Below are 72,089 nucleotides of genomic sequence, written 5' to 3'. Positions count from 1 at the left end.
GGTCCATTTGACTTCGAAATTTGATAATTTTTGTATGGTTGGACTCGTCTCGGAATGGGTGTTCGAATTTCGTAAGTTTTTCTGAAATTTGAGACGTGGGCCCCACTGTCAATTGTTAAAGTGAATTTCGAATTTTATCCGAAAAATTAGTAATGTATTGAGTATATCGAATTGTTTGTGAATAGATTTAAAACTTTTGGAGTCAAATTTAAAAGAAAAAGTTATGGTCGAATAATTGATTGAAATTGCAAAGCGAGGTAAGTGTTGTGGTTAACCTTGGCTTGAAGGAATATAACCCTTAAATTATTTTTTATGTGAAATGCATGTGAACGACGTATATGCGAGGTGACGAGTGTCTATATGTCGTCAAATTAATTATTTTCATAAGTATTTGAAAATCCTAAATTTGTTTTAATACACAAATTAATTGTTATAAAAATTATTTCTCTTCTATTCATTGTCAAATATTAGTTCTTGAATTCCTATAATAATTGCTACATGCTTATTTGATTTATGTGCATTAATTGTTACTCGACATTTAGCATATTAAATATTAAACTGCCTATTTTCTCCCTGATTTCCATAATAAATTGATATTTGTCATTGTTTGTTTCATAATTAAATCATAATTATTGTATGCTTGTTGTCTTAAAATTTTATATTAATTATTGAATTTATTGGGGTAATTTCTTCTATAAGAATTGGTAAATAAAAATATTGGAGGAGCGGGTTGCACGCTGCAACAGAATTGATTAAAATGAATATATTTGGAGATCGAGTTGCACGCCGCAACAGACTTATTAAAAGTCCATATTGGGGGATCGGGTTGCACGCCGCAACAAACTTATTAAAAGTCTATATTGGGGGATCGGGTTGCACGCCGCAACAGACTTATTTAAAAGTCTATATATACTTGATTAAAATAAATATATGGGAGGGTTGAAAATGAATATGTTGTGTGAGCGGGTTGCACGCTGCAATGGAAATTGATTGAAATAATAATTAGTTATGACCGCTGAGTTGGCTTCAACTATTAGAAATGAGTTACCTGAGTTAATTCTATTATTGTGGTTATTACTATTATTGCGTACAGGTTAATGTAAATGACCTGCCTTAGCCTTGTCACTACTTCGTCGATGTTAGGCTCAACACTTATCAGTATATGGGGTCGGTTGTACTGATACTATACTCTGCATTTCTTGTGCAGATTTCGGAGTTGGTCCCAGCGGCGTACCATAGACTTGCTCGGATTTCAGCTACCAGAGGAGACTTGAGGTATAGCTGCACGACGTCCGCAGTTCTGAAGTCCCCGTCTACTTTACTTTAGCTGTGTGTGTTTGTTTCCAGACAACTTTATTTTATTTAGATCTTTATTTGTATTAATCTAGAAGCTCGTGCACTTGTGACACCAATTCTGGGATGATATTTAGACTCCGTTATTTTTATGGATTATTCACTACATTTCAAACTTTACTTCCGTATTTATTTTTTTGTTATTAATAAATTTAAAAATTCTTTAAAAATGGCTAATATTATTCTAACGTTGGCTTTCCTAGCAAGTGAAATGTTAGGCGCCATCACGGTCCAAAGGTGGGAATTTCGGGTCGTGACAATTGGTATCAGAGCACTAGGTTACATAGGTCTCACGAGTCACGAGCAAGCTTAGTAGAGTCTGAAGGATCAGTACGGAGACATCTGTACTTATCTCTCAGAGGTTATGAAGTTTAGGAACAATATCACTTCTTTCTTATTCTGTCATGCGAATTTATTCTATCATCAATGATTGAACCATTCTACTCTTATTCTCTCGCAGATGGTGAGAACACGTAATACATCTACCACTGGACAGGGACCAGATCCCCCGGTGGCAACTATGGCCAGGGGTAGAGGTCGAGGCCGAGGTCGTGCTAGAGGCCGAGGCAGAGGTAAAGCTCAGTTTAGAGCTCAAGCAGCTGCACCTGTTGTAGAACCTCAGGTGGATCTTCAGGAGGAGTTTCCAGTTCAGAATGTACCAGTTGGACCAGTTCAGGTCCCGGAAGGATTCATAGCTACTCCAGTAATTCAGGACGCTCTAGTCCGTTTGGTGAGCCTTGTGGAGGGTGTGGCCCAGAATGGTACATTTCTAGTAGCACCAGCCATCTCACAGGCTATGGGAGGAGCACAAACTCCCACTACTCCCGCTCCGGAGCAGATGGCTCCCCAGAATCAGGCTCCAGCAGCCCCGCCAGTTGGGGTACTTTAGCCAGTTGTTGCGACACAGACCGGTGATAGACCCACCATGTCTTTTTAGGCCTTATTGAGACTGGATAAGTTTACTAAGCTTTTTTCAGTTCACTTCAGTGGTACACCTCCTGAGGACCCACAAGATTATCTTGACCGCTGCCATGAGGTGCTGTGGAACATGGGTATAGTTGAGACCAATGGAGTGGATTTTACTGTATTTCAGATGACAGATTCCGGCAAGAGGTGGTGGAGAGATTATACATTGACCAGACTAGTTGGATCGCCTGCATTTACCTTGGAGCAGGTCTCTCAGCTATTTCTGGAGAAGTTCCTTCCTATCACACTGAGAGAGGATTTCCGCAAGCAATTTGAGCATCTACCGCAGGGGAGTATGACTGTTACTGAGTATGAGTCCCGCTTTATGTACTTGGCCTGTCATGCTCTCCTTTTACTACATACTAAGGGAGAGAGAGTGAGGAGGTTTATTGAGGTACTCACTCACCCTATCAGGCTTCAGATGGCCAAGGAGACCAGAAGTGAGATTTCGTTTCAGGTGGTTGCTAATGTCGCGAGGAGGATTGAGATGGTTCTTACACAGAGAGAGGACAAAGGTCTGATAAGAGGCCTCGTCAGTTCAGTAGTTTCAGTAGTGCCTCGTCTAGAGGCAAAGGTAATTTTGGTAGGGGTCATCCTCCCAGACTGTTTCATTCAGCACTCCATGCATCTCACGGTGCTTCATGGAGTCACGGTCCTATTATGCCTTACTCTGGGCAGCCATTATTTAGTGCACATTCGGCTCCTATCAGTGCTCCACCACTCCAGAGTTATTACAGCGATTATCTGGCCCATTCGGGTTAGCTTCATCTTAAGAAGCCACGGCATCAGGATGAGTATTATGAGTGTGGGAACATTGGTCACATCAAGAGGTATTGCCCTAGGTTGGCGAGTAACAGATCACAGCAGGATTCTCATGCCATCATACCGGTACTGGTTGCTTCACCGTCTGCTCAGCCAGCTAGAGGTAGGGGTCAGACAGCTAGAGGTGGAGGTCAGGCCATTAGAGGTGGAGTTCAGGCCATTATAGGTGGATGACAGCCAGTTAGAGTCCGTCCTAGAGACGCAGTTCAGAGTGGTGGGGCTCAGCCCCGATTTTTGCTTTTCCAACTAGGACTGAGACCGAGTCATCTGATGTTGTGATCACATGTATTATTCCAGTTTGCAATAGAGATGCTTCAGTTCTATTTGATCTAGGATCTACTTATTCCTATGTGTCTTCCTATTTTGCTTCATATTTGGTTGTGCCTTGTGATTCTCTGAGTGCTTCTGTATGTGTGTATCTACATCGGTAGTCTTGAGACTAGTGTGGATCATCTACTTCTTGAAATGGTAGATTTTGATGTCATATTTGGTATGGATTGGCTGTCACCTTATCATGCTATATTGGATTGTCATGCCAAGACAATGACCCTAGCCATGCCGGGTTACATTGCTTAGAGTGGAAAGGAACTCCTGGTTATTCTACCAGCAGGGTTATTTCTTATATGAAAGCTCAGCGTATGTTCGAGAAAGGGTGTCTAGCCTATTTGGCTTATATTCGCGATCCTAATGCGGATGTCCCTTCTATGGACTCAGTACCAGTTGTTCGTGAATTTCCAGAAGTATTTCCTGCAGATCTGTCGGGGATGCCACCCGACAGAGATATCTACTTATGTATTGATTTGGCTCCGGGCACTCAGCCCATTTCTATTCCACCATACCGTATGGCCCCGCCGGAGTTGAAAGAATTGAAGGAGCAGTTACAAGACTTGCTTGATCAGGGATTCATTAGACTCAGTATCTCGCCCTGGGGTGCACCAGTATTATTTGTAAAGAAGAAAGATGGTTCTATGCGGATGTGTATAGATTATCGACACCTGAATAAGGCCACTATCAAAAACAAATATCCGCTGCCAAGAATTGATGACTTATTTCATCAGCTTCAGGGTGCCAAGCTATTTTCGAAGATCGATTTGAGGTCTGGTTACCATCAGTTGAAGATTAGGGCATCTGATGTCCCTAAAACAGCTTTTCGGACTCAGTATGGGCATTGCGCATTCCCAGTGATGTCATTTGGGTTGGCAAATGCCCCAGCAACATTTATGGATCTGATGAATCGGGTGTTCAAGACCTATTTGAATTCTTTTATGGTTGTATTCATTGATGATATCTTGATTTACTCCAACAGTCGAGAGGAGCATGAGTAGCATCTTTAGAGTGTGCTTCATACTTTGAAGAATAATCAGTTATATGCCAAATTTTCAAAATGTGAGTTTTGGTTAGACTCAGTTGCCTTTTTGGGGCATGTTGTATTGGCAGAATGCATAAATATGGATCCTAAGAAGATAGAGGTTGTTCAGAATTGGCCTAGACCTACTTAAGTTGCAGAGATCCGGAGTTTCCTATGTTTAGCAAGTTACTATCATCGGTTCGTGGAAGGGTTTTCATCTATAGCAAGCCCATTGACTAGACTGACCCAAAAAGGTGTCCCATTTAGATGGTCAGACGAGTGTGAGTTAAGCTTTCAGAAGCTCAAGACTGCTTTGACTACGATGCCAGTGTTGGTATTACCCACAGGTTCACGATCGTATACGGTATATTGTGACGCACCTCACATTGGGCTTGGTGCAGTGTTAATGCAAGATGGCAGGGTGATTGCATATGCGTCGTGACAGTTAAAAGTTCACAAGAAGAATTATCCAGTTCATGACTTAGAATTGGCAGCCATTATTTACGCGCTGAAGATTTGGAGACATTACCTCTATGGTGTCTCGTGTGAGGTATTTACTGATCATCATAGCCTTCAGTATCTGTTCAAACTAAAAGATCTTAATTTGAGGCAGAGAAGATGGTTGGAGTTGTTGAAAGACTATGATATCACCATTTTTTATCACCTCGGAAAGGCCAATGTGGTGGCCGATGCTTTAAGTATAAAGGTTGTGAGTATGGGCAGTCTCGCATATATTCTGGTTGGTGAGAGGCCATTAGCTGCAGATGTTCAGACGTTGGCTAATCAGTTCGTGAGGTTAGATGTTTTCGAACCCAGTCGGGTTCTAGCTTGCACAGTCGCTCGATTTTCTTTATATGAGCGCATCAGAGAGCGACAATATGATGATCCTTATTTGCTTGTCCTTAAGGACACAGTGCGGCACGGTGATGCCAAATAGGTTACTATAGGGGAATATGAAGTGTTGCGAATGCAGGGTCGTATTTGTGTGCCTAATGTTGACGGGCTTCGTGAATTAATTATTGAAGAGGCACACAATTTCAAGTATTCTATTCATCCAGGTACCGCCAAAATGTATCAAGAATTGCGGAAACATTATTGGTGGAGAAGAATGAAAAAGGATACAGTTGCATATGTAGCTCGGTGAATTGTCAGCAAGTTAAGTACGAGCATCAGAGACCTGGTGGTTTGCTTCAGAAGTTAGAAATTCCTGAGTGGAAGTGGGAGCGTACCACTATGGATTTTGTTATTGGACTCCCACAGACTCAGAAAAAATTTGATGCAATTTGGGTCATTGTGGACAAGTTGAATAAGTCAGCACATTTCATTCCAGTGGCAGTTACCTATTCTTCAGAGAGGTTAGCGGAAATTTACATTCGTGAGATTGTCCGCCTTCAAGGTGTGCCCGTGTCTATTATTTCAGATCGAGATACACAGTTTACCTCACACTTCTGGAGGGCTGTACAGCGTGAATTAGGCACGCGGGTTGAGTTCAGTACAATATTTCATCCACATACAGACGGACAGTCAAAGCGCACTATTCAGATATTGGAAGATATGCTTCGCGCTTGTGTTATAGACTTTGGAGGTTCTTGGGATCAGTTCTTGCCACTTGCGGAGTTTGCTTATAATAATAGCTACCAGTCGAGCATTCAGATGGCTCCATATGAGGCATTATACAGAAGGCGATGCCACCAGTTGGCTGGTGAGAACCGGGAGAGACTCGGTTGTTGGGTACTGATTTGGTGCAGGATGCCTTGGATAAGGTCAAGGTTATTCAGGATCGACTTCGCACAGCTCAGTCTAGGCAAAAGAGTTATGCCGACCGTAAAGTTTGTGATATTTCATTCATGGCTGGAGAAAGAATATTACTCCGGGTTTCACCAATGAAAAGTGTAATGAGGTTCAGAAAGAAGGGCAAGTTGAGCCCTAGGCATATTGGACTCTTTGAAATTCTTGAAAGGGTGGGTGAAGTAGCCTACAGGCTTGCATTACCGCCTAGTTTATCAGTGGTTCATCCGGTGTTCCACGTGTCTATGCTCCGGAAATATCATGGTGATCCGTCCCATGTGTTAGATTTCAGCTCAGTCCAATTGGACAAAGATTTGACTTACGAGGAGGAGCCAATGGCTATTCTAGCCCGGCAGGTCCGACAGTTGAGGTCTAAGAGTTATCCTGTAGTTCGAGTGCAATGGATCAGCCGGTAGAGGCATCAACCTGGGAGTCCGAGTTGGACATGCGGAGTAAATATCCACACTTATTCACCAGCTCAGGTACTTTTTCTAACTTCGTTCGAGGACGAACGTTTGTTTTAGAGGTGAAGAATGTGATGACCCAAAATATCATCTTTAAATTTAATAAATAATTCTATGTTCTAAGACCTCGAAAAGCACTATTTATTACTCCTCGACTTGCGTGCACAGTCCATATAATTTTTCGGAAAGTTTTTACGTGAAAAATAGATTAAAATATGAAATAGAGCTTTAAAACTTAACTGAGTTGACTTTGGTCAACATTTTGAGCAAATAGATTCGGATCAGTATTTTGACAGTTTCGGTAGGTCCGTATCGTGATTTGGGACTTGGGCGTATGTCCGGAATCGAATTCCGAGTTCCCTAGCCCGAGATATGGAATTTTGATGAAAATTTAAATAATTAAAAGCTTAATGATTTTTAAGAATTTACTGATGTTGGATTTATTGACACCGGGTCCGTATTTTGATTCTGGAGCCCGGTATAGGTCCACTATAATATTTATGACTTGTCTGCCAAATTTGGCGAGAAATGAAGTTGATTTGACGTGATTCGGACACCCGGTAGGTGTTATTTTGGCAATTTGATCGCGCGAGCAAGTTCGTATGAGGTTTTTTGACTTGTGTGCATGTTTGGTTTGGAGCCCCGAGGGCTCGGGTGAGTTTCATATGGTTAACAGGTTGAATTTTTTACTTGGAACTCTAATGGAAAATTTTCTGATGCACTGTCTGGTTTCCTTCTCCGCGTTCGCGAAGAGGAACTTGAGGCAGGTGAAATTTACTCTTGGCGTTCGCGAAGAGGGGTCGTGTGCGCGAAGGGTAGAGGGTAGTGTTCATCGCAAACGCGTGGAAACATTCGCGTTCGCGTAGAAGGCGAGGCTTGGCCGAGCACCAAACGATAAAGCTTCACGTTCGCGTAGGGTGTATCGCGTTCACGAAGACCAAATTTGGCAATTTGGCAAGGCTTCGCGTTCGCGAAGAGCAAAGTTTTGGCCGCACAAAAATGTACTTCGCGAACGCGAGGCACTGACCGCGTTCGCGAAGGGTAAAAATCGAAAAAATAGAACTTAAGTTTTGGAAATGGGATTTCGTCCCATTTTCAACCATTTTCCATTTTTGAGCTCGGGTAAGGCGATTCTTGGGCGATTTTCACGGAAAAACATTGGGGTAAGTATTTCTTATCCTATATTGATTATATTTCATGATTCCATACTCATTTATATCATGAATTCGTGAAATTCTAAGAGAAAAATCAGATTTTTATAAAATCTTCTAAAAACGAAAATTTAAGATTTGAAGGTCCATTTGACATCGGAATTTGATAATTTTTGTATGGTTGGACTCGTCTCGGAATGGGTGTTCGGATTTCGTAAGTGTTTCCAAGATTTGAGACCTGGGCCCCATTGTCAATTTTTAAAGTGAATTTCGGATTTTATCCGAAAAATTAGTAAATTCATATGGAATTAATTCCTACGATTTGTCAATAGATTTGAAGATTTTGGAGTTAACTTTTAAAGGAAAAGTTGTGGTCGAATAATTGATTGAAATTTCAAAGCGAGGTAAGTGTCGTGGTTAACCTTGACTTGAGGGAATAGAACCCTTAAATTATTGGTTATGTGAAATGCATATGAACGACGTATAGACAAGGTGACATATTGGAGGATCGGGTTGCACGCCGCAACAGACTTATTTAAAAATCTATTTATACTTGATTAAAATAAATATATGGGAGGGTTGAAAATGAATATTTTGTGTGAGCGGGTTGCACGCTTCAACAGAAATTGATTGAAATAATAATTGGTTATGACCGTTGAGTTGGCTTCAACTAATAGAAATGAGTTACCTGAGTTATTATTTATTATTGTGGTTATTACTATTATTGCGTACAGGTTAATGTAAGTGACCTGCCTTAGCCTCGTCATTACTTCGTCGAGGTTAGGCTCAGCACTTACCAGTACATGGGGTCGGTTGTACTGATACTACACTCTGCACTTCTTGTGCAGATTTCGGAGTTGGTACCAGCAGTGTACCATAGACTTGCTCGGATTTGAGCTACCAGAGGAGACTTGAGGTATAGCTGCACGACGTCCGCAGTTCTGAAGTCCTCGTTTACTTTACTTTAGCTGTGTGTGTTTGTTTCCATATAGCTTTATTTTATTCAGACCTTTATTTGTATTAATCTAGAAGCTCGTGCACTTGTGACACCAATTCTGGGATGGTTTAGACTCCATTATTTTTATGGATTATTCACTACATTTCAGACTTTACTTCTGCATTTGTTTCTTTGTTATTAATAAATTTAAAAATTATTTAAAAATGGCTAATATTATTCTAACGTTGGCTTTCCTAGCAAGTGAAATGTTAGGCGCCATCACGGTCCGAAGGTGGGAATTTCGGGTCGTGACAATAAATAGACGAGTTTCACAAAACTAGGTCAAGTTTGAACATCTGAAGTTGTTGTAGTCGTTTTTCTTTACTACTTTAAGAAGTTTTACATTATTTTGGTGTATTTACATTAGATTTCATCATTTTAATCTTCCATTATGAGTTTAATTAGCTTTTCTTCTTTATTTTCTTCAAACCCCATTATGAGTAGCTAGACTTTTACTAGGGTAGTGACTCTACCCTAGTGTGTAAACTATATGGGTATCTAATTTAGTATTTGTTTATGATTGGGTGTTGACTATTTAGCTTAGTTCATGCTTCAATTTTAGAATTAATGGTTGCAAACATTAATTCATACCTATTTGACTTAGTCTTTACTTGAGAAAAAGGGACCTTGTCTAAGATAACTTAGCTAACAAGTAATTAGGTCAATTGAGAGATTGATTAACCCAATTAAAGGGTTCAACCTAGAGATAGTAATAACCTGACTTGAGCTCTTACCAACTGTTTTTGTTGATACCCATTTGGACTTGAGAAAGCCAAATTGGGTAAAATCACTCTCTGACCGAGAGGTATTGAGTGGGTAACATAGAGTTGAGAGTTATAATACACCCCAATCAACAAAACAAATATTAACGTCTTTATCCCATTGGGCAAACACCTAGGTTATGGTCACAACCCTAGGCCTTTAATCTATTTGGAAAAAATACCAAAAACACTAATTCGCTTCTAGTTTCTTTTCTTAGCTTATAATTGCTAGAGTAAAATTAGAATTAGAATCAAAACATGTTGTGGAAGTGCAATTTAGCTATTCCTTTTTCACTTTTCATTAAGTGTATAATCCTAACACCCCTAGTAACTCCCTGTGGAAATCGACCCCTACTCTTGTTGGGTACTATTCTTCCAACGTCCGTTTTCACTCACTATTGAGTGCAGATTGGATGTGGACCAATTTTTGACGTTGTTGCCAGGGGAGTTAAAATACTGTTAGCTATATATTTGGGTGTGTTTTTGGAATATCTTCTTTTCCTTATGTGTTACTAACTTGTTTGAGAAATTGTAGGTACAACCATGGCGAATAATGAGCTCGGAAATTTACCTATGGGGGATGTGGACATCAAGGATGATCAAGTTGATGAGGTTCCTCTTGAACCTCAAGCCAATAGAAGAGGCCGAGTGCCTCATGACAATGTTCCCGCTCCACCCCCACCTCCACCACGAGTAGCTCCACACCGAGTTTTACCCAATGAAGGATATGCTAGTGCAATAGTCCCTCCCCGTATTAGGGCAGGCAACTTTCAAATCACCAATGTGATGCTCACTTTGCTAGAGCAATGAGGTTTCTTCACCGGTTCTCCAAGTCAAAATGCATACAAACATTTGAAGGGGTTTGTGGACACTTGTTGGGGGAGCAAACAAACAAATATCTCCGAGGATGCATTGAGGCTAAAGTTTTTTCCCTTCTCTCTACGGGGGAACGCTTTATATTGGTTGGAACGTTTGTCGAACTATTCCATTCACACTTGGGATGAGTTGGCAAAAAAATTTATCTCTAAGTTCTTCTCTCCTGGGCATATGGCTACACTTCGAGATGAGATTTTGGCATTCAAGCAAGAGCCCAATGAACCACTACACGAGATATGGGAGCGGTATATAACAATGGTCAAGGAATGTCCCAACAATGATATGACGGAAAACATGATTCAACAAACCTTCTATCATGGGATTAACACAACCAACCAATGTGTAGTGAATTGGCGTGACAATCCCGAGCTAATGTTCCACAAGGTGATCCGAACGTGATCTACTTTCACAAAGAGTTGCATGATCATGGGCAAGCCATTGCCGAATTGACTACCACCATGAATCAACTAGCAAAGGCTCAACTTCAACAAGTGCAAAATCCTAAGCAAGTCAATGCCATGGAATGGGTGAACATGATGGTAAACAAATGAAGTACCAAGGGTCCACAAGTGCAAAATTGAGTGGAGAATTATGTGCAAGAGGATATTGGTTTTGATCAAGATGATTCTTACAATGAATAAGAAGAGGAGGTGCAATATGTGAACAACTTTCAAGGGCAAAGAAACAACTTCCAAGGCCCAAACCAACAACAATGGCGACTCAAAACAATCAAGGAAATTGGAATTCTAACAACCAAGAAAATTGGAGTAGTAGCAACAATCAAGGGAATTGGCATAACAACAACTATCAAGGAAATTGGGGGTAACAATCAAGGCGGATGGAACAATAATTAAGGCAACCGGGGGTCGGGTTTTCGAAAGCCCCCGATGTATCAACAACCGAGCAACCCACATCCTTATCCTTCCCATGGTCCAAGTTCTTCAAACAATGAGATGGGGATTATTGAGAATATGTTCAAGCAAATGATGGAAATGAATGCCGATTCGGATGCCCTACTTACCTCACACAACACATCGATCTACAACTTAGAAGTGCAAATGGGGCAAATCTCTTAAGCTCTAAATTCTCGTCCTAAGGGGGCACTACCAAATGACACGGTAGTAAACCCAAAAGGTGGAAACAACACGGGGCATGCCATGGCTATTACTACAAGAAGTGGAAGAGTTGGAAATGCACCCACCTCAAGTCAAAGGCAACTTGTGGATGATGAGCAAGTGGTACAAGAAGAAGAGGTCTCGAACAATGTGGTGCAATCAAATGATGAAGTTCGGATTGATATTCATGATAGTGTGGAAGAGACTCAAGAGGAGATGAAACCGTCTAGGGATCACATTATTGACATTCCGGAGCCGGTAGTGCAGAAGGCTAAGGAACCATTGCCTAAGCCTCCACCTCCATACCCTCAAAGACTTGCCAAACAAAATGGCGAGAATCAATTCAAGAAGTTCATTCAAATGATGAAAAGTCTCTCAATCAATGTGCCATTAGTTGAAGCTTTGGAACAAATGCCCGGCAATGCAAAGTTTATGAAGGATCTTGTGACAAAGAAGCGGTCAATGAATTTTGAAACCATCAAAGTCACTCATCAAGTGAGTGCAATTATGCACTCAATGGATCATAAGTTGGAAGATCCCGGTGCTTTCGCGATTCCTTGTACAATTGGAAGTGCCGAGCTTGCAAAAGCTCTTTGTGATCTTGGGGCAAGTATAAATTTGATGCCATATTCGGTTTTCAAGAACTTGGGAATTGGGAAACCAAGACCCACCTCTATAAGATTGAAAATGGTCGATCGTACTATGAAGAGACCTTTGGGAGTGATTGAAGATGTCTTGGTTCGTGTTGATAAATTCATTCTTCCGGCGGATTTTGTCATTCTAGATTGTGAAGTTGATTATGAGGTGCCGATTATTCTTGGAAGACCTTTCCTTTCTATGGGGAAGGCTCTTTGTGATGTTGAAGTCGGAGAACTTACATTCCGGGTTAGTGATTGAAAAGTGGTTTTCCATATGTGTAAGTCAATGCGACAACCGAATAACAATGAGGTGTGCGCTTTTGTGGATTTGGTGACCAATGTTATTGTTGATGATACAAGTGCTATGATCAATGTGGGTGATATGTTGGAGGCCTGTCTTGCTCAACTTTGATGATGATGAGGTGGATGGCTTCATGGAATGTGTGAACTCTTTGTAAGGAATTATCCTCGGATCTTGAAAATAGGACAACTCCTCCTACAAAGCCTTCAATTGAAGAGCCTCCTACCTTGGAGTTGAATCCATTGCCTCCGCATCTTCGGTATGAATTTCTTGGTAGTTGTTCTACTTTATCGGTTATTCTTTCCTCTTATTTGACTAACATGCAGGTAGACTCCACTTTGGCGGTGCTACAAAAGAGGAAGATGGCTATTGGGTGGAATTTGGCGGATATTCGGGGGATAAGCCCCACATTTTGCATGCATAAGGTCAACATGGAGGAAGGCGCCAAACCTTCTATTGAACATCAAAGGAGATTCAATGAGGCTATGCAAGAAGTTGTCAAGAAGGAGATTATCAAGTAGTTGTATGCCAGGGTTATCTACCCCATATCCGATAGTTCTTGGACTTCTCCGGTTCAATGTGTTCCAAAGAAAGGGGGCATGATGGTGGTCACCAATGACAAGAATGAGTTGATCCCTACAAGAATGGTGACCGGATGTAGGGTGTGTATGGACTATCACAAGCTCAACAAAGTCATAAGGAATGATCATTTTCCACTTTCTTTCTTAGATCAAATGCTTAATAGATTGGTCGGCCGTGATTTCTTGATGGGCATTCGGGATACAACCAAATTCTTATTGCTCCGGAGGATCAAGAGAAAATAACCTTTACATGTCCATATGGTACTTTCGCCTTCAAGCGGATGCCATTCGGTTTGTGCAATGCACCGATGACTTTTCAAAGGTATATGATGGCTATTTTCACGGACATTGTGGAGGACTACCTTGAAGTTTTCATGAATGACTTCTCGGTGGTTGGAGATTCTTTTGATGATTGTCTTGCAAATTTGGATAGAGTGTTGGAAAGATGTGAAGAAATAAATTTGGTGCACAATTTAGAGAAGTTTCATTTCATGGTCGAGGAAGGCATTGTCCTTGGCCACAAAATCTCAAAGAATGGAATTGAAGTTGACAAGGCAAAGATTGAGGTGATTTCTAAACTTCCACCTCTAACTTCGGTAAAGGGTGTGCGGAGTTTCTTAGGCCACGCGGATTTCTACCGACGCTTCATCAAAGATTTCTCTAAGGTGGTAAATCCGTTGTGCAAGATTCATGAGAAAGATGCTAAGTTCAAATTCAATGATGATTGCATGAGAGCTTTTGAATTGTTGAAGTTCAAGTTGACAACTACTCCCATCATCACCGCTCCAAATTGGAGTGTCCCTTTTGAACTCATGTGTGATGCAAGTGACGTGGTGGTTGGGGTTGTTTTGGGACAATGCATCAACAAGACTTTTCATCCGGTCTACTATGCTAGCAAGACCATGAATAATGCCCAAGTCAACTACACTGTTATGGAGAAAGAGCTCATTGCCATTATGTTTGCAATAATGAAGTTTCGCCTGACTTGATGGGTGCAAATATCATTGTCCACACGGATCATGTGGCACTTCGTTATCTTATGAGCAAGAAGGACTCCAAAGCTCGGTTGATGAGATGGGTGCTTTTGTTCAAGAGTTTGATATTGACATCCAAGATAGAAAAGGGAGTGAAAACCAAGTGGCGGGCCACTTATCTCGTTTGGAGGAGTAGGGGAGGCCGCATGATGACCTTGAAATCAATGACTCCTTCCCCGATGAGCAACTCTTGACTATTTCAATGAAAGAGGTGCCATGGTTTGCGGATCTAGCAAATTTTCTTGTGTGTGGAATCATCCCGGATGAGTTCTCTTCAGACCAAAGGAAGATGCTCAAACGGGATTGTCAAGATTATTATTGGGATGAACCATACCTATTCCAGATTTGTACGGATAAGGTGATTAGAAGATGTGTACCGTAAGAAGAGCAAGGTGAATTTCTTGGGCCTTGTCATTCTTCGCCATATGGTGGTCATCATGGTCGAGCATGAACGATGGCCAAAGTGCTGAGTTGCGGTTTCTATTGGCCCACTATTTACAAGGATGCTAGTGAAAAGATGTGATGAATGTCAACGGGCCGGTGGAATCTCAAAGAAAAATAAAATGCCTCTTACTACTATATTGGAGATTGATAGTTTTGATGTATGGGGTATTGATTTCATGGGTCCTTTTGTGAGTTCTTGTTGAAACACCTACGTCATGGTCGCGGTGGATTATGTGTCCAAATGGGTTGAGGTCGTTGCTCTACTCAACAATGAGGCGAGACGTGTGGTGGCGTTCTTGAAGAAGAATATTTTCACAATGTTTGGTACTCCGCGGGCAATTATAAGTGATGGGGGGCCGCATTTTTGCAATAAGGCTTTCGACACTTTACTTTGCACGTATGATGTTACCTATAAAGTAACGACTCCCTATCATCCACAAGCTAGTGGTCAAGTAGAAGTCTCCAATCGGGAGATAAAGAGTATTTTGTCCAAAACAGTGAACGCTAACCAGACGGATTGGTCCAAGAAGCTTGATGATGCATTATGGGCTTATTGAGTGGCTTATAAAACACCTTATTGGAATATCACCATACCGGTTGGTGTTCGGAAAAGCTTGTCACCTTCCGGTGGAACTAGAGCACAAGGCAATGTGGGCTCTAAAGAAGTTGAATCTTGATTGGGATGTAGCCGCTAACTTGAGGGTTGCACATTTGAATGAATTGGATGAGTTTCAGTACCATGCCTACACAACTTCATCCTTGTATAAAGAAAAGATGAAATGCCTTCACGACAAATACATTTGGAACAAAGAGTTCAAGGTGGGCGATCTTGTATTGTTGTTCAACTCAAGGTTGAGGATGTTTCCCGGGAAGTTAAAGTCTAAATAGAGTGGTCCTTTTGAAACTGTGGGTGTGACACATTTTGGTGCATTGGACTTGCAGAACAAAAATAATGAAATATTCTGAGTCAATGGTCACCGGGTGAAGCACTATTTGGGAAAGGTTGGAGATAGCCACATCGTGGCGGTCAGTCATTGCATTTAATGGTATTATGCGTCGTGCTGCGACGTTAAATCAAGCACTTCTTGGGAGGCAACCCATGTTTCTTTTCCTTTTCCTTTGGTAGATAGGTTTTATTTTTGTTCTAATTTGATTTGAAGTGTTCTACACGGTTGAGTGTGACTTACAAAAACTGTGGACAAAAATGTGGCTAAGTGTTGAAAGAAGTGCGGACCGTAGTTGATTTGTGCGGACCGCACATTTATGGTTGTTGTAGCAAAAGTGCAATGCGTCCGCACAATTATATTGCAGACCGCACAAATGAAATGTGGAAAAGGTCAACTCTCTGAAGTCTGTCAGAGAAAAGGTCTATGTGCGATCGCAAAAGGAAATCTGCTACCGCAACATGAAATATACGGCCGCACACAAAATTGTGCGGACCGCAGACGAGGTGTCGAGTTAAGGTCACCAGGTAACAGAGTGTGGACCGCACATGAATTGTTCGGCCGCACTCACCCTTCCTTACCGTAGCAAAACCAAGTAGTATAAATAGAAGAATAGAGGCTATTGTACATTTTTTCTGTCCCTCTCTGAGCACAAAAAACAATACTCTCTTACAATTTGTTGGTGAATCTATCTGTCCACATACACAACACCTTTGTTCAGTCACTCATCATACTCATTCATCTGGTATGCTTCAATTTCTTGTTACTCTTTTTCTTTTAATTTGTAGATTTTTAGTCATTTTTATGCCATTTGTCAATATAATCCAATTGTGCATTCATGTGGGGGTAAATCTATAATGGGTTAACCAATACATGCTCTATGGGGGATGGGTCAACATATTTTCATGTTTATATGATGTTACCATGTCAAATTGAGCACAAAATTGCAAAACCTAGAACGAAATAATTGAACTGTTCATTATTTTTGAATTCTGCAACCGCACTTGAATTTGTGCGGTCCGCAGAAATTGATTCTTGGGTATCATTAGTGAAGAAGAGATTTGCGGCTGCAAGGTAAAATGTGCGGACCACAAAATTCCCATTGCGTCTGCAAAAATACAATTTTATTGTCATAAGAGAGTCCCTACTTTGGGACTCCAATGTGCGGCTTCAGGTTTAATTGTGCGGACCGTAGAAATCGTGTTGCGACCACACCTTCAACTCCGAAAAGGTCGGATTCGTGCAAAAAAGTAACATCCAAGATTTGTGAACATCCAATTCTCTGTCATTACAGAGTTGGCATATTTAGGTTTCAGAGATGCGGCCGCAAGTGAAATTGTACGGACCACACTTCACTTTTGTGGCCGCAAAACAAAATTGTGCGGTCCGTAAGGCCTCATCTGCGGCCGCAAGAAAATTGTGCGGACCACAGATCCTTCTTCTGCAAGCATGCTTTAACTGTGAACCTTACTGTGTTTTCTGTTGTATACTTGCATATCTCAAGTGTATGTTTGAACATTGAATTTCAACTAACAATTGCCTATGCTTGATACAGACAATGGTTCGATCTAGAGGTAGAGGCGACACTTCTAAAGGGAGGGGTGAACCTTATCGGGGTCGAGGCAAGAGTGTCCTACCCCTTGGCCAACAAAAGACAATTGCAAAGAAAGCTACTGCCGGCAGGGGGAGAGGTGTAGATCTTTCTGACACGAGCTCTTATGTCCCGTCTAAGGAAGCATCAGAGGGAAACTCAGCCTCTGTTCAGGAGCAGCCAGCCGTACAGTCAATGCCGCAGGGGAGGTACCAACTCAGGGACGAGCCGTCCTCATCTCATAGCACTTCCGAGGACTCGGAGAGTGCTAGTCAGGCTTCTGAGCCATCGGACACACCTGTCCCTAAGGCACAGGTTACGCCAGTTCAGGATATCCCCGATGATGGCAGAGGGGGAAATGCTACAACTATCGGCCTTGAAAGGTCGAAGAAGAAAGAAGTTTGGGAGGAACGATTTGTTAGCCTGGCTGCCTTCACCAGCTTTCGTACATGGTGTCCAGTGAGGCCGCTAACTCTCGAGCGACAATTTCTATTGAAAGATTTGAAGAGGTAGAACCCATCAGTGCTGAAACAGTTCAGGGAACGCAATGGGTGGATGTGGTTCACTCAAAGTGTAGTGGGTGCCAAAGAGTACCTGGTCCGGGAATTCTATGCAAATGTGGCTCACATAAAAATTGGGACAAAAGTGACTAAAGTACGTAACTTAAAATTGAGATTTGATCAACATACACTCAAAACGTACTTGGGATTCGACAATGTTGAGCCAAAGGAATATTTGGAAAAGTATGCATTGAGATACGCATCTCGTCCTTGGTTAGTGGAGATTCTAGCAGCACCAGGGCCACTACCTGCATGGATTGCCACTGGGGTTCCTATCCATCAGAGCACTCTCAGTTTCGAGGTGAAGGGGTGGCAAACCTTTATCTGCAGCAGACTGGACCCGAGTCAGAATGGGACTTACCTTCCGATTCCTTGGGTTGTTCTGGTTGCTTCTATTATGGCCGGGTACCCTATCAATGTGTGTGCCATGATATTAACCAACATCTCAGTGATTGCTCGGCAAGATGACTCATCCTACCCGTATCCCAACACTGTTACAGAATATGTCATGGATGTAAAGGTAGATACAAGGGATTATGACACAAAGGTAAGGCTGAAGAAGCCTTTTACTTAGTATTCACTAATGGATGCGAACAATCCAAAGAAGAAAGTTCAGCCTCCTACCACCGCGGGCCAGTCTGATGAGCCAGCTATGGTAGTTGCTGAAGCAGTTGATGTTCCATCCACTTCAGCCGAGCCTTCCTCCAGTGCTGCAGCTATGCCTGCGCCATCATCCACAGCCCCTACTGCAGTTCCTGCCACAGCTCCCACTTCGGCTTTGAAGCCGGTGCCCATGCTTAGTGCCCCACTCTCCGTGCTGCTAGTCTCCCAAACATTAGCAACTCTAAACAATTGGATGCAAACAGCCACTGCAAAGCTGTCTGACTTATCCAGTACTATTGCAGCACAGTCTTCTGTTCAGGCACCTCAGTTTCCCCCGACAGTTGAAGAGATATTGAAGAAGCTCCTTGAGAACCAGAACACTATTATGGCTACCTTGGTACAACACGAGTCAGTGATCGAAGAGCTGGGAAAAGAAGTAAAGAAGATGAGAAAGTCTAAGCCCAGCAAGAAGTAAATGGACAAGCTCCGGAGAGAGGTGACCAGGCTTGCTACAGTCGCAGATCTACCATTTGACATGCTGATTGACCCACACCATTCAGGCCCAGATCCTACAGCACCAACAGCACAGGTGGAACCGGCTGGCCAGTTTGAGGGACTAGACCTTACTGCCGATACTATCAAGGTAGTGCGTCATATGTTCACCAACCCAGCCATATCCAGAGTTGAGGATGATGAGATTCAGTTGGATGATCCTGCAGGCAGTGACATTGCTGGGGACACAGAGATGTCCAAGGAGCCATAGGGAGTTTTCTTCACTTTTTTCCCTCTTTTACTCTTATTTTGTTAAGCATTGAGGACAATGCTTATCTTTATTTGGGGGTGGAGTTTATTGATTATATTTGATACATTCTGAGACAATTGGCCTATAATAACTTGATATTATGTTCTCTTTTCTTATTATGTATATATTCTCCCTTTCTCTCATTATGTATATTCATGCTATCTTCAGTAGTTTTTGCTTATTAGCTTCTTTATTTTTGTTTCTTTATTAGTTCTTTGTTTTATTTAGTAGCTTCTTTGTTTGATTTAGTAGCTTCTTTTTAAGTTTTAGTAGATAATAAACCTTTGATTTTCTTAATACCACGGTTCTTTCCAAAGGTAGTTGTTGCGCGAACCGAGTGACTCGTCCCAATAATGGATGGCGTGACAACCTTCTTAAGGGAATGAGTCCATTTTTTTGTGTGTTTATCAACTGTTTTGGTTGATACCCATTTGGACTTGAGAAATCCAAATTGGGCAAAATCACTCTCTGACTGAGAGGTATTGAGTGGGTAATGTAGTGTTGAGAGCTATAATACACCCCAATCAACAAAATAAGTATTAACGTCTTTATCCCATTGGTCAAACACTTAGGTTATGGTCACAGCCCTAGGCCTTTAAACTATTTGGAAAAACACCAAAAATATTGATTCGCTTCTAGTTTCTTTTCTTAGCTTATAATTTCTAGAGTAAAATTAGAATTAGAAATCAAAACCTGCTGTGGAAGTGCAATTTAGCTATTCCTTTTTCGCTTTCGTCAAGTGTATACTCCTAACACCCCTAGTAACTCCTTGTGAAAATCGACCCCAACTCTTGTTGGGTACTATTCTTCCAACAACCATTTCCACTCACTATTAAATGCAGATTGGACATGGACCACATTATGACAGCCTCAAGATGCAGTTGGTTGAGCTTGAAAGTATGAAAATGCCAACATTAATTTGGATGTGACTGACGATGAAAAAGAGAAGGGGGAAAATGAGAAAAAGAAAAGGACCTGGTGTTGGTTTAATAGGAAGTTCATTTTGTGTAGTGTGATTTGTCTTTGTTGTTATGTATTGATTACAGCCTAATACAAGTTGGCAACTTGGAGAATGATCAAATAAAGTTGCAATAGTAGTTGTTTTCTATTGTAGAAATTATCTAGAAGTATTCGGTTAAGGTTGTAATAAATCTGTTTTGTTGTCATTATGGTATGTAACTTCATTTTAGTATATGTTATGTGGAAGTTAATTGTGTATGAATTGCTCACTTGGTATGATCGATTCTCAAATTCTTTCAACTACTATGTATAAGTCACATTGAGATTTTGTGTAAATGGCAAGACACCATTGAATTTCATAGAAATATAGCTGCAACATTCCATAAATACCACCAAAATCAGTCAACAAAACACCAAATGTACTAAGGCAATATTTGAAAACTAATACATTATCATTCTAAAAGGATAAAAACTGCAGATTGCAGTCAACAAAAATAACCAAATGTCTGGCTTAGGATAAACAATGTCTACTTGTAGTGAACCAAAAATATCAAATAACTATTTGCTTGTAGATTGCAGTCAACAAAAACAACCAAATCTACTGGGAATGTGCAGAACTACTATTCTGGCTTAGGTTGTTTGAACCACCAGTCCTTGTTTGAATTTTATGTTGCCCTCTAATCTCTTAAAGCCTTCTTGTTGTGATTGTTGGTTTCCCCTTCAATTTCACTCCACTACTTGGTTTGAAACCAATGTCACCAGTTACATCAGCTGATCTTGTTATCATTGTTGGTCCAGTGGATACTATTCTGGTACTTGGCGTGGATACTATTCTACTACTTGGCATGTCAGGCTACAGAGAAAGAATAACTAAATAAGTTATCACAAATATACAAAACATATTGAATATCACAAAGAATATACACTTACATTCAAAGTTTTGAAATCATTTCCAGCTTGAAACACACCTATTCCCATCACTCTTGGCCTTTTAAATTATTTGGTATTTTCCATACCCTTTTCCCTTCCTCTATTAATGTAGCAGTAGAGGCATTAGGTGCAGCAGATGTATTAGGTGTTGATGATGTAGTAGGTGCAGAATATTCAAACCAACCGGCTAGTGAATGATGAGTAGCATATGTTGCATTAGGTGCTGATGGAATTGCATTCCAAGATCTCCTCTTCCCCTACCTCTACTAGATGCAGCTGTTGCATTCCTATATCCCCTTCTTCCCCTACCTCTACTAGCTGCAGCAAATGTTGCATTAGGTGCAGCGGATGTTGTTTTGTTTGATTTGCCTTTTCCCCTTCCTGTACTAGCTGCTGCAATAGGTGCAGTTCAATAGCAGCAGTAGAAGAAGATACGGTACTTGAAAATTTAGCAGCAATAAAGGTATTAGGTGCAGTAGATGTTGATTTTCTAGGTCTTCCTCTCCCTCTTTTTACACAGGTTCAGCTTCTATATTTCTTGGTTTCTAACAAATAATAAATAGTAAGATATAATGTTTGAATTTAAAAGAAATTGGATACAGTTAGTTATACTATATTACCTTTGGTCTGACTCTATTTCTTCCAGAACCTAATGCTTCTGCAGTAGTAGAAGTTACACTTGATGGTGCAACAGCAGTTCCTGAACCTGATGGATTTGTAGCACTCTTATGACACCCCCTCTTGTTGTGACCAACACCCTTGCAGATACTACACCTCATGACAAGTCCAGTTTTAGGCAACTTTCCAGATTTTTTTTGTTTCAGTTGCCTCTTTTCTCCTAAACCTTTTGGGCCTTCCAGGCATACTTTTCACTATTGGTGGTGCAACAGGAGGGTTAGTAGATGCATGTCATATCTACTATTGAGTGGTTGAAGGAAGTGGGAATATGTCATCAAATATGTCTCCTTCATGTAGCAGTTATCAACATAGTCAGTTGGTTCATACCCTTTATAGTACATTGCAGCTATGGCATGTGGACATGGTATCCTCTTCAACATCCAAGCCCTACAATTACAAGTATTATTTCTTAGGCAAACAGTATATTGGTTTGTTCCCTCCCTAACCTGATATCCTGTAGCTCCATTAAAAAAATTATACACCTCATTGACTTTTCAATATTTTCCTCTAAGACCTTTAATGCCATTGGAGAAATGTTACAGGATCAAGTATTTGCAAATTCCCTTAACTTAGCTATTTTAGTCATCATCTTGACTATTATTTCTTCAAGCATGGTAATAATGGTCTTGTGCCTTGCAACTAGGATCCATGCATTAAAACTTTCAGCCATATTATTATCTACTGCATCACACTTGACTTTCATATTAAAATACACCTTACACCAAGTCTCTTTGTTAGTACAAAAGATCATCAACTATGTTCTTACCAAGCATACTGAGTGCTTTCAGGTTTTTCTTGAATTCGGCCTCATATGTACTTCTAGCACACTTCCAGAACAACATCCTCCTCTAAATCCCTCTCTAATTTTTTGACCAATTTACAAGAATGTGTCTGGCACACATCTTGTGCTCACAAGCTGGTATAATATCTTGAATTGATTGCTGCTAGAAGACCCTACAGACAAGGAAATTATTTAGTATTCAAACATGAAAACACAAAAAAGAATATCAAAAAGGCTGGAATGATATACCTTTTGCATGTCTGTAATCAATGTGAAACCCATGCCATCTCTTAATCCCAAATCATCCTTAATCAAATACACAAACCATGTCCATGTATTTTGTTCTCATATTCCACTACTGTCCAAGCAAGTGGAAGAATTTGGTTGTTGGCATCCTTAGCTACAACAACTAATAACTTCCCTCTACTAATTCCATTCAAGAAACAACCATCTAAACCTATACATGTCCTGCACCCCATGAATGCATTCTTCAATGCACCAAAATAGATGTAGAAACTTTAAAATACTGCCTTACCAGATTCATCAGCTTCACCAAGTTTCACCACACGTGTACTCTCAGGGTTGGTCCTTAATAATTTATCCCTGTAATCAAGAATTCTTCCAAACTCAAGAATATGGTCACCCATAATTTCTTTCAATACTTTGGCTCTTTCTCCCCTAGTTGTGGTCTTGCCAATATGCACTTTAAACTTCTTCCTAATTAACTCTGGTAACTTGAACACTCTTATATTTGGTTGTTCAGCTATTTTATCTTTAAATACTTTAGCCATGTATTTAGAATTGTACATATAATATTTGGTGGCCCTATTACACTTGTGAACTGGATTATAAGTCCTAAGCATAAAATTATTACTTGAAGTGTCAAGGCTTGCATACAACAACCATGAATAACTGTCTTTGCACCTCACCCCGACTCTTGTTGGCTCATTCACATACTTTTCCACCTGAACCCTTCTTTGAACATCATACTTGGTTATTGCATCTCTAAATTCATCCGCATCTGCAAAAATCATACCCAACTGCCACATAACTTTTTTAGTTGTGGGATCATAAACCACCTTCTTGGTAGAAGAAGATCTTCTTTTTAGTAGATTTACCCTAACTTCTTCCCCATCTTCAACCCAACATTCATCTTCATCTGTTTCAAAGCTACATGCATCAGAACTTAGGTAATATGGTTCATCACCCCCTATCCAACCTTCTATATTTTTTTTATTTGTTTCAGTTTCATCAAACCCCAGATCTGGCCAGTTACACCACATGGAACATTATCAGGGTCAGCAGGAGCTCTTTCCTTCCTTTTTCTTCTCTGGAAAGACTTTCTCTCAGCCCTAAACTCTATGAACTCTTCATGTATATCACTGCCATAATCCTCTAGGTTGGGGAGGATTTTATGCATTATCCCTTAAATATAGCATAAATTGAATCACTAAATCGTGCTTTTTCTAGCTCCAACTTATTCAAGTTATGCACATCTGGCTCAAAGGTTCAACCAACAACACAATACTACATTCAGAACAACTTAATGTTGAATTTTGAACATTAAAAAAAAGGGTTTCTCTGCTGCATCAAAAGGCTTGTATATTCAATGATAAAGGGAAGTAACTGAAGGAGTTTGCTAGATTCGTATGTTTCTAATTTTCTAGACAATGTTATCGTTTATTTATTTTATCTAAGTTTTTCAGCATAGGTCGAACTTGTTGAGGTTTTATTTTAAGATGTAATATTCTTAAAATGAGGGTGAATGGGAAATGGAGGGAAAATAAAATTTTGAGTAAAATTTTAAGTTTTCCCTCTTAACAATGAGACATTGTCCCATATTGGAAGTGGAAGACATTTTTGGCGGGTATATATATAATTGCTCTTCTTGTAGCTCTTAAAGAGTTAAGAAGAAAGCAAGCCTCGCGCCGTCGTCGTCGTCGCTCGCTCGGCTTCGGCTACGGCTACGGCTACGGCTTCGGCTTCGGATTCGGCTTCGGCTTCGGATTCGGATTCGGATTCGGATTCGGATTCGGATTCGGATTTGGATTCGGATTTGGATTTGGATTTGGATTTGGATTTGGATTTGGTCAAATGATCGATTGATTGATTAATTTTTTGGACCAAATTTATTTGTTAATAGTAAATATTATGGATTTGGATTTGGATTTGGTCAAATGATCGATTGATTGATTAATTTTTTGGACCAAATTTATTTGTTAATAGTAAATATTAACGTAAGATTATCCGTATTTATAAACGGATATTTTCCAATCCGTGTATTGATAATTTGGCAGCCGGATAATGGTCTTCCCACCATGAAGTGCTTGCTCCACAAATATGTAATGCTTGATCCACCATGAAGGGTGGACGTTTGGTCTTGCACTCCTTCTTGGCTGCTATATATATGAGCAGCAAATGTTGAAGAAATACTCAACTCAACATACAATTCGCTCAACAAATTGGCTATACATTGCACTCCTTCCTCTCAGAACTTCCATACGTTTTTCTGAGTATATACTCCTTCGTTCTGCATTGTTTTTAACTTCAAACAAAGCAACTGTAAGTGTGATTTGCTACCGAACTTTGTGTTCGCCGAAACACTGGGGTTTGAAGTACCGCTACACCAGTGTGTTATTCGTTCTATCCTGGGAGGAAATAATCCATTACCTTGGGTACTAGGAGGGGATTAAATTCCTTAAGGAAACACTGTGAATTCAGTGGGCTCGAATTTATTATTATTGTTTCATTACGTTAACTTATATTTTGCAGAATTAATATTTACAAATACAGGAATATTGACGGGAATAACAGAACTAAAGTAATTGATCCTAATCTATAGAATATGCTTGGACTTATGCACTTGTTTAACTCCAAATGTTTAATATTTCAGGTGAGTTGAAGCTGCAGCTATAAATAAGATTATTTTGTTGGAAAAGAGATGGTCATGTGAAAAGATGCCAAAACCATTATTGTAATTGTAATAATTGCTATATTTTATGCTATATTATTATGCATTTTGTCTCCACCTTCCGGTCTAACTAGGTAACTTTTTCCTAATTTGAGTTTATACAGTGGAACCTGGAACTGAAATTGTTCATGTTTGGGAGTGATGGAAAATGTTATTCGAAAAACATAATGAGTACAAGGTACAACGAAAATTATTTGAATTTTTTGTTCTTAATGTTATTGACTTAATAAACTAAAACTCTTGAAAGAAGTTAATGTGAAGAGTTACTGAAGTGCTTTATCTAGTGATGTCAAGTTAGCCACAAAAGTTGAGCTGTAGATGGATGGAATAGTGGACTGCTATGTGATATGTGAGTAAAGAATGAAAATATCTAACATCAATTTATTGCATGATTCAGAACTACTTATGCAACTAATGGCAAAATTTTACTATAGTGTCAGACAACTTGATTTTGTGGCATTTTCTTGTTATATTTTTAATTACTTTGTTGAATGACACCGATTTGGTGTCGTGCAATTCTATAGTTTGGCAAGGCTTTTCTTAGTTTTCACTCAAGTTGCTCACTACTTTACAAATACTACAAGAAAGTATGGAATTTGCAACAACGTTTTAGCAACAACTGAAATATTATTGGCTAAAATGGATAAATGGGAACAACCCGATAAATTTGTTGCTGTAGCATAGACTTTTTGGCAACAAAATTTTATTGTTGGCAAACGTGTTAATGTTGTCGTATTCTATGGTTTAAATAATAAACTTTAAATTTTTAAAAATGGCCACTAAGTTCTGGCAACAACTATGGTATTGGTGCTGAAGTTTAATAAATGGCAACAACTAATTTTTGGTGTTACAAAAAATAGAATTTTTAACATAATAAATTTAAAATATAAACAGAATTGGCAACAATAAACTCTATTTGTTGGTATACATATTATTATGCCAATAAGGTGTGTGGGTTGTGGCCTAAAACATTCTAATTTTCCGCCAAAATGAAACGCGGCAAACTTTCGCTCTTTAATAACTTTTCCCAAAATTTTAGTGCACTCTCTAATAACCATTCTGCCTAGGGTTTTTATTATCAGCTATTCTTGAACGAGCTCCTTCTCTGTTGCGTCCTCCTTGTTGCATCGTATTGCTGCTGATTGGAGAAGAACCGGTAAGAACTCTATCTTCAATTACTTTACCCGATTATTGCTTCACCGAATTATGAAAATACCGTTTTGATTGCCTTTATTGTTGAAGTACTTAGTTGGGTATGGTGGGAATCTTAAATTGTGATATTCCAGAATACTATATATAACTTTTCTCCTTTAATTCCTTATAAGAAAGAAACTTTGCATAAAAAATATTTTTTGTTGGGATTGTTTGAGAAATCCTATTAAGATTGAAGAAGCATCTAAATATTCCACACTAGATAAACTGAAGCAGCAGTTCCTTTTTCTTCCTGCTAAGTATAAGGTTAGTTCTTTAGTGAAAAGTTTCTCTTTTAGGTTTGTTGGGAGAAAGCAAGCCAAGTGAAAAGCATTGTATCCAGCAATTGGCTTATAATGATGTTCCATGTAAATTACATCTTGTTGATGACAATCGATGAGTTTGAATATATATGCATAAGCGCCGAAGGTATTCAGAGAAAGTGTATTATTACTACATAACACTATTTGTGTTGATGTGCTCTCATAATAATCATAATTATATGGCTTAAAGATGTGGGAGTTTTGACATTGTGACACCCCTAGAATATGTTTTGAAAGTCTTAACATGTTTGGCATATTGGATATAGGGAATTGTAACATATTGGCGTGATAGTCTAACAATACACCTGCAGATAAAAAGGTTTTCTAAAAGTGAAAGGAGGTGTTTGTAAGAGTGACATATAGCTATAAACTCTTAGTTGAGATTCTGTAGGACTGGTACTTAATGTGAAAAGTAGTCAGGTGTAAGCAAGAAACTTTCTTGCTAAGAAATAAGAATGTTAAAAAGTGGTGATTATTATTAAAAGATTAGGAAAAGAGAGGCCTTAGTTGAGAGAGCACTTACAACATTTTATTATGATGGGACCTAATAGTCTGGTGGGGCAGTAGTATTTTCTGGTTCATTTCCCTGTCTGCTGAGGAGAAGAAATAGTTCTTGTTTTAAGCCAAGAATATATTTTGAAAGCCTAAGTAGTTGCATCTCTTGATTATTTGAAGTGAACATAATCCAACTGATGCAAAGTAACATAATCCAACTGACGCAAAGTTCAGACCTCATAGAGGGCTTATCGCAGTTAAGACTGTACCGACATGTGCTGTTAAAAAACCTATTTCCGCACATTTGATCTCTTTTCTCTAATAAGTATGCAAATAATCAAGCAAGTCATTGTATTCATGATCTCTGGTTTCTTAATTAATTCTTGGTTTTGGTTCTTGACTTTTTTGGACTTTTTATTCTCTGTTTCAACTTAGTGTGTATCCAAATTAATGCTTTGTGGTTTTTGATATATTTTTCTAAATCTTTTCCTTTGGTTAAAATTTTGATCTTTTTGCTATATGAAGTTTATGCATGCATCTTAATGTTTCTAAATTAAACATATCTTGTTATTAGTTTGTTTCTGGTTAAGTTCAGTTTGACATTGTACTGAAAGATTTTGACTGCAAATTGGACAATCTTGCAATAGTTAGTGGTGTTGAATCTGGTAAGCTAATTCATTAGAGGGGTTCTACTTGTTGCTATTACTTCTTTTCATCTTTTCTTTAGCTCGAGGGTCTATCGGAAACAACCTCTCTATCCTTCCAGTGTAGGGGTAAGACTGCGTACATCTTACTCTCCCCAGATTCAAAGCCTTATGTTTCTAAGCATTTCTCAATCATTTGTTTCTGATACAATAGACAATAAAAAATAGAAAGAAGGTTAATCATATAGTTTTACTTTTTTATTTTATTGTAGGTAATTAGATGATGGATAAGAGCTGGATATTCATCAAGAATAGGACGTTACCTCAATACTTGAATGTTGTGGAATATTTTTTAAACTTTGCATTTTCTAATCCTAATGTTGGTGTAAGAATCCAATGTCCATGTATTAAGTGTAATAATGTTCTTTGGAAAACACGAGAAGAAGTGAAGACAGATTTACTTAGGCGAGGAATTGATTCAACATATGATAGGTGGATTTATCATGGTGAGCTGGATTCATCTTCGGATGATGGAACAAATGCTAGTATAAATTCAGATATAGGAAATGATGATGCTTCCACTTTTGAAATGTTACATGACTTGTATCATAGTATTCCCACTAATAGTCATGAGTTTGATGAGAACAATGAGTTTAGTTGCGAAGAGCCTAATACAGAAGCTAAAATTTTCTATAGGTTATTAAAAGATGCAGAGCAAAAGCTATATCCTGATTGTGAAAGATTCTCCAAACTCTCTTTTGTAATGCATCTTTTTCAAATGAAGTGTCTACATGGCTGGAGTAATACCTCATTTGACTCTTTATTGAAATTATTGAGTGATGTTTTACCCAAAGGAAATGTACTCCCGAATTCTATCTATGAAGTTCAAAAGATAGTTAAAGGTTTGGGACTAGATTATGTGAAGATAGATGCATGTATTAATAATTGCATTTTATATAGAAAGGAATATGCGAATCTTGAGCAATGCCCTAAATGTGGTGAAAAAAGATGGATGATAAGAAAAGGAGAAGATACTAATGAAGATGTTGCTTTAGGGAATTCGAATAAAGTTAGTCTCCAATAATATAATTCCTTTTAATATGTGTTACAGCCTATCATGATGACAGATGTGCATGTTTCTAATAATGATGGAACTGCTGATGTAATCTCAAATCCATCGTCAGGTAAGTAAATTCATTTGTTAAAATCGAGCCCTATAAAATCTCTAGCTTATATATGTTATGTTTACTATACATCTAAGTATTTTCATATATAGATAAAGGTAAAAAGAGAAAAGGAAGAGGGAAGACTACAGGGCTTTCAATCCAAAAGAAACACAAAGATAGTGACAATGAAAAGTTGAAGGTGATTATTCCACCAGATCGAACTGTAGCAGTAGGTCCTGGAGCTAATGATTTCGTTACCGAGCTCTCTGTTAAAGTTATGCATAATGCTAGGCATGATGTCAAGAATTGGAAGGAAGTTCCTGATATTGCAAAAGATAGGATTTGTGCCCATATGCTGGTAATTCACTATGTTCCCTTAGAATTTTCTTGCTGGTCCAGCACACATAAGAAAATTCTCAATATAAGTATACAAATAAAGTATACTGATAAACCAACTTTAGAAAAGATGACTCCGAACATCCCTTGGTTCATTGGCAGAAAATCGAAATTCTATTTTAAGTAAGCTCACTTTAGTTTTTTTTTTTTGAATTCAGGATACCTTCCAACTTCCAGACACACAACACAATCGGGATACTATCCTTAAAACAGCTAATAATTTATATAGATATCGTCGTAGTAGGCTCAATGATCATTTCAAGAAATATGCTACAAAGGAAGAATGCTTGCAGAACATGCCACCCGATGTTAATGAAGCTGAATGGAGATTCCTGGTTGAATATTTCGATTCTGATACTTTTAAGGTAATTAATTAGGATATGCCAAAATTAAATTGATTTAACTTTGCAAATTATTTATTTTCTTGTTCTACTTCTTATAGTTCATCAAGAAATATATTTACGAATTCAATTTAATATAGAGAATGAGTGAGCTTAACAAAACCAATAAGGGAAAACAAGAAATGAATCATATTTGCGGCAGAAAATCCTTCCAGGCGGTATCTTTTGAACAGGTAACATATGTCTTTATTTTGATGAATTTTAGTTATTTTTTATTTAATAACATAATTTGATTGGTTTTAGTAGAGAAATACAAGCACCGGAAAAGAGCCAAACTTGCAGAAATTTTGGGAATTGACTCACATGAAGAACGGACATTGGATTAATGATGCCTCTGCGGAATTAAATGTACGTGCGAAACTCTTATCCTTATTCCTAGAATGTGAGTCCATAGAAATAAATATTGAAAGTTAGAGCCGGTATAAAAAAATTTGTAGGATAAGGTGAAAGAATATGTTGCTGAACAAATTCAAGAAATTGAAGAGGATACTGATTTGGACTTGGTTGTTAATGCTGCATTTGTGAAATTTGTTGGAGAAACATCAAGTTATTGCCGTGGTCAAGGATCAGTAGTTAAGTTAACAAGTAGGAAATCCATGAATGGAATTCAAGAGAAACTGCAAGCACAACAAAAAGAGGTGGAAGAAGAACGTCGTAAAAGAGAGAGTGTAGAATGCCAGCTAAAGGAAGTAAAGATTCAGCTTGAGGAGGAGCGGAAAAGTCGAGAAGCCATGGTGCGTGACCAAAAACTATTGAAACAGAGCATGATGGCACTAGCATCCCATTTGCTAAGTAATGAGGTATTTCAATTACTTGCTTTTGATCCTAAGAATATTTCGCTCAAACTAAATAACAGTTAAAGTGATAGCATCACTTTATGTGTTAAAGTCGTCACACAGATATAAAATCCATGTGTAAAAACTCAGTATTAGACCTTGAAATCAGCAAAAATGTGATGAGGATATGATTGCAAGCTGGCACTTGTGCCAAAAGTTAGCACTATTATTTGCATTGCTACTTTTACATAGAATAGTTTTTCAAACGAGTGGTATAAAGCAATAGATTATGAGAGGTATTGCCTACATGATGAATAACTCAGTAAAGGGGAAAAAAGAAAGAGGTCAGTTTTGGTGAGTACGGGATAAACAACAAGCTGCCAAAAAATTTCATGCGTGTGCCATGATGCTAGCTTTTGCTTTTTGCCTTTTTATATTTTTATTATTTTCAGGTGGACCAGTTTCACTTTTATCACAAAAAAATTCAATGATTATTATCACAAGTCAATTAAGGTTATAAGTTTGTGAGTTTTAGATTCACAATCTTCTTAATTTATGTCCATCTTCAACCAATGAAAGTGAAGATATTGAGAAGTCTATTCGGTTGGCTAAATTGGAAAATGCTGTAGGAGATTCTAGGCAAATTCTCTGTAAAGGGGACTCAAGAAATCAGAAAGGTACTGTATTTCTTAACAAGATTATTCTGGCGAATGATTCTACACGCTCTGTGAGTGGGAGAATAAAGAGCACATAGCACCAAGAGGTTCCCAGCTCTGTAAAGGTTGAGGTTCACCAGCAGTAAATGCAGAATTAAACAAAAAGACTAAGAAAATAAAATACTTTGATTACGGAAAAGAAGATATTAAAACAACCGAATACATAAATTTCTTTTGTCACACAATCTCTGTTTCTTTCTTGTTCATGTATCATTCCTCCCCACAGATTTGTACTACAAATTAAGTTATGTAGTTTTACTATGTTTAACAGAATGGAGTTTCTGCTGGAATTCTCAATATTATTTCTAATTTAAATGGTTCAGATGAGTCAAGTTGTTCAAGACTTATGGATGACATAATGGTAAGAAAACTTCGTCTAACTCTTGTAAAAGTAAATTCCTTGGTTGATATTGTTCACTATCATGTTTGCATTATATTTCCATCTAGTATCTTGTCGTCGCCGCCACCACCATTCATATCATGAACTTAGCCTTCAGGTCTCACAAATAAATTAGTTGTTGACCAAAATATAATTAATGGCAACAACATTCTTTGTTGCGTTAAGACAATAAGGCGTTGTTGCAAAAACCTTTCCCATCAGCATTTATTGCAATGGCATGCAACAACTTTCCTGTTGTTGGCAAAAGTTGTACTTTTCGCGACAATATTCAATATATGGCAACAAACAAATTTGTTGCAAATTCCATGCTTTCTTGTAGTGAAAGACATATCAAGCATACCATAATTCTTGATTTTTTTATTGTGCACTATTGTTCTTGTTTTATAGGAAAAATAGTAATTTAGTGATGTAAGAAGAGAAAGAAAACTAATGGAAAAGGTGAAAACATGTATAACCAAACCAAAATGGCTGAATATGCTAAAGAATTATGGATTCTCAGATAATTAATTGTATCTTTTGGATTGTAGTGTTGAGGTATTTGTCTGGAAAAACTGCCATTCAAATTTGTAAGGTAGAACTATAGTTGTTAAATCCACATGTTCTTTTTATTATGCAGTCTCTCATGGCTAAATTGTTATGAGACCTATTTAATTCACGCCCAACTTTGACTCTTGGCCATCAGTATTGCATCTTCCCCATCAAACTAGGATGTTCATTTTAAACTTTGGGAAAACTATTTTTGAACTGGAAGTAGTTGAATTATTTTTCTTGTGGCATCTTTACAGTTTTGCTACAGTAGCTAGGTGTTGGTGTCGAGTGGTCCTATAAATGAGAAAATCATCTGAGTAAAGGGGAAATAAGAGGTCTGACTTTGAAGATTATCATCTATGTTGGTAAATGGGTAATTCACGGGTCCATGCGTCAAGGGTTCAATCTAATGAAGTGGAATAATCTTTATAATTTGAAATTAATTTTATAAGTACATTGAAAAGGCAAAAATATCACCTCAAAAATAAAATCATGTGAGTGCGTGTAATTACTTTAGGCGTCGGATGAATTTTGATTTTCTTTAGATATGCTTTGGAATAGTGATAGGAGAAAGACAACTTAGAGACAAGTTACTAGCTTAGTTGGCAATATGCAATGTATATATCAGTGTTTTAAAAGGCGTGAGCGTGAGGCGAGGCGTTTTACATATGTTTCAGCGAAACGTAAGCCCCGAGCTTCGGGGCGTAAGCCCCATAGGTATTTAATTTTTAATATTTTATAAAATAATATAATTACAATAAATATTTATAAACATGTAAAATTGCATAAAAATGAAGAAAATTATAAATATTTGAAATATATATATATATATAGATGTGCTTCATCCCCACAAAAAACTAGTCAAAACAATCTATTATACGCTACTTAGAAGCTCAAGTAACATGGAGGAACAAAAAGGATGACTAACTTGCAAATTGAATTTTGAACTTGCTGCTATGAAGGAGAATGAAGTTCTCTTTGTATTTGTAAAAAAAAAATTAATATTCGTTGCTTTTGGGAGATATTAGCTCACTAGCAGACAAGATAAAAAAATGGGAAAGACCATGAATTGGGGCTTCAATCAATAAAAAAGGTCTTGACTTTAAAATTTAATACATTTCAGTTCCTTTTTAAAACTTTTGAGTAATTACCAAGCTGAATTTTGAGAATTTGGGTATTATATGAAGGACTTATTCAACAAATTTTATTTTAATTTAAAAAAATCTCTGGGGCTTACGGCTCACTAAAAAAACGCGCCCCGAATGCCCGGGCATACACCCCGAATTGCTGGGCGTACACCTCTTGAGATTTTCGCCCCACACCATCGCCCCGGGGCGTTTTTGGTGCACCTCGCCCCGAAAACGCCTTTTAAAACATTGGTATATACTGCTTCACTAGTGATTTACCTTATTTTTTGAGTGAGGATTCATTCTAGAAACGTTACTGATGGAGTTCAAACTTTTACACTCCTAGATATCGGATTAAGATGGGAATAGTCACATTGTTATACATATATAACTCCTGCTTCCAGCTGCCATGAATTCTTTCAAAGTAAGTAAAATTTTACATCATTTCGTTTCACCAAATATACTTGAGATTTCTTGTTCTGATGTCCTCGGAGGTATCCATGCTTTACTTTTGCATCTATTTTGAACCAATGAGGAGCTCTATATGCATGTATATATGGAAATCTTGGATAGCATATGTTTGTTCAATGATGAAAGATTTGAAATTTCACATGTCATTTGTGCAGGTTTGAAAACTCTGTAAATTGTAGATGTGAGTTGTATTTAAATTTATTAAAGTGGCTACTCCCTTAATATATGATCTTTTTATCTACATGAATCTAATGTTTAAAAATTAAAATTTAACAGGTTCGTTTGTATTTCACTAACCTTCAAGTCAGTGCTATGTTTTCTAATTTGCTCTGCCCAACTTTAAAAGTCGTTTGCTCTACTAAATTGTATTTCTAAGAATTCCTATCAATGTCGGGTTGCATAGCACGGGACCCACCATCTAGTATATATAATAAGAGAAAATAATAGCAAAAAAGTTGACTTTGTGCTTTTGCACAATACTCCGTTTAGGGAGAATGGACATGCCCATTTGAATGACCAAAAAAAAACAGTTAAGCTCTTTACAATGTACTCTTTTTCTACAACTTACAAACTATACATATATATATAGTTGTTGCATATCAACTTCTCTCACGATCCAAAATTCAATTAGTCGTGATGGCACCTAACCCAACCCGCTATGTAAGCCAATAACCAACTATCCAATTTAATGAGATTTATTAAGAGAGGAAAAGATAATACAACTGCTTTTATACAATGAATTTCTTAAGGACTAGTAGTACAAATCATGAGCTACTAAGATTTAGATTTTTACAAAACTGAATTGAAATAAGTACTTTATCTGTTTGAAATATAAATGAATAGAATTCGAATCTAATGCTACCAAGGACAAGTGATAGTCATAACTGGAACGCAGGTACATCTTCAAATCCAGCTTCCGCTGTACGCAGCAACATCTGCACGTAAGGTGCAGAAGTGTAGTATGAGTACAACCGACCTCATGTACTCAATAAGTAACAAACCTAAACTTAGGTTGAAAGTAGTGATGAGCTGGGACAAGGGTCAGAGTCCAACTCCAATAACCAGCAACAGTTCATAACAATATAATAAAGATGGTACAAGAAATAACTCAGCTCGTTCACAGTTACGGAAAATAGGCATGCTTTTCAAGTATAACACTAAATCCCAATTCTTTCACCGAAAATCTCAAAAATATGAGTAAGTTTAAAAATAGTATTTTTCCCAAAAACCTTTCAACAATAAATAAGAAGTTTTATTTTTTCCAGATAGCATGAGGAAAGTACATCTCTATGCCTACATGTCAATATGCAGGTGATATCATGAATGTCACCAAAATCGGGTAGCGTGAGGTAATGCATCTCTATGTATGTATCTCAAGTACGCATGCCAAATATAATGCATCTCAGTGATGAACTCATGTACTCACACTCTCAGGGTACTCAATATATCTGTCTCGTATTCTCACTAACCATGCTCGATACTCAGCACACTCAGTCACTCCGAACTGAACAGGGCAAATCCATCCCAAACATAATAAATCTAGGGCAGATCCAATTATCAAAAATGAAGATAGATTCACGAAATATAATCAAAACCGAGTATAGAACACTTACCCTAATCCTTATGATGAAATTTGCCTCCTAAATCGCTCAAATCCGAACTCCTCCAACTCAAAATGTGAATAAAATAGCCAAGCCCTAGAGATATAGCTTCTGCCCAGGCATCTTCGCTTTTGCGAACAAATTAGCCGCTTTTGCGGTGTCGCTTTTGCGACAGTACATCCGCTTATGCGAAACTAGCTAAAAACTCAACCCTCGCACCTACGGACAAAATATCCGCTTCTGCGACATCGCAGATGCGAGCCACCATCAGCTCTTGCGCAAGACTTGCTCCTGCGCTCCAGCCCATCGCAACTGCGCATCCGCACCTGCGCCCAAATCTCCACTTCTGCGATCTTCCTCACCTAGCTCTCACCTTGCTTATACGACTTCTTTGTCACTTCTGTGACTCATTTGTCGCTTCTGCGACCATCGCACCTACGCAAAATCAGCCACAGGTGCGATCACACTAAATCCTGCCACCAGCAGCCTTAGCCAAAATTGATCCAAACGATCTGAATCTCGTCCGAAACTCTTCCAAGCCATTCAGGACCCCGTCCGAATATACCATCTAGTCCAATTACATAACGCGAACCCACTCGAGGACTCAAATCACGCATAACAACATCGAAACGAAGAATCGCACCTCAAATCAAAATTAATAAACTTTCAACTTCTAAAACTCGCGTTAAAACGTATCAAATCAACATGGAATGAACTCAAATTTTGTACACAAGTCCCAAATGACATAACGAAGCTATTCCAATTCCCAAAACCACAATCAGAATCTGATACCATCAAAGTCAACTCCTGGTCAAACTTGTGAACTTTCTAAACCTTCTAGAAATATTTAAATGTAAATCCGGGCATACGCCTGAGTTCAAAATCACCATCTAGACCTAACGGATTCATCAAAACTCCGTTCCGGGGTCAAATTCACAAAAGTCAAACTTGGTCGACTCTTCTAACCTAAAGCTTCAACAATGAAATTCATTCTTCCAAATTGATTCCGAATAACCTGAAAATCAAAACCGACGATTCACACAAGTCATAATACATCATATGTAGCTACTCATGTCCTCAAACTACCGAGCGAAGTACAAATGCTCAAAACAGCCGGTCGGGTCGTTACATCCTCCCCCACTTAAACATATGTTTGTCCTCGAACATGCCGAGAGTCGTTCCAAAGCCATCAAATCTCCGTGTAACCTTACCATGCACATACCCAGGAGTGATCCCACATCATCTTATTCTATATAGGCCCGACAACACAACATAACTGAAGATCATCACTTCGACTTTAGGCCGTAAACTTTAAAATCTAATTTACAACATCCGAAATTTCCTATAAGACCTGAATCTCGCATCTACACACTATATAAGTCTGAACAAGTTGCACCAAGCCATAACCATAACCCAAGACACAATCACATAATATACCACATATCTCAAATACTCATAGCAATAACTTTCGATCACTGTAGCTACTCAAAATAACCCAATACCGGTAACAAACCTCATATCGAACAAAACCCCATTTTAAGACCTTTGTACACTGCTGATGATGAAAGAAACACGCAGAAACGCATAACCACTTATCATATTAACAAGTCATGGAACTTTCCCTCATTCGACCAGAACTATAGCCAATTTCTAAGCCGACTTCTAATATTATCCTTCCAAATATACCGCAATCAGATCCAATAGCACCCACTCTAGGTCCGACGACCTCATCTTATCAAATACAACCGCCCTACTGACATGCCACACCAATACAACCTTAAGCCACAAACCGTTCAATCTGTGCACAAATACGCAACAATTCAAGTGTACTCAAACATAGAAAATGAGTCCAATGAGAGAATCGTCCTGCAAGCTCAACAAGTACCACCACAATACAACGCTAAGAACCCATAACACACCGTAGAACCAAAACACTCAAATCTAACACAAATAATCATATCCCAACATAACTTCGATGAAATGCGCAACCCCATCCAAACGCTGATCCACATGAAATACCTTAAGTCACCAAAAGTGTATGACCATAACCACTGAGAAGCAAATAACTCAACACTATACTCCGAAAAGAACATAATCAATGCGCAATCAATCATTCAACACCCTAATACCCCTCTCGCTCAAATTCCGCTATAAGGCCCAAATAGAACCGCACCAAGTGTGCATATAACCAAATAAGCTCATAGAACATATCAGAATTGAAATAAGCTCGACTCTGACAGGATGGCACCTCCCTCAACAATAGCAGTACGGAGTCAACCAATCCGATCCGGTGTAAATTACACGTCCTCATTGGGCCTACCAATGGGCCCAAAATCAACTCTGGTCATCCAAAAATAGATAAATAACCCACTGAAAGTCCACAATGACCTAACCATAACACATACCATCCTCTGGCTAACTTTGGCCACATTTTCATAGTCCACAGCCACTAAACAATCTGCTCCTGAGAACTCTTGGTCTCCAAATCCATAGAACACACGAATCACCATATCTGATCCCAACTCCACCGCCCGAATGTTTAACACATCTCTCATACACGATCATCCCATGAGAAATTTCGATAACTCTTCTATACCACATAGCAAAATCTGAATATCAACAGTCGATCAACCAGGCGAGTACCACAATACCAATGAAGCGTCCGTAAGTCAAAACTCAGTGCGCCTTCTAATATGCGCACCCTTTTCAGGTAATACCAAGTAGTTATAGCATTCATCTAAACATCGAAAACCGTTCATACTATCTAAGAATATATGATCTTCCCTTCAAAACTGACTCAAGATCTTGCACATGCAAATCTCAATCACACACAACACACCACATCCATCATGTCATCATAGGAAAAGTACGAGAATCTCATAATCAACTCCGAGTTACAAGTAAACTACATAATCGATTAGCCAGGAACCTTCCATTTGATCTCATCGAGGAGAAAATCACAATACGTAACATGGTCCTCACGCCCGTAGGAAATATACACCTCGAACCGTGGTAGAAATCCTAAAGAGCACTTTGAAATCCATTTGCACACAATCAAGCCATCGGAACTGAATCTCTCTAACTCAACTTAGCCACGCGAGTTGCCAACCCAAGAGTACTGCTACAAAACACCTGTGGAGACTCACCACATTATGAGAACTAAAAGAACCGAGCATACCATTACCATATTGATCCAACCTACTATCTAGTTGCCATATTTCTCCGAGCTCCTTCTGAATTACCCTCACGTTGACACTTCTCCTTGCCAAACCACCACGATACTTACCCACAACTCACCACAAAAGATTCTAGCATATGACCACACCGCCCTAAGGCCCATAAGCCACTGCATTCCCTCTTAAGCACTCCAAAAGTACTACAACCGAGAAGCTCACTCTGAAGAGACATTCTGTGAATCCAAAACTGTTTCCTTCAACTTCCTGATACTAAAATGTAGAATCCATAATGTTATAGAGATATCGCGAGTCCCGGCACCAACCAACGCAAATGTCAGATATTACCTATATATAGGTCCAGAAAATCCTCAAATGCAACATATGAAAATTAAATTTAGAACCTCCTCGAGAGTCATCCACTCTGCTCAAATCTCAACTGCATCGCCTAACGGGCCACACGACCTATGCTCAATTAGGATGACCACACCCCAAAGAAGTAACCCCGCCTTAGCGCAATCGAGCAAATTTCTACACCATGCGCACTACATCCGTCACGAATAACAACTCAAATCATTCCATGATTTCCATATACCTATAAAGTGTAATATAACCCGTATCTAGAAATTTCTTTGCTTAAGTCATCCTCAAAACCAGCCTCTGCAAGCCATAACTGATTCATAGTATACCTCAAACCGAAACCAACACAACACATAACTATGTAATTAAATCGTCGATAGTAGACTCCCCCATTTGGCTCGAAGCCATAGTTCAAAATACTCGATAACTCACAATGCCCATTGCTCTATTTATGCAATTGGAATTGGAGCAGGAGTGGAATGGAAGAAAGAAAGCTACTTTATTACTGTCATAATCCCGCACCAAAATTCAACTCAATCTTTCATAAGCTTATGTAACACAAACCATCTAATACCTCAAATCATCTGCAAATCTCGCATTCATCCTCGTGACGGTCAGGTCAACTATTAAAACCGATCCAAACTCAAATCTCACAACTATAACCCATTGGTAGAAAAGAAAGCCTCCATACAACCTCATAAGGATCACACATCCGTAGATTACCCCGCAAGTTATAACACACCTACTTAGCCTCAAACTGACATTTCTCTATACCCTTTCACAGCCACAACTACTACACCATCACTTAATCTTCCGAAGTCTGAACCCATCAACAAGACATGAAAATCTACTTCGTTCCACAATTACACAACATGAAAAGATCCTTCAATACACTCATAACTCGAGACTCTACATCACATCAAGACAGAATTCAAGCACCCAATAGTCGTTTTTACATCTCAAGCAACTCTTCTCGTCACATTCAATCTGTTTGAACACATCCCGCAATCACATCATACTTATCGTATAGCCATCCAGCCACTACTCGAGCCATCAATTCGACTAATAGGGACACTACCAGACTTATAAGTCCAAAAGCACGTGCTCACACAATCGAAATTCCCGTGCTCAAGCTACAGTCAAAACCCGGTCCATCATCAGCACATAAAAATTACATCTCGCACCTCATTCATGGATTCACAAGCCATCAAGTACAGCTGATACCGAGCACTCACATGTGCATATGAATGTGTGGAAGGAATTCAAATAGTTACGCTTCAATCAGAATCAATGTCGCACGATAAAGAAAGAAAGATGGGAGATTTATCCTCAATGCCATGTAGCCTCTCGAAGATAGGTATGGACGTCATCATACCGATCCGCAAGACTCTACTAAGCACTTGCACATGACTTGTAGAACCTATAAACCTAGAGCTCTGATACCAACTTGTCACGACCCAAAATCTAACTAGTCGTGATGGCACCTAACCCAACCCGCTAGGTAAGCCAATAACTGACTATCCAATTTAATGAGAATTATTAAGAGAAGAAAAGATAATACAACTGCTTTTATACAAAGAATTTCCAAAGGACTGGTAGTATAAACGACCCCATGTACTCAATAAGTAACAAACCTAACCTTAGGTTGAAAGTAGTGACGAGCTGGGACAAGGGTCAGAGTCCAACTACAATAACCAGCAACAGTTCATAACAATATAATAAATATGGTACAAGAAATAACTCTACTCGTTCACAGTTATGGAAAATAGGCATGCTTTTCAAGTATAACAGTAAATCCCAATTCTTTCACCGAAAACCCCAAAAATATATGAGTAAGTGTGAAAACTGTATTTTTCCCAAAAACCTTTCAACAATAAATAAGAGGTTTCATTTTTTTCAGATAGCATGAGAAAAGTACATCTCTATGCCTACATGTCAATATGCAGGTGATATCATGAATGTCACCAAAACCGGGTAGTATGGGGTAATGCATCTCTATGCATGTATCTCAAGTACGCATGTCAAATATAATGCATCTCAGTGATGAACTCATGTACCCACACTCTCAGGGTACTCAATCTCTCTGTCTAGTACTCTCACTCACCATCCTCGATACTCAGCACACTCAGTCACTTTGTCCTGAACATGGCAGATCCAGCCCAAACATAATAAATCCAGGGCAGATCCACCCCAAATGTAAATAATTGCTAGCAATTGCGCACACTATGGTTGTGCAGACTCCGGAGGGGCCGATCCATCCCAAGCGCTGTAATGAGCCAAATCCTGGCATGAATCAATAAAGCATGATGTCGCGTGCAGCCCGATCCCATAAATATCACTCATAACAAACCCTTGACCTCACTCTATCATCAATCTCTCCAGTCTCTCAGGCTCACAACACTCATGCTAAGCAGCCCAAATTAATGATACAAGATGTGACAATATACAATAATAGAGACTGAGATATGATATGTAATGATGAATGTAACTAAGCACGTTACTACACTTAAGTAAATAACTCAACAGCAAAGAACGACCACTGTAGATCCCAATAATACCAGCATATAGCCTAAGCATGATTTTTAGTATAAATCACAACTCAAATGCTCTAACACATAGAGTACAACAAAAATGTTCAGATAAGATAGTTACACAGTTCCATGGAATCGACTACATCACAATTACTATGGTGCACGCCCACACGCCCGTCACCTAGCATGCATGCCACCTCAACATCAATCACATAACATGAAATTCGGGGTTTCATACCCTCAGCACCAAGTTTAGAAGTGTTACTTACCTCGAACAAGCCAAATCCAATACCAAGTAAGCCAAACGATGCTCCAAAAATGCCATCCTGCGCGTACCGACCTCCGAACGGCTCGAAACTAGCCAAAAATAACTCAAATACATCAAATAAAGCCTAAGGAAATAATTCCAAATGATAAGGGTCAAGTCTTTACTCAAAAGCACAAAGTCAACCAAAAGGTCAAACCCAGGCTCATACCTCGGAACCAGACAAAACTTATAAAATCCGACAACCCATTCAATTACAAGTCTAACCATAGTAGTTTCACTCAAATCCGACTCCAAATCGATGTTCAAAACTCAAAAATTCACTTTATGAAACTTTAGACAAAACCCCCCCAACTATCTCTTTAAAATTCATAATCCAATTACCAAAAACGAAGATAGATTCACAAAATATAATCAAAACCAAATATAGAACACTTACCCCAATCCTTTTGATGAAGTTTGCCTCCAAAATAGCTCCAATCCGAGCTCCCCCAACTCAAAATGTGAATAAAATAGCCAAGCCCTCGATATATAGTTTCTATCCAGGCATCTTCGCTTTTGCGAACAAATTAGCCGGTTCTGTGGCGTGAATTCTGCGACAGTACATCTGCTACCCAGCTAAGAACTCAACCCTCGCACCTGCGGACAAAATATTCGCTTCTGTGATATCGCAAATGCGAGCCACCATCCGCTCATACGCATACAACTTCCAAAACTCATGCTGAAACGTATGAAATCAACTCGGAATGAACTCAAATTTTGCATACAAGTCCTAAATGACATAAAAAAGTTTTTCTAATTCCCGGAACCACAATGCGAATCCGATACCATCAAAGTCAACTCCCGGTCAAACTTGTAAACTTTCCAAACCTTTAAATTTTTTACTTTCGTCAATTAGTGTCGAATCCTTCTAGAAATATTCAAATGCAAATCCAGGCGTACTCCCGAGTTCAAAATCACCATCCGAACCTAACGGAACCATCAAAAGTCCATTCCGGGGTCAAATTCATAAAAGTCAAACTTAGTCAACTCTTCCAAGTTAAAGCTTCAACAATGAAATTCATTCTATCAAATCGATTCTGAATAACCTCAAAACCAAAACTGATGATTCATACAAGTCATAATATATAATACAAAGATACTCATGCCCTCAAACTACCGAGAGAAATACAAATGCTCAAAATAACCGGTCGGGTCGTTAAAACTTCCAATAGGCTCATGGGAAGAGTTCTTCACAACTCTATGTCTGATAGTAGGTAACTGCCATGTATCCAGCCTAAAACATCCGAAAATTTTCTTTAGGAAGGTCTCCAGGATAAAAAATAAACATGCCATTCCCATTAGCATCCAACTTTACTATAAGGCTCTGTAAAAACTTTTCTAATGATTTAAGATTTTAAAATGTGCCAATGGTATTTGGGAATAACGTATTTGAGTATTAAAGGAGACCTATGGGATAGAGCCACATCATGTTGAATTGATAATGTATGTTTAAGGTGTGTTGGAACATACTAAGGAGTTTTGGGAATGGCAAGAACTTGTGTGGAACAAGTTGGACACATTAGGTGGAAAGGATGTTTCAATTGGCACAACACCCTACTTCAAATTAATATAAATCCACCCATATAATGACTTAGGTGGTTATCTACCTATAACATTAAAGCCCTTTGCGTCTAGTTTCCAACGCATCAAACCGCTCATCATTTGGATATGTATAGAGAAAGTTATGGCCATTTTACTGGACCTGTGTCATATGCGCGGCCGCGCATATTTGAGAGTTTCTGCCTCAGGTGCGCAGCCACTTGCCCAGGTGCGCGACCGCGCACGTAGGAGCCCATTAAATAACCCCAAGGACGGGTAGAGAGAGTGACTAAGTCATTTCTTGAGTGTGTTTTTAGGATGATTTCACTTCTCAATCACTAGTTACAACAAGGTTTTGTATTGGATTCCATAGAATTTCTTCAAAATCTCAAGTAACACCCCAAAAGTTGACTTTCAAGATTTGGTCTACAAGTGGTAATCTTTCACCCTTAAACCTACATGCATGGATTGTTAGTGAATAAATGAGAAAGGAATAAGTACTAGCACTTATGAGATAGTGATTGGAAGCCATAAATACTTAAACTAGATTATTGGGTGTGGTAGTGATTTAGTAATGAGTTAATTAGCAAACTTTAGTAGATGTGAGTTCATTGATGATTATAATGGTGCTAAGAAGGTAGTTAGTGGACAAAGGATATTGTAGTATCTCTTGTTGGTGGTAAGGAGGTATTGTTGGAGGAACAAACACCATTACTAGAAGTAGTTGAATGCTATGCACTCTAGGTGTTTGATAAAATACCAAAATGACCAAAAACCTGGAAATATTTACTAATATTGGTCCAATTGAATTATGTTGATTTAGATTGAAGTTGTAAGAGTAGTTGGTGGTTTTAATATCGCTAAAGAGATCCATCAAGGTATGTTGGCTAAACTTTCTCTCTTAGAATCGAATTCAATAATGTTCCCGTGAGTTTCAAAGTATGGGTTACGTATTAAAATGTTATGGCTTTGAATCGTGTTTCAAATGAAAGCTAGTATGCCAAATCGTGTGAGGAAATCTCAATATTCTTAAGACTCTTAATTGCTCATATGTGTAGCTAAAGTCTTGATTGGAAATGCCTTACTATTGATAACCTATAAAGGTGGTCGAAAACAAAATAATTGAATTAGGGATATAGTGTGTGGCCAACGTGCCAAGAATTTAAGTTATGATTGTGGATAGTAGTGCAAATGATTTGAGAGAATGCGATAAAGAATGTGAAATGAGCCTCGACTCAACTGTTTTAAAAGTGATTTGGAAAATAGAATTTGCCTAAGAGCTTTTGTCTCAATTCATGCCCATTAGTGGCTACTTTAACTAATGATTGCTTTATAAATATATCCAGTGTGATTCGAGTTCTATATACTCATGTATTGAAATTGTACATTGTCATTTTTGGGGAAGAGTATTGCAAGAATAAATGGTGTATTGATTGTTTTTGATTTTTCATGTGTGTTTCTATTATTGGTTGGTATGCCTCATTCTTTGGGAGGAAACCATTTGTGTTTGAAGTTCTCATTTCAAATGGATTTGAAGTATATGATTTTTGAAATCTTCTATATGTTGATATTTGATGGTGATCTTTGATATTGAAAGAGGTAAAAGTGTGGAATATGAAATACGGCCATTGTGCCAGGAATAAAGAATCTTGTGAATGGCCAAATGAGCCAAGAAAATATTGTCGTTGTGAATGACAGGAAATACTAATGAGAACTTATACAATGTGAAAGATGTTGATGTGAGTACAATTGTATTTATGTTACCTCTGTGTGCAAATCAAATCAAAAATATTTTTGGGAGCATCATTAACAAAATCGAGGAAGGGTGGGTCATAAGGCCCACACCTAAAACTACACGTGTCGGTGTAGGGGTGGATTGGGATTATTCCTCTTATTTGGGATGAAATTGGAACCTTTGGGAAATTGTGATATTATTCCCCTTAATTGGGATGAAACTGGAACCTTTGTGGATTGGAAATGTCAACCCACACGGCATATATGGGAAGGCGGCCTAGTTGATCGGGTGGAGATCAGACGTCATATTGCGCATATGGTGGTACTACTCTTGGTAACAACTTTCTTTCGCATCACATGTCAAACCACATTGTTCGTGGGGAGATGGCCTAGCCGATCGGGCGTGATCAGACTTCGTGCTAACAAAGACGGTGGTATATCGGTGCTAACGATCTCCCAACAAAAAATTATATATGAAGTTTATATTTTGAAAATTATTATATTTTTAACTGAACATTTGGATATTGTGGATGGTGACTTGGTGTATTTATGAGTTGCCTTTTCTTATATGGGTATTCTATTTTGGAAGAGGACGTTTAGCTATACATACTAGTGCTATTCGACAGTACTAACGTCCCTTTTGCCGGGGGCGTTGCATCTTTAATGGATGCAGGTGGTTCTACAGCAGGCGGTATTGATCAGTGATAGCAGTACACTCTTTTCAGCTAATTTGGTGAGCCCCACTTCATTTCGGGGTCATGTATCTTTTGATTCTCATGTACTGTATTTTGAGATATAGCCGGGGCCTTGTTGCTGGCATTTTCATATTACTCTTCTGTTGTACTTAGAGGTTCCGTAGACAGGTTGTGGGTTGTGGTTAATGTTGGGGATTTGAACTAGAAATGTTGGTATTTGGAAATCATATTTTTAATTAATTCTATAAACTCGTAATATTTTGGAAATTATGAATGAAGCTGCTAATGGGAATGAAAAGGAAGTTGTTAATAAAATATTTTCAGTGTTTGATTAATGGAGTACATTTTCTCTTTATTCATGGATGAGTTTGGGTAGAAGAAAATCTAACAGGCTTGCTCGGCCGGGTTCTCTCGATTGAGCGCCGGTCGCGCTCCCCGAGTTTGGGGCGTGACATTTACGAGCACATCTGCCACTTGATTCCCTTCTCTAAAGCAATGATTAATAGAAATGTTACCTTGTAAAATGATTTTATTAATTTCATTGATGATTGATAGCAATTGCGATGGCGTCTTTGCTTTTCCTTGTATTATTTGTATTATCAACATTGAGTCACACTTGAGGATAACAGTTTTTGGGTTTAAGTTTATAATGGCTTAAATAGAGTGAATGGGAAATGGAGGGAAAAAATTAAAAAAATAGAATTTCTTTCTTTATAAAGGAACATTGTCCCATATTCGAACAGGAAAAGAGTTTTGATGAGTATATATACAATTACACTTCTTCTAGATCATAAAGAGTTAATAAGAAGGCAAGCTTCTTTCCGTCGCCGTCGCCGTCGTCGCTCGGCTTCGACTTCGGCTTTGGCTTCGAAGCATAGTTTTAGCTTGTGGTATCTTACCGTAACAACAACTGGACTCTATATGCTATCCAAATCTAACTATGGTGTCATCAAAGGGAAGTTTATTCTTAATCAATCTCCACATAATAATATTTGACCAAAAATATAGATTTTGGTTCTACCAATTAGATTTAAATAAAGACGAGTCAATCTTAGTTAATTATAATATCCTATAGACAAAGCTATTGGTTTTATGACAGATAATATGTATATTTGTCCGGATGGCAATGAATGTGAGCAATAATAACAGTGTTCAATGATCCAAAAAGATAGAATATGGCATTAAATAGTAACAAGTGGCAATAAATGGCATTTAAGTAAATAGAAACGTGTGAATCACCCGAAAAGGGGTGAGATCTATGGATATTCTCTCTGAAAATGATGAATGATTGATAAAACTATGAACACTTAGGTTGTTCTTGGATCCAGTGGAAATGCTAGACAAGAATCTTAGTAAAAAGGTTATTTTTGTATGCTTGTAATATGACAAGATTCTCTCTATAAAGTCAATGTGTTTTGCAAATGAATATCTCATGTCCCCTCACATTGTGTCTCTTTCTATTTATAAGGAGCGTATTCCTAGAAACCCTAATAGTACAGGTGCGGAGAATATCCACTAGAATATTCTCTTTAGTGTCCTATCTTGAAATTAGCCGTTATAACTCTGTCAAAGGTGCTCGACCTCGACCATGATCTTTGATGACTCCTCGACATTGATCCTTGACTCTTCGACTGCAACCTTCATTACTTCTAGAGTCGCTTCGACCTTGGGTAGGCCTTCATGGGAGTCATATTGGTGACACATGGCAGCATGTGATTGCCTCCTTAATGCTAACATGAATTAATCATTGGCCCATACAGTTAGTCCCTCCGCTTATTGAGGTCGTCCTCGCAGGTGAGCTCAATGAGCGGATAATGTCGCTTTTGGTCAAACTTATCGAGTAAGCTACAAGAGTCGTAATCGTCATGCCGAGCAGGACACGTGGCCCTCTATGGGCCGCAAAATTCAAATACCACAAGTTTCCCAGGCAATTTGTTGGAGTTATCATGTCCAAGGAAAAGAATGACGCCATGACATCAAGCGTCATTATGATGCATATTTTTGATGTGTTGCCTCGATTCACGCGTGACCCTTGATTGGATCTACAGTTTCAATTTCGGTGCAAATTATGACGAGCCGTTTTTGTGTTTAGTGCCACGATATTTATGAATTGATGTTTTTGGACTTGAATTTGAAGTTTGCTTCTCCTAACTTTCTAGAGCATCATCCTTCTTGCCATTTTCTTCTCTAAACTTCCTTCCTCACTCTGTTGCCTTACTCAATCTCCATTCTTTCCCGCTCGTTATTCTTCTTTACTACTTTACACGATGTCTGACTTACCATTAAACGCTGGTGAAGGGAGCCGTATTCCTCCTTTAGTAGTTATGTTTCCCCCTTATGGGGAGGGTGCTTCTGTCATTGTTGATGATGAAGCATTCCCGTCATTGGAGAAAATAATCCCCCACAATCCTAACGCTAGGTCCGACCTCACCAAAGTACCTAATGTCGTGCCTGGGTTCTTTCAATCGATGATGACGCCTAAAGAATTGGCGGAACTCAAGGCCAAATTTGGCCTTCCAAACCATGTCGAACTGATATCGGTTGGTGGGGATGTGATACAGGTTCACCGCCCTGGATACTACGCTTTATACGCTTATCATTTCCTCATCGATTATTCGTTCCCCCTCCTCCCTTTGGTGGAGGAATTCTGTCATCACTGCGGCATCTACCCTGCTCAGCTTGCGCCGTACGTCTACAAAATCATTCGAATGCTGACCAAATTTGTTGAGCTGGTCGGGGTCGAGCTGACGTTGCAGCATTTAATTCACCTCTTCACCCCTAGCTTTTATAAGAGGACAATGTTGAATCTTCGCCATCGTGGAGGCAAGTGTTTGGTGGTGAAGATGGACAATAAGGCCAGTAGCCAATTCTGTCTCAAGTTTTTCTACGACAAGACTAATAACGTGGTCACTAATGCTAATGGCTTTCCAGAGGCTCGGAATTTCACACGTAAGTACTCGTTTTATAATTTGTTTTGTTCGTGTTCTTTTACTTACTTGGAGTTAGTTGAAGGACGTTTTCTTTCTTTGTAGCCAATACTTAGTCTCTCATTTTAGTCATACGCATTTCTGACTGGGTCGAGCAAATCCTCCCCTACGTCGTAGGGATACGTCACTGGATGAGCTTCAACAAGAAGTTCAGACTGGCTCTTCCTTCGACCGGTAACTTTCCTTATTTGCTCGTTATCGCTCTATTTTTCATTGTATGCCGACGCATTTTGCTGACTTTGATGTTTGTTTCTTTCCGGTGCCATCTTTTTGAATGAAATTTGATGCCCCTTCGGCTTTTTCCCCCATTGCGACTACCGCCGCTTCTGTGCCGGCCCTTCCTCGACCGCCGCAGTCCAAGAGCCTGCCCCCATTCCATCCTCTGCTTCTGCTCCTCAACTCCTTTTGCTGATTGATGAGGATGATGGTGTCGCTCCTGAGGAAGTTAGTCTAATGCCTCTTAAGAGGAGAGCCATAGATGCGGGAGGAGAAAGGCCAATAGCCGTCGACTTGGAAGAAGGTAACTTTGTTCTTCGAGAGACGGCCATAGTGTATGTTGGAGAGAATGCCGGTGTAGGCTCGGAGGTTCCACACGTGGAGGAGATAAACATGAATGCAACGATGCATCCCGCGGAGGAGACGGTCGAGGACGGGACGCATGACGACGGACTCGCACTTCCGAGGTGAGAGGAGGCCTTATCTTCTAAGGCCGCAACGAATGTCCCTTCTTCTGCTGATGGCATAGAAAAAGTAGTTGCTGAAGAGAACGTCGGGTCTAACTCCGACATGGATCTGGACGAGTTGAGGATGATCGACGAGGGACATACTCAAATCGAGGTGAGGTTAGAATGGGGCTCCAAAACTATTACGATCCCAATGGATCGTAACCTTCTTGTAAATACCGAGGACATAGTCCCTGCCTTCGGTTCTCTTTGTTCCAGGTTGAGGACACGACCCTCGAGACACTAAGCGACAACACTTTGTTGAACAACATTTCTGGTCTTGCTCTCCGAGTAAGTATGACTATCGTTTGTTCTTTTCCTTATGCTTTGGTTTCTTTTGTAAGTTCTAATTCCCTTTCTTTATTTTGTAGATGGTTATTCTAGAGATCAAGAGTGCTCATCGGGAGAAGAGACATAAAGACATTTATGTGAAACTGAAAGACAAGTAAACAACGTGCCTTAGGAAGTATCGGGAGCTCCAATGTCAGCTTCGCGAAGGCGGTGATGTATGGGTCCTGAGGGAGGACTTAAAAAAGAGGGAAGAGGAATTGATGCGGGTTGTGGAGAAATGCAGCGTCCTTGAAGGGACGCTGAGAAGAAAAGATGAGGAGCTTGAGCTTAGCAAGGGCGTAGAGGCCTAATGTAGAGATCTTTAATCCCAAGTGGTCTTGCTGTGAGGCCAACTCGAAGAGTGTCAGTTTAGGGCGGAGGCTCTTAGCGGCGAGGTTGCTAAGAAACATGAAGAGATCGATAAGGAGGAATCTGCTCGGTCGGAGGCTTAGATGAGGGTGGAGTTCCTTGAAGTGGTGAACCAAACTCTTTGTTCAGAGCGAGAAAATGATTTATCGACAGTGAGGGCTAAAGAGTAACGACACGATGAAAGGATTGGGGAGTTGGAGAAAGAGACCTCTAATCTTTATGATCAAGTTGTCACTCTAGAGGCCGAGAAGGCCAAACTACTTGCACTGCATTCATCATCTACGGCTTTTGGCTTCCTCAACGTTCCTTTGAGATGTACTAAGAGTGGATTCACACTGAGGCCCTATTGGATGTGCTTCGTGAGTTGCATGTGGCGGTCTCTGTCCCTGCCGCAGACTTTGAGGATGCTTGAGTCAAGGCTCGGGTTGCTGTAGGATGTTGTAGATCGCCTTGAGGGTGAGGGCTGGTATGATTCTATTTACCCTCCGGGCGAGGAAGGAGGAGGAAATGAAGATCGGGCCGGTGAGGATGTCGTGGATCGTGATGGCGATGGCTAGCAGTAGTTTGTTTCTATAATAATTTTTGTGTATTTTGCTGGCATCTTCAAGAGCCTTTGTAAGAAACCTTTGTCAATAAATATCAAAGTAGGTTTTTGCTTTCATTTGCATCTTTCTTATTTGTTGTGGTTTGTTCCTGTACTTGCGTGTTTTGCTCCTTCATACTTTTACCGTCGTTCTTATAATTATCAAAGTCTTTGGGTTGAATAATTATGGGCCGAATTACCCCTTTGCTCATATAGGTCGAGTATGTATGCGAACCGATCGGTTAGGTTTGAACTTGGTCGGACTTAGCTTCTTGTTTGGTTAAGTTTAACCTTTTATTGAAACGTGGTCGAGGGCCGATAGGTGTCATTCGAACTTGGTCGAATTGTAACCTCTTTAAATTGCGACTGAGGGCTGCTAGGTGTTGTTCGAACTTGGTCGAATTCTAACCTTCATTATAGTGCGGCAGAGGACCGATAGGTGTCATACGAACTTGGTCGAATTTTACCCTCTTTAAATTGTAGTCAAGGGTCAGTAGGTGTTGTTCGAACTTGGTCGAATTCTAACCTTCGTTAGGGTGCGACCGAGGGCCGATAGGTATTGCTCGAGCAAGATCGACCTTAACCTTTTATTAATGTGCGATCGAAGGCCGATTGGTGTTGTTCGAGCTCGGTCAAACTTTTCCTTTTGTTAATCACGGCCGAGGGATGATAGGTGTTATTCAAGTGGAGTCGAACTTAACCTTTTATTAATCGTGGTCGAGGGCCGATAATGTTTCTCGAGCGGGGTCGAACTTAACCTTTTGTTAATCGCGGTCAAGGGCCGATAGATGTTTCTGATAAACGTAAGTTTCTTATTACTTTGACGTTGTTGCTCTGATTACATGATTGTAGAAACGTTACAAATTTTGGGCATTGGCTGACGTTCCAGTTCCAGTCCCAGTCCCAGTCTATCTAGTCCCTTCATTGCTTGACTTGGAGAGTATTGAGGAGTCGGACAATGAAAGAGAAAACCAGTCCCTCCCTCGCATACTTCGACTTGAAGTGTCCCCTTTATCGCCTCGATAAAAACCTCCTTGAGAAAACCCTAATGGGACAAAACTCAAGTGAGAAAAAAAGAGTACGACTTAGAGACACTTCTTCCTTTTAGAAGTTGAAGTATTTGAGGTGGCTGATGTTCCAATTGTTCGGTAATGCTTTCCATCCATTGTATCTAATTGGAACGAACCCTTGTTTGCTTTGGCTGTAATTTTGTACGGCCCGTCCCAATTTGTTCCCAGTTTGCCTTCCCGTGGGTCTTTGCTCGCTTGAGTTTTAGTTTTAAGTACGTAGTCCCCGACTTTGAGCGGCCGGACATTTGCTTTCTTGTTGTAATAACATTCTACTTGCTTCTTCTGGGCAACCATCCTTATGTATGCCATATCTCTTCATTCATCGATTTTATCGAGTTCCTGCCTTCTACTCTCATCATTACCAGTACCGCTTTTGCGGGAATACCTTAGGTTGGGTTCTCCGACTTCGACTAGTATGATTGATTTAATCCCATAGATCAAAGAGTAGGGTGTCTCTCCTATGTTGGTCTTCAGAGTAATTCTATATGCCCATAATACTTTTGGGAGTATCTCCGGCCACAGTCCTTTGGCGTCTTCAAGCTTTTTCTTCATGATGTTCAATATGGACTTGTTGGAGGATTCTGCCCGTCTGTTACTCACCGGGTGATACGGGGTTAAAAGTATCCTCTTAATATGCCATTTCTCAAAAAATTATACGGTTTTCTTTCCCGTGAATTGGGATCCGTTGTTGCAGCTGATCTCTTTGGGTAGGCTGAATCGGCAGATGATGTTTCTCTATATAAAGGTGATTACCACTTGTTTGCATATTAGGGCAAACGCTTCTACTTCCTCCTATTTAGAGAAATAATCAGTTAAAAACGAAAGGAATCGTACATTACCTCGCTCTGTTGGGAGGGGCCCCACGATGTTCATTCCCCACTTGATAAACGACCACGGAGAGGTGAATGAGTGGAGATGTTCGCGTGCTTGGTGAATTATTGGGGCGTATTTCTGACATTGGTCGCATTTCTTCACGAATTATGAAGCATCCCTTTTCATGGTGAGCCAATAGTATCATGCCCGTATGAGACACCTAATGAGTTTTCGATTGTCGGAATGAGCACCGCAATGGCCTTCATGGATTTTTTTGAGGACGCGTTGGGTTTGGTTTGGGCCCAAATATTTTGCCAGAGGACCGCCGTGTGTCCTCATATACAGGTCGCTATGGAGGAGATTGTATCTGGCTGCTTGCATTCTTAGTTCTTTTTGTCGTTTGGGAGTGCGTCATCCTGAAAATAGGCGATAATACGATTGCGCCAATCCCAAGTTAAGCTTACAGATCTTACCTCCATTTGGTCTAACGATGAGTTGAGGAGGTGGACTACACTTTTATCCTCGGTCGTGATGCTTTTGGTAGCTGCGGCTAATTTGGCGAGGCCACCTGCTTAGGCATTCTGCGCACACATGATCTAGTTAAGCTGGCATTCGTCAAACTCGGGCAGCAGCATACAGATCTCGGTCTTATATTTTTGCAACCTTTGTTCTTTGATTTGAAAAGACCTCGTGACTTGGTTTACTATGAGCTGGGAATCACTGCTAAGTTTAAACCGCTTTGCCCCATACTTGAGTGTCAGCCTCAATCCTGTAATTACGGCCTCATACTCGGCCTTGTTGTTAGTCATATATGAGCATCTTATGGACTGGCAAATTACTTCGCTGGTAGGGACCTCGTATACAAGCCCATGTCCGGATCCTGAAGCATTGGATGCGTCATCGGTGTATAGGACCCAAAGGTCCTATGTTTGGAGAGAAGCTTGGACGGCTTCCTTCTCGACTTCAGGAATGATCTTTGCACTGAAGTCTGCGACGAAGTCGGTGAGCACTTGTGACTTTATCGCCGTTTGCGGCTGATATGTGATATCATTCTCGCTTAGCTCTATGTCCCACTTGGTCAGCCTTCCTAATAGCTTAGGTTTATGTAAGATGCCTCTTAGGGGAAAGATGGTAACGACTGAGATAGGGTGGCACTGGAAATAGAGTCTAAGCTTTCGTGAAGCTATGACTAGTGCCAGGACCAGTTTCTCGAGGTGCGGGTACCTCGTCTTGGCTTCGATGACTAGTACCTTTGCTATCTCGAATCAGGACTACACCTACTGCTACTTCGGAGACGGCCAGGTAAACGAGGAGATGTTCCCCGGGTTCGGGCTTTGAGAGTAGAGGTGGTGATGACAGATACGCCTTTAATTCTCGTAGATCTTGTAAGCACTCGGGTGTCCACTCGAGGCCGTTGTCCTTTTTTAGTATGCCGAAAAATTTGGGACATCTGTCAAACGACAGCAAGATGAATCTCGATAAGGTGGCAATTCGATCAGTCAATCTTTAGACTTGCTTCTTGGTAGTCAGGAGCTCTGGTATCCCTTCGATAGCTTTGATTTGGTATGGGTTGACCTCGATCCCCCGTTGTGACACTAAGAAGCCGAAGAACTTCCCAGAGGCTACGCCAAACATGCATTTCTCTAGGTTTAGTTTCATTCCGTACCGACTTAATATGTCGAAAGCTTCCTTCAAATGGTCGATATGATCCTCTACCTTTACAGACTTGGCCAGCATGTCGTTGATATATACTTCCAAGGTCTAGCCGAGCTGATATTTGAACATTCTTGTGACCAATCTTTGATATGTAGCCTTTGCGTTCTTCAACCTAAATGGCATGACCCTATAACAATATGTTCCTCGGTGGGTGATGAACATGGTTTTCTCCTAATCCTCTTCTTCCATAAGTATATGGTTATAGCCTAAGTACGCGTCCAAAAAAATCAACAACTCGTGCATGGTCGTTGCGTCGATGAGTTGGTCGATATGTGGTCACGGGAACGAATCCTCCGGGCATGCTTTGTTCAAGTCCGTGAAGTCTACACACATCCGTCATTTTACATTTTTATTTTTGACCATCAGTACGTTAGCGATCCATTTGGGGGTTTTCGACTCCCTAATGGAGCCATTTTCTAATAGTTTCTCTACCTCCTCGTGGACGACATCGTTGATGGCAAGATTGAACTTCTGTCTGACCTGCCTTACCGGGGGTGGAACGGATCGAAATTTAATTTGTGTGTGGCGATCTCCTTGGGATGCCCGGATTATCTGCATGGCTGAAGGCAAACAAATCTGCATTAGTTATTACGAATTGACTAAATTTACCTGGTTCTTAGAGTAATTAGCTGATATAGGCCTTTTTGTTGTAGTCGTTGGGATCTAATTGAACGGTGTCGAGGTCCTCTACAGTCGAGTCCGCGGCTTCGACTATTTCGGGATCCATGATGATGTCCCTGGTCTCTTCTTGTGTCGACCTCGGCCCTGTTGATTGCTATGCCTCTTTTTCCTTATCTTTTTTCAGTTGGGTTGTCGTTCTGTCTAAGGCGATGCAGTAGCATTCCTGGGACGTGCATTGTTCTCCCCGTATGCTGAATATCCCCCAAGGTGTTGGGAACTTGATTACTTGGTATAGGCTAGAGGGGATGGCTCTCATGGGATGTATACATGGTCGTTCTACTATGGCATTGTACGCAGTGACCTGGTCCATGATGTGGAATGTTGACTCCAGCTTTACGTCACCGGTTAAGATGGGGAGTGTAATTTTTCCCGATGTCTGTTCGACTGCATTATTAAAATTGGTTGGTGTGATACAGCGTGGCACTATCTTGTCCTCAAGTCTCATCTGGGTGAGGACTCAGGGATGGATAATGCACGCTCCACGTCCATCGTCTACCATGATACATTTGACATCAGTATCTAAAATGCGCAAAGTAATGACAAGAGCATCATTGAGAGGGAAAGTCAAACCGTCGGCATCTAACTCGTCGAAGATAATACTTTCTTTGAGTCTGTTATACCTTCCGCGGGTGATAGATCATTTGAGTTTATGAGTGGTGGTGAATTTAACATCGTTGATGGAGGCATCCTTGTAGCCGCCGATGATCATGTTGATAGTACGAGCTGGTGACGGTGGCTTCGGTGGGCCTTGCTGTTCATGTCCTCTGGCGAAGTTGTTTCTCCCCTTGTCGTTCAGTAGCTCTTTGAGGTGTCCCTGTTGTTACATGTTTACAACCTCTTGCCTAAGGGCGATGCAATCTTCTGTTTTGTGTCCGCGCTCCTGGTGGAACTCGTAGAGGGCGTCGACTTTTCTGGTTCTTGGATTAGACCTCATCTTTGGTGGCCACTTCACCTTCGTTTCAAATTTCTCCAAGGCGTAGACTATTTCTGTAGGTGACACACAAAAATAGTGAGAAGAAAATAAGGAGGGAATACCTCTCTCTTTTTGGTGAGTCCCCGTTCTCGTCCTGGATGGGCCTTCCTCATAGCGGAGAGAAGGTAGGGCGGGGTCCCTAACATATGAACGGTATCATTCCCTGTTGGGTCGTGAGACCGGGTGATCCCTCCTGATGTTGTCTCTTTGTTCTTTCCTGGACTCGGCTTGTACCGAGATGAGCCGATGAGTTGGTCTATTGAGGTCGTCCTCATCTGCTCGGAATTTGGCACAGTAAGCATTGTGGATATCGTCCTAAGTAGTTGGAAGATATTTCATCAACCGGCTCAGCTGTTTTCTAGTCGCTCTCGAACCATCACTACTCAACCCATTTTAAAAAGTCGCGACCGCCATCCCCTTAGACACATTTTGTAGGGTCATCCTTACCCTGTTGAATCAGGTGAGGAAGCCCGTCAGTCCCTCTCCCAAGGACTGTTTGATAGCGAATATGTTGTTTACTCTTGTTTCGGCTTTCCTGGCTCCGGGAACTTATCGGCTATTTCCTTTAAGGTTTCTATAAAGCGGGATGGTAGCTGTGAGTACCATGTTAACGCTCCCCCCCATCAGAGTCTCCCCTAATTTCTTCAGCAAAATAGAAAACACCTATTCCTTGGTAAGGTCGTTGCCTTTGAATACGGTGACATAATGAGTCACGTGATCTTCGGGGTTAGTCATTCCATCGTATATCCTGAGATACGGCGGTATTATGAAGGTCTTTGGTATGGCATGCAAGGCTGTTTCTTTGTTGTACGGCTGCTCTACGAACCTGTTGGCGTCCCTCTTTGGCAATAACTTAGGGGCGCTCGGTATCTTGTCGACTCGTTCTTGGTGTTCTTTCATTTGATCTCCGAGTGCTTTATTTTCATTCTCCATTTCTTCCATCCTCTTTAGAACAGCGGCGATGGTGTTGTCACCTACATTGTTAGTAACATTGTAAGTTATACCTAGTGTTGGAGGGTCTGGTTGGTCGCCTTGTTCCTCTGCTCGTTGTACTATGTAGGTTCTTGCGGTCTCTGTAGTCATTCATGGAATGGGCTTGTTGAGCACGCTTACTAGCGTATCGATCAGCCATGCTTCAAGGAGCTTTTTCACGGCCGGTGGCATCCCTTCTTTTGTGGACGTGGAGGTCCCTTTTCCATTTGGTTTTGTTATGCTACAAGGGGGGAGGCGACCTCTCGCGACTGGGGGAGGCAGTGGGCGTCACGTCCTCGCTTAATGTTTCACAGCTCTTATTGATAGCGTTTATGAGGTTGCTAGGGAAATCATATGTTACATTAGTCCTCTCTCCTTGGTTACCTTCCATGTAGGTTTCTGTACATGCAAAGAATGAGAAAGATCTTGGGGTTTGTAAGGTTAGTGACTCACGTTAGCTGTGGATCTAAAGGAAATTAAAAAATTAGCTAAGAAGTCCCCAGAGACAGCGCCAAACAGTTTGACCAAAAATATAGATCTTGGTTCAACCAATTAGATTTAAATAAAGAAGAGTCAATCTTAGCTAATAATAATATCCTAAAGACAAAGCTATCGGTTTTATGACAAATAATTTATATATTTGTCCAGATGGCAATGAATGTAAGCAATAATAACAGTGTTCAATGATCCAAAAAGATAGAATATGGCATTAAATAGTAACAAGTGACAATAAATGACATTTAAGTAAATAGAAACGTGTGAGTCACCTGAAAAGGGGTGAGATCTGTGGATATTTTATCTGACAATGATGAATGATTGATAAGCCTTTAAACATTTAGGTTGTTCTTGGATCCAGTGAAAATCCTAGACAAGAATCTTAGTAAAAAAGTTATTTTTGTATGCTTGTAATAGGACCATATTCTCTCTATAAAGTCAATGTCTTTTTGTGCAAATGAATATCTCATGTCATCTCTCATTGTGTCTCTTTCTATTTATAAGGAACATATTCCTAGAAACCCTAATAGTACATGTACATAGAATATCCACTAGAATATTATCTTTAGTGTCCTATCTTGAGACTAGTCGTTATAACTCTGTCAAGGGTGCTCGACCATGATCTTTGACGACTCCTCGACCTTGGTCCTTGCTGACTCTTCGACCGCAACATTCATTACTTCTAGAGCCGCTTCGACCTTGGGCAGATGGGAGTCGTATTGGTGACACATGGCAACTCATGATTGCCTCCTTAACGCTAACATAAATTAATCATATTAGAGAAATTTTTTGACCCATACAAATAAAAGACATTTTGAATTGAATAAACTTGTTCCATATTTCTTTTAACACAGGCGAGCAAGTTCTTGTGTTCCTGATCATTTGCCAAGCAGATTTAGTAGTAAAACTACCTGTGTTAGAAGGTTTCCACTTTCCACACTGGCTCATCTTTTATTTATGCAATTGTATCATTGGTGTAAGGGCTCAAAAGCTAGAATGGCCTTTTCCACTCAACATGTACTTTTTGAGGAGGTTATACTTGTGAACTTTTGATTTGAAAAAATTGTATATGTACACACAGTAAGTTCACATTTGTTGTCATAAGAATTAGCGCATATACGTTACACTAACTGATTTTAAAATTTTGGGATAAGCCTTTCATCGTCACCATTGTGGTGACTCTAACGTTAGTACGGAATGGTTAAAATTTATTCACCTCCGGTGCTTATACCAATGCGTGTTATGTGTGTTTTTGCATACATTTTTAGCACTTAATCGTGGTTAATATATTGAAAAGGTTGAGACACTATTTTCGATAAACCATCGCCTCAAGGAAAGATGAAAAAAAGAAACTACAATAATAAAATCAAAGCGAAAAAAATAACAGGTATTAATAGAAATATAAGAATAAAAAAATACAAGACTAACCCTAATACTACCGGTATGGAAAAAAATGGTCAGACTACCTACTAATCTTTTATCTTAATTCTCGACATCCAGCTATCGAGGATTATGTCTTTAAGATGAAACAATATCATGACCTATCTAATTGCCTCTACTTAATACTTCTTAGTCCATAGATTTCCAACAAAAGGCGCACTTATATTCCTCATTTTGCTTTCCCAATAAACCGATCTTGAGCCGTATACATTTTAAATTTTAAATTACAAATCATAAACGTGTCAAACATAGTAAGGTCAATGCCACGTATCATGTCATCAACACTGTAAACTCGACTGCTTGGGTCAATGTAAAAGCCAGGAACAAGATTTGGCACAATAAAACCCTCTTCTCAAAAGCAAGAAAATAAAACAGGAAAGTAGGAGATCAATGTACTTGAGTCAAGTCTTTTTCTCTTAAAATAATACAAATGGATACCCCATTACTCCAAAATTACAACAAAAATTGTACTTTCCTATTCTCGGAATACACAAGGAACTGCTTTTTTTAATTTGGTTTTCATTAAATAAACACACTAATTAGAATCTTCATATACTTTAAACATAAGCACAAGTACAAATCGCACGGTTCATTGTACTCTTTCCTTTTCTAATACCCAAGTGCATAATTTATCATAATACTCATATTAATTTATGCATATTTTTAATAGATTTAAAAAAATAATTTGAAATGAGTAATTAATACAGAGGGTATAACAGAAAAAAAGAAATTGTCTTCTTGATATGCTAAAAGTGACAAGTAAAAGTAAAAATCTATTTTTAAAAAACTGGACAAGTAAAAGTAAACGAATGGAGTAATATATAAGGTAGGGATCCAAGTCAAATCCACCATCACCGCGGAAGATGAAAGCTTAGGTGGATGAATTATATAATTTATCTATACTATATTAAAAGCATGAATCCCCTTAGTGAAATGTCGTTCGCCTTTTTTACCCTTTAATAATAAATTTCACACTAGACAAAATAGTCATTTAATTATTTTTCTAATTCTTAGAACTCTGAAATCAACTAAATTCTAATATTTAAAAATTTAAATTCTATTTAGATTCTAACACTTCAATTGGAATAAACACATAAAATTGAGCACAAATGTAAATATTGAACCTTTACGACAAGTTAATACTTATATGATCATTAAACTTAATACTTATATGATTAAAATAAGTAAACATATATAAAAATTATAGATATGTATGTAATATAAGAGCACTAAAATAAAAGCACACTCATAATACCGTCTATTTATAAGAAAATACGTATGATAGAGTTTCTTGCCTTATTGAATAGTTAGATAAATAGGATACAATAATCATTATTTTAAAATTTATACGTTTTTCTTTAACTTTCTTTTATAATAACTAAAACATAATTTCCTATTTAAAATTTATGTAATTTAAAAAAAAAATTATACTCATTAACACGAGATACACACGCAACGCGCGTACCCTAAAGACTAGTTAAAAAAGTACAAAGCTTACAATTCTTTAATGACTTCAATTGAGTAAAATACTTGACTAACTGCTAAGGAATATGGTGGTGGTGGGTGGATTCGTTCCCTCCTTAATTAGATTTTTGGGATTACCCATGAAAATGGAAAAATTCCTGATAGATCTCAACACGAATCCAAAGCAGTAGGACCAATGGATACCCAATACCAAATTTAACAAGAAAAATAAAATACTTAGTCTCATCAAAAAAATAGTGTAATGGATAAAATCATATACTTTTAATTAAACATTTCAAGTTCGAGCTCTAAAAATAAAATAATTTTTAATAAGAATTACTTTTACCTTTTATAATTTTTATGTGATGTGAATTCGGATTAATCAACCTCGGTAAATACTCAGTAGCGAATATTTTAACCAAAAAAATAACTTGGCTACAAAAAAGAAGAGAAGCATTGCCTAATATTGTTGTTTTCAATTAGGGTTTAAAAGGGAAGGAGACCACAGCAACTGAAGAGAACACATTTCGAGGTTTAAAGAAAATACCTTATTGGGTAGATAGGCGGCAGAATCGTGCGTCTCCTGCTTTTTAGATTAATAACACTGATACTGATCATTAAACTTAATTTATTTATTGTTAATGAATTTAGTACTAATAAAGAAACCAGTTACATGGTTATATTCAGTGAACAAAGATCGCGAATATCAACAAACTTGAATAAATAAATAAATAAATAAATAAATAGAGCAGTATAAAATAAATATGCTACAAGTTCCAATACCATTACTGCTGCCACTACTTAATAACCCTAAACCCTACATTTTCTAAGATGATTACTGCCAACAAAGAAGAAACCTAAAAATCATTAAGGGCTAATTAGTTTAATCGAATTCATTGCTTCTAGATCGATCTACGTATATACAAATATATGCAAAAAATTCTAAAATGTAAAAGTTTAACTATAAATCATATTTATTGTATTTTGTTATTGTAAATACTGAAGGTTATAACTTCAAATGATTTTTTCAACTTCAACTTCAAATATATTCTATCTTTTCTTCAATTTCAACCAAATATTATCCATTACCTACATAAATTATAATAATTTCACGTCCATTTTGAATTTACAAACTCTAAATTCTAGATTCGCGGCCTAATTTACAATAAGAGCATCACCGTTTGAAATACATAAGTTGCAACGCTTTCGTCCCAAATAAATTTGGGTCGGTTATATAAATCCTAATTAATCATGTTTCGTCCGTTAAATTCATTTCATGCCAATAATATACAAAACATAAGTAAAAATAAATCGCACATACGCTCAACAATAGAGAAAAGAAGTTGGGCCAGCACAATATCAGCAACAAATGTTGAAAGGAAGCACAAAAAACTTCTGCAGGATTTTCATTTGGTAGATTCTCAAAATCAAGTTAACAACACCCCCACAATATGGGAATTAAGAATCTAAAATTTCTGCAGCAACCAGATGAGAGCTAAGGACAAAAAGAAATGCAAAAAGATTAATTAGAGATGAAAATCTTCAACTACAATTGGAAGAAAAACACTAATATTAAATCAAATTCTACATAAACATATGCCGGAAAAATCTTTACTTTATGATAATGGGATGAAGGTAACATACTTTAGATCATCATCTAGTGTCAATAAAAGTAAGCAGCAAACTAAATCAACAACAACAACAACGATAATAGCGACGTACCCAATGTAATCCCACAAATAGAGTCTGGTAAGGGTTGTGTGCACGCCTTTTTTGTGCAAGTAGAGATTGTTTTCGATAGACCTTCGGCTAGTTAACGACGATCTGAAACAAAATGAAGAAACAAAGGTAAAAGGGAGCTCCCTTCAGTCCAAGCAAAGATAAAGAAGGATGAATTTATCTCCCGCATCATTCACACATTCACAGTAGTATTAACACAAAGATTTCCTACTGTGTTTGAATGAATGAGTCGGCAGATAATTCAAAACCCTTCGTCAACCTATGAGTGGACTAAAGGAAGCTCTCTTGTACCATCTTCCACATTACAACAACAACAATAACAACAATAACAACAACAATTTCAACAACAGCAAATACAATTTAATCCTACAGGTGGGGTCTGGAGAGGGTAATATGTACTCAGCCTTACGCCTACCTTGTGAAGATAGAGAAATTGTTTCTGATAAACACTCAGCTCAGGAACCCGTTACATCTCAATAAAATGTAATCACAAAATTAGAATCTCAAAAGAGGGTATTCATGATAACTCTCAAGCAATTTCACATAATGGAAAAATACAGCCCAAGTAAATGTGCAAATGAATGGGCAATGCCCTGTATCCTAACTTCAGTTATAAATTATGTAATAACATTCCGACATTCTGACATTCTGTTTGGATTTTCAAGAAATATACTTAAATACAAAAATTTATTTTGTATACCCTAACATTAAAAAAAATTCCTATAATTTTTAACATGCTGAAGCAGGTAATAATGAACTACCTTCTGAAATACCAAGATCTAATAAGAATAGAGAGGACTTAAATTGTTCCCACATGAATTTTGCATTATGAATTAGGCTTAGAGAGAAAAAATTCAGGGCTTTGAAATACAGCAACAAATGCTGAGAAATTTAAGAGAGGAAAGAAAACATAACATAACACATATGGGACACTAAATCAAACCTAAAAGGACAATATTGTGAATTAAATTTTTGTAAGAAAAATCAAAATATAGGGTTGCCTAGTAATCTTGCACTCTATAACTTTTGAGTAATATAATATGCAAGCAAGAACCCTAATCCGAATAGCTGAAACAACAAATGTAGCTAAGGCCTAGTTTCGGATAAAATTGGAACGATACAGATAAGATTAGATATAATATGGACAAATTGAGAAAGAGTAAAAATGATTAGATGAATATTACAAGAAATGAAGGGAAAAACCAAACTCAAATAAGATCATAAATCCATTTAATGGAGGAGAGCATTTCACTTACTGTTTTAGCTTTTTTTTACCTAAGCAAAAACCAGCCCAGTTGCGCTTTACTTGTTCAGCTCGCAAACCCTAATGTTATCATGAAATTTTGTGAGAAAAAAAAATTATAAAATTGAAGGGTAAGCAAAAGGATGAAAGTGAATAAAACACACTATTAATAAGTATTGTGCGATGTATATAGACAAGATTTCTTCATCTCAATTCAATCGGTTCATATCTTTGTTTAGTGTGTTCTTAGGAGGAATTCCATCTCGGAATACCACCTAAATAACTACCATCAAAGAGTCAAATAGGTCCAGAAGAAAAAGTCTGAGATCGAGTGGAAAGACACAAATCTTAGTTGGTTCCACCACTACTAGAGATTGGACATATATATAATCTTTTGCTCTTGGAATGGACAAGGAATTTCCTAACAAACAAATCTTTCCTTTAAATACATAGTAGGTCATACGCCAATACACGATACAAATCTAGATTACTGTCAATAAGCTGGATAATGAGCCTTGAAAAAGAAAAAAAGGGAAGAGAAAACAATTAAAAATATTAAACACGAAGAGGAAAAATAATTATAAGGCGAAAGAGAAAGCAAGAAGAGTAGCATTTGCTTACTACTGTGGTGAAGATCTCTACAAATCTGGCAAAGAAAGGAAGAAAAATGATCTACCATTATTTTCTTTCTCTTTTTCTCTCTCAAGATTTTTGTTTCCCTTCTAAAGAAGATAGCCAGAGAATGTGTATTTATACAAAAGCTGAAATCACTGTCTCTTTAAAAACTCCCTCTAAATACGGAAGACTCTGAAGGAAAATAATGGTTTATTGGGATTTAAATTGAACATTGCTCATTTGCTCTTTTAGGTATGCTACTTGCCTCCTTTGGCTTCCTTTTTTTTTTCTTTCCTTCTTATTCTACATTGTCAGTTTTCTGTAGTCTTTAGACAGAAAATACAGTCTGGATTAAATACTTTTTCTCCTACTACTACTGCTAGTACGTAGCAGTATCTCGGAGGGGCAACTATTGCTTTTTATGGTGCTCAGATTTTGAAAATAAAAAAAATACATCGGTGAACGAATTATCCCGCGTTCAGGCAGGGTTCAGGGAAGGGTCACACCGCAAGGAAGTGTAATGTAGGCAGTATACCGCCATACCCTAATGCAAGCATGTAAGTATCAGTGGTTGATTCTACGACTCGAACTTGTGACCTTTAGATATACCTGTTTACCAGACGGGCTGATCCGGGCTCTACACAAAAAAATATAGCTCGTCTGGTTAGTGGTCCGGGTTGGAGAGTGGGCTGACTAACCGGGCTGCTAACGGGTTAGGAAATTTCTGGTTAATTAGGGCATGTCCGGTTCAAGCTCAGCGGGTCCGGACTGGGGCGGGTTTTTTGTTATTTTTTTTAGTGTATTATATTTTTCTTATTCAATGCAATTGATATTTAAGTGTTTGCAAACTTTAATTAAGCAAATAAGTATTTTGAGGTATAAAAAATAAGACAAATATGTAAGGATCAAACTCCGCAGACTTTCGTTTTATATTTTCATTGAATAATAAATAATACTTCAAATTAATTTGCAAGTTCTATTTTGATTTTTTATTTTTGAACTTGTAAATTAAAAGTTTACAACAATTATAAAAAATAAGAAATAGTAAATCACATGTTTTGCATCATTTTTGTAAGTTCATCCATGTCAACGTGAGGTTCTTGATTTCCGGCATTGCTAGAATCGAAACCATAAACTATTATATCTCCAATTTCTTGGTCATCTGTTTCATTTACCTCTTCACGCCCTTGATTTCGCCGTTCCGATCTTATCCGACCTCTGAAGCACACTAGAACTTTCAAAGCGTTGCTACCCAATGAATGACGGGTATGTCCTAGCTGCTGTTTTGCTTGGCTAAATGTGCTATCTGATGCGACTGTTGAAATCGGCACATTTAGCACATCTCGAGCCACGACCGAAAGAATAGGAAATTATTGAAGGAATATTTGCATCTACAGCATCAGAAGCATCAACAATGTTAGCATAATAGTTATATAAAGTTATCCTTAAATGCATCTAATCTAACACTTCTATTTCCTTGAATTACACCAACAACTCTTCTAACTAAAGTGATCTCATTTCTAAATAATTCAAGGCAACTCTTAACAATTAAATTATAAATATGACATGCACACCTCACATGAAAAATTTCAGGAAGTGGTGGGTGTAGATGCAATTTTAATAGTGTAATAGCAGAATTATTGTTAGAAACATTATCAAATGACATACACAAAATTTTTTCTAAAAGATTATAAAATATAACAACTTCATGGATAATATTACTTATAAATGCACCATTATGACTTTGATGTTCATCATATTTAAAAGCAATAATACATTTTTGCATACAAAAATTATCATCAGTGCAGTGGCATGTAACAGTCAAATAATCATTTCCATTAACAGCACGCCCAATATCAGAAGTAAGATAAACTCTACAAGAAAGACCAGCGAATAAATAACTAATATATATCTGATATTGTCCAAAAAGCCTAAAGAAATTAAATTTACAAGTACTTTTAGGAATACATTTAAACAAAGGGTTATAAATTCTTTGAATATAAATAACGAGATATGGTGAAGTAGCAAAACTAAAAGGTAAACAATCTAAAACAATCATTTTAGCTAATTCTTCCCAATCTTTCACTATATCTTATTTACTCATTAAACTGCCAGCACCCGGGTTAAGTTTTTGTTAGCCACCTTCCTCATCAACACCCCATGCAATATGGTGGTTATTTACCATGTGCCTACGAAGTTGATCCGTTCGCCCTTGCTTACCTCCGGTCTCATGTTTATAAACTTCCTTACAAATTTGACATTATATAATTTTTATCTTCTTCTAGTCTTTCAAAAAAAAATTCCAACACTTACTTATTAATCTTCGATTCTTCTTAATAGGGAAGGGAGGCCTACCTGTATTACCACGACCTTCACCCCTAGTATTTTGACTAGCAGTTCTAGGTGTAGGTGTGGTATTTCAAGATTATCAGGTGATTGAATATCATCTAAATTATCATCTATACCATAATCTTCTTGAAGTTGCTCATAATCTACATTTAACTTTGCAGGTGAACTTTTAGAAATATGTGTAAAGCTACTAGAAGAACCAGCACCATCTCTTGATCTTTTAGGATTTTTACTCTTACTGCTACCACCCCTACTATTACACATTTTTTGGCTGCTCTAAATATATCCATTATGTAAATTAAATTTAAAAACTAAATTAATAATTCTAAATAATATAATAAAAATATACACCAAAGAAGAGAAAGAGATGGAACGAGTGTACTAGAATTTCGGATGCCACACTAAATTTGATATCACACTTCAATTGATATTTGATGATATTGATACCACACTTCACTTGAATACTTGATATTTGATAATTATAATTTTGTAGTGACTAAAGTAAATATTTGATGAAACTTGAAATAATAAGTAATCGAGAACTTAAGAGCAATAAACAATATTATCAAGAGAGAATTGAGAGAGAATTAGAGTAGTAAGAGAGCAAATTGTGAGAAAAATGAAGAAGATGGGGGCAATTTATAATTTTTAAAAGGTTTAAATTATAATTTATCAATTATTAGGGGTGAGGGGCTATTTTCTTAAGGGGTAGGCTATGGTCAAAAATACAAAAAATGGCCATTGTCCAACGGTCATTTTTGAATTTGACCGTTGGCAAAGGTCAAAAAATAAAATAAAATAAAATAATTGTCTAACGGTAACCGGGCTGGACCGAGCTGTAGCCCGGTAAAAACCCGGTAGTGGGTAACCGAGCTAACCGGGTTCTGGGGCATCGGTTACCAAAATAGGTTTGACCCCGTCCGGCTCCACCCCTAACCCGTCCCACCCCTAATGGTCCGGGATGATCCAGCCTGAACCGAGTCGAACCGGGTTGTCAGTGGGCTGGCCCGACCCGTTTAACAGGTTTACTTATAAATTACATGAAGACAACTCTACCGGTACTGGGATTTTGAGAGTTAAATAAATATTTTGTCGTATTTTTGTTATGTAGCTTTTAAATATTTTAAATTATTAATTATTATGACTTATAATAATATATTTTAAATAATTTTTAAATATGTAAATTTTACTTTAAAAATTTACAAATTATAAATTCAAAATATATGATTAAAATTAAGAGACTTGACTCTCAAAATTTGGACGGTATAATATAAATTGAGACATATAGAGTATATAAGGTTAATAATATAGATTGCTGTGAGAATGACGGTAAAACCCACAAAGATTCATGTTTTGGTAAATTTTATGGTATGACTTTTTTTCTTTTTTTAACAACATTGTATTTGAATAAATTTTTGCACATCTCGAATCGAATAAAGTAATTGTATTGGGCATATGATATTCTTTGCCGGCTTAAATACCGAATAAGTTTGCAGAATAAGAGGCAAGTAAATTTAATTGTTCGTTGCTTACAGAAATTATGATAGTCTTTTTCATTGGGAGCATGCTCCTAATTTTGTTATAAACTTGTTGATGCTTGATTTAGTTTAATAAAGTTGTTCATTTGAGTTACGAAAAAAGTCTGCAAACGAAGAATTAGGTAGATGAAAGAAAATCAAGTAGAATTTAAATCATAATTTCACCTATTCTATTAGCCGCTAAGCATCAATAACAATAACAACAATCTGTAGAATTTGAGGAGGGTAATGTATATGCGTACCTTACCCATATTCTAGGAAGGTAAAAAGGATATTTCCAATAGACCCTAAGCGATACTCTTGGACCCGTTTGGCTATGAGTTTTGCCAAAATAAATTTGGGATTTATTTGACAAACACATGTTTGGCCATACATTTTGCCCACATTTTGGCAAAATCCCAAATCCCAAATCCAAAATCCCAAAATTACCTCAATTGCTGATTTTGGGCCAAAACATGACCGTTACATTTTTAAATTTTTTTAAATATTATCCCAAATTTTTATAATTTGTAAAAGAGCCCACATGTATTACGACCAACTAAATATTTGATGAATATGCTCCCTTATCAGCTCAATCCTTTGTGCATCTTACTTTTGCTTCTGATTTGTAGGCTGAATGGCTTTCTGAACACTCATATCAGTTAACTTTTTCTTTTTAATTAGGAGCCGTAATTTTCTAATGGGATTTCACTGTAATTAATGATTTATATAGTTCATTATAAAAATGATAATTTTGTACCAAACTTATTTATGTTATGGGCTATGATTTATGATAATGGTACTATTGGGTATTTGTGATAGTTTTTAGAACTTGTGGGTATAAGTCATGTTTCATGTTTTTTCAAATAAAAAGTAAAATATATTTTGAAAAATCATGTCCAAACACATTTTCATCTTCAAACCAAACTTCACCCAAATCAGATTTTTCAAAACAAATTTGGGAATCTATGGCCAAACGCTAGCTAAATTTTATGGTATGTTTTTATTATGCTTGGCCATTATATTTTGGTCAAAAGGAATTCGACTGCAACAATAGTAAGTACAGTCATACCTCTCTATAACAACATTTCTATATAATAACCATTCACTATAAAAGTCAAGTTTTTTTCGGAACCGATTTTAACATTACGTTATAATATGTGTTCTTTATAACAACACTTTACTATAACATCCAAAAAATATCGGAATAAACGAGACTGTTATAGAAATGTTTGACTGTAGTAACATCTAAAGTTTGTTTCGATACTCATAAAACATAATATAACCTAATAAAATGGTCATAAATGTTTTAGATTTGATTTGGTTTAGATTGGGGATACTTTTCCAAGTTTCTTTCCATCTCAATTTGGTAAACTGTTATACTACCATAATCTAGAAGTATCATAGAGTTTATAGTCCATTTTACATTATATTGAACCTATTTAGCAAAAAATGCTACTACTACTATGGAGAATAACGTATATATATCCTTTAATCAGCTTCCTAGGGGAGCAAAAGGACCTTTCGTTTTGGATAAATTTCAAATTTTTAGTATTAGAGCTAGGTATGACAAATCAATTTTTTTTGCCAGTTAAGAATGCTTTGTAGCTTACACAGGTTTGATTTTATAATCATCTGGCTGTGTTTTTTGCCCTATGCTGTAACCTTTGGAAGTAAGGCAATATTCCCCCTCCTTTCATTAAAGATAAATACAACACACCCAGATACATTGGGAAATTAATTATTTTTTTTAAAACTAATTGGGATTTTGACCCCAAAAATTAAACTATTTATTAAGTAATTATAGGTAATTTGTACTTAGATGAGATTATACAGACTTACCAGCAATGTGATTGGAAGAAAGTATGGGCTTTCTTTAATATATATATTAAGTGTTGTATCCGGTGGCGGACGCACGTGGTGGCAAGCGGGTTCAACTTAACCCGCTTCACCAAAAAATAATATTGTGTATATGTATAAATTATGATTAAAGCAGCGTAAATTTTGTATAAATATTTTATTTGAACCCACTTGACAACTATATATTATTTTACGACTAAAGTTATGTACTTCTAAGATTGAACCCGCTTGCACAAAATTTTGAGCCCGCCACTAATTATATCAATGTATCGTAACAAAATAATGTAAATGATTTAACAGTATTGTAAGTTTTTATTTAGTTTTAACTAGTGATAATATGCTAGTTATCATTTCGATCGGATTATTAATTATTGTTTATTAAAAAAATTACCTTCGCCTTTTTTAGAGAGTTCTGAAGAAGATAATGTAATTAGTATCTTTTGATCAATCTTAGAATTGATATATAAGATGCACCCCTTGGATTTGACTAGCAAATTAAAGCTGTAATTTGACAAATCAAATTAAATGGATCATTTCTTTCATGTCACATATTTTTTTAATACAACTCGATAATATTTCTGTTACTTCTTGATTTTTATAGAGCATATATATATATATATATATATATATATACCGACAGATGTCTAGTCAAAATAATTCACTCCTTCCAAACTTCGTTGTGCAATGAAAACAACAATCGTCCACGTCAGCGGCGTAAGAGATATGATTCTCTTCTGAAAGGTATGTTGGGGCACAACAACGGATTTACAATTTAAAGTTTATAAATTTTTATAATAATCTCAAGTTAATATATAATAATATTATAATTTCAATATTTATAAATATTTAAGTAGATTTCTTATAACATTGTTTACCCGAAAAACGGATAGAGTTGAATTTGTACGTAATTCTAAGGATATATGATATAACTTGATACAAACCGCAAGGATAATTAGAAATATCGAATATGGGTTGTAAAGAATGCGACATGAACAAGGTAGGAAGGAAAAAGATTTTTAGGACTCATCCCAATGGATCAATTAATGAAGTTTAAAAGAATATTTTTTGAGTATGGAAGAATATGATGCTTGAATTACAATGTAAGTAAAACTTGGTCCTTGCAGAAATAATAACCATGCCATTTATAGTAGAGGGGTCTTATTTTAGATATAATTAAAAATACATAGTGGGAGACCCATGATAAATAAGTTTTTTCATAATTCATGCCAAGATTCTCTCCTCTAGTGGGATTGCAACGGCTCTTGTCTATGAGCTCGATATTGAGTTATTGACTCGAGTTTTCGATTTTGACTTGAGCTCTCGATCTTAACTTGTGCCCGATTCTGACTTGGATCCTTGAATTGATTCGGGGTCAATGTTGCTCGGTCTCTGAATCATAAGCTCGATAACTTTACTTTGCATCATAGTTTGACTTGGATTCGAGCTTGATAATGATATCGAGCTCGACATTGATCGGCCCCTCGAGTTCGAAGCTTATTTGTATCATCTTCGGAACCCATCTTGAAGTCTTACTTCGATCCATTACATTTTGACCTCGATCAATCATATGAAGGCCGAAATCTATTTCGACCGTATACAAATAGTCCCCTCGTTTCTCGGGAAGGATGTAGTGAGAAACGATATGATTTTTCAACGGCTTCGATCGGATTATAAACTAACGTTTACATTGGGCTCGACCATGACACACATGATAGTTATCCCATCGATTTAGTCTTTCAAGGCATTCAATGCATGTCAGACGGTGTTCGGTCACCGCTGATACTGAACCGCCATTGCTTTAACCTATAAATAACCCTGTCTTTTATCATTTACCACTTTTAAATCTTCAATCTTTCAAATTTCCCAAGTTTGTTTTCGTTCCCTCTGAGTTTATTCGCCAATCTGTGATTCCTCTTTGCAAAAGCCCTTCTTCAAAATTACCAAATCTTTGTCATTTTCTTCTATTCTTGACCTTCAAATTCGAAAATGGCGAAAACACCACAAATCATTCCTCAGAAAGAGAAAGTTTCATCTTCACAACCTGCCGCCGACGAAACACCGGTAGAGCCACGGCCCGATGAGTGCGTTCCTGGGGCGTGTGTTCTTACCTCTGATTT

The 72,089-nt window shown here is 38.3% G+C and overlaps 3 protein-coding genes and 1 long non-coding RNA gene across 4 annotated transcripts; 3 read left to right on the top strand and 1 right to left on the bottom strand.

Annotated features, from left to right (window-relative positions):
* The first annotated feature begins 2,401 nt into the window (after window positions 1–2,401).
* Window positions 2,402–3,081, top strand: LOC138906233 (uncharacterized). The gene is made up of 2 exons (XM_070194764.1): window positions 2,402–2,893; window positions 2,998–3,081. The coding sequence occupies exons 1-2, from the start codon at window positions 2,402–2,404 to the stop codon at window positions 3,079–3,081; spliced, it is 576 nt and encodes a 191-aa protein (XP_070050865.1).
* A 15,236-nt stretch (window positions 3,082–18,317) lies between these two features.
* On the top strand, window positions 18,318–18,812 carry LOC138906232 (uncharacterized). The gene has a single exon (XM_070194763.1). The coding sequence runs from the start codon at window positions 18,318–18,320 to the stop codon at window positions 18,810–18,812; it is 495 nt and encodes a 164-aa protein (XP_070050864.1).
* Window positions 18,813–26,514: 7,702 nt separating this feature from the next.
* On the top strand, window positions 26,515–46,241 carry LOC104088010 (nuclear matrix constituent protein 1a-like). Its single transcript, XM_070196374.1, has 9 exons — window positions 26,515–26,615; window positions 29,224–29,296; window positions 29,389–29,636; window positions 29,833–30,039; window positions 30,156–30,248; window positions 30,322–30,423; window positions 30,513–30,875; window positions 31,839–31,928; window positions 46,012–46,241. The coding sequence occupies exons 2-9, from the start codon at window positions 29,230–29,232 to the stop codon at window positions 46,135–46,137; spliced, it is 1,296 nt and encodes a 431-aa protein (XP_070052475.1). The 5' UTR covers window positions 26,515–26,615; window positions 29,224–29,229; the 3' UTR covers window positions 46,138–46,241.
* A 14,396-nt stretch (window positions 46,242–60,637) lies between these two features.
* On the bottom strand, window positions 60,638–64,499 carry LOC104088009 (uncharacterized). Its single transcript, XR_684454.4, has 3 exons — window positions 64,253–64,499; window positions 63,645–63,712; window positions 60,638–62,472 (listed from the first exon to the last, which is right to left on the bottom strand). It is a non-coding gene; the product is annotated as an uncharacterized lncRNA (long non-coding RNA).
* Between the last annotated feature and the right edge of the window lie 7,590 nt (window positions 64,500–72,089).

The sequence above is a fragment of the Nicotiana tomentosiformis genome, chromosome 2 (assembly GCF_000390325.3).
Source record: "Nicotiana tomentosiformis chromosome 2, ASM39032v3, whole genome shotgun sequence".
In the NCBI taxonomy this organism is placed as follows: Eukaryota; Viridiplantae; Streptophyta; class Magnoliopsida; order Solanales; family Solanaceae; genus Nicotiana; species Nicotiana tomentosiformis.
Note: the sequence above shows the minus strand (reverse complement) of the source record. Positions and strands in the feature narration are given on the sequence as shown.

Bases quoted from the DNA above. Each gene is read 5' to 3' on its own strand.
- LOC138906233 (XM_070194764.1), top strand. From the start codon at position 2,402: ATGGGTATAGTTGAGACCAATGGAGTGGATTTTACTGTATTTCAGATG. The intron at 2,894-2,997 runs GTAATTTTGGTA...TACTCTGGGCAG, and splicing joins TGCCTCGTCTAGAGGCAAAG to CCATTATTTAGTGCACATTC.
- LOC138906232 (XM_070194763.1), top strand. From the start codon at position 18,318: ATGGATGCGAACAATCCAAAGAAGAAAGTTCAGCCTCCTACCACCGCG.
- LOC104088010 (XM_070196374.1), top strand. From the start codon at position 29,230: ATGATGACAGATGTGCATGTTTCTAATAATGATGGAACTGCTGATGTA. The intron at 29,297-29,388 runs GTAAGTAAATTC...TTTCATATATAG, and splicing joins AATCTCAAATCCATCGTCAG to ATAAAGGTAAAAAGAGAAAA. The intron at 30,424-30,512 runs GTACGTGCGAAA...AAAAATTTGTAG, and splicing joins ATGCCTCTGCGGAATTAAAT to GATAAGGTGAAAGAATATGT.